Genomic DNA, 72,089 nt, shown 5'->3' on the forward strand with positions numbered 1-72,089 from the left:
TACATTTTTTCCCGATGGAATCCCTTAGATTTCAACTTTTCATTTTGTAGATGATTGAATAAGTTTTCCATCAACATAAGATGCATCCAAAATAGACACTTGGTGAAGGAGTTATGGTTAATTTAATTCCTAGTCGTAAAAAACCGTCATTCCTTTACTTGGTACATCGCGGAGAGGATGTAAATGATGATGTTCAATTTCCAGTGGGACTCCGCGATGGTGGCGCATCGCGGAGTGGGCCGAATTCCAATTCTTCAATTTCCAGTGAGCCACCACGATAGTGGCGCGTCACGGTTGCCCATGAAATCGGGCTCCTAGTTATATTTTAATACCTGTCTCCTTAAGGGTATATTGGGTATTTTCCCACTTCCTTATCAGTCCAAAAATGAGATTTCAACCCTAATTGAGCATATTACTCATACATTCACCAAAAATATTCAAGAACACTCTCTAGGGTTCCATATTGATAATCCAAATAAATCAAGATTGAACCGTGGGTTTTCAAAATAAATTGAAGATTAGGAATCCCCAAGCCATGGGCATCAAGAAAAATCCTTTAAATTTCTAGATAGAGGTACATGGGGTTTATCCTTAAAAAACTACATGGGCTTAAAATAATTAGAGCATGATTTTTATTTTTTTATATATGAATTTCAAAGGGATTTTGGAATCTATGTTCTAATTATGTACTCCGAATGTTTTAATGTTACTATTGTTTTGACCTTCTGGTCCTATCCCCTAAATTGATTTACATGTATACGTATATGTATGGAATTTGAGATTTAAGATCGTTGAGAGAATAAATTATGAACTCCCTCTCATGTATTGAGTTAAAGATTATGGTTTTGTGATTTCAAAGATGTTTTCGTAATCTTATAGCATTTGAGCATGATTTGAAATTTTTGAGAGGGTGTTTCTTGATATAAGTGTGTTCCTGTGTTAAAGAGAAAGAATTGCATGTTAATTGAGAACTTTGACATGACCACCTTGTACTGTACTACTGAAATGCTTGACAAAGATGACTTCCTTGCATGTGTTTACCTGAGGTTTGAGAAAGAGTTTCTTTGAATTAAATTATTGAAATGGTGGTCCCAAAACTTGTGTTTTGAAAACAGAGATTTACGATAGACTAATAATGGCTCAGAGATGTGACTTGGAAGTCAATAGTTAACGATACCATATGTATTTATGCGATAACAAATTATTTTTTCAGAGCATGTTTTCAAAGACTGTATGTTTTGATAAAGTTTTAAAAAGGGGCTTAAAGTGGGTTAGGTGGTTACCCGAAGAAGGCACGAGTTCAATCAACTCTTAGGCCAAAACCGTATTTGCCAATACGGGTAGATTATTAGTATACGCTGGCGATGGCCGTGTGGCGTAGTAGATTCAGAGACTCCGACCCTTGCAGCACACTTAGGTTGGGAGCTTTTCTACGGAGTTAATGGTTGTTTCCATATAGCCCATGGAATTTTTCTAAATTGTAGGGTATACCACCTAGCACAGAAGTAACACAAATTTCTCAGAGTTGAGATGATTTTTACAGAGTCTTTAAAATACCCATGTGAATTCTTACTATATGATATACTTATGAACTATTTTAAATTTCTCTCATATATGTTGAATATGATTATTTTGGATATGCTTTCCGTACCATTACATCTGTATTGACCCCCCTCCCCCTACCTCTCAGGTTTTGAGATCAGTCTAGGGGTCTAGATAAGCAGTAGATAATTCAGAAAACTGATCTGATTGTGTAGTGGTGAGCCTTCTCTATTCCAGAGGCCTGTCTTTTCAAATTATGTCACTTATTTTTGTTTTGGTCTACTGGGGGCCTTGTCCCAGTTTCAGACAGTTGTAAGATTTTCATGTAGTAGAGATTTGACAGATTGAGTCAGATGTTATTTAGATGTAGTTGATTTACATTTTCCATACTTGTGTTGAATTCAAAATTGACCATGTTTTCATAGCAGATTATGTTTTCGTATTTTATTCTATCATATGAATGTTGTGAATGATTACCAGATAGAGAAGGACGTTTCGGGACTTCATGGTTCAGGATGCCCATCACGGCCAGGCCCTCATTCGAGTCATGACAATAAAACTCATAGGTTGACTCATACACACAGTAGAACCCAAAGCCAAACTAAGAAGCTAAGTATGGATAAGATACGATTGGAGCATTTGAGTCAGAAGCAAGGATATGAGTCATATATAGAAATTGTAAGCATGACAAAATCTCAAGCTACCATCCAAAGTTGAAGTCTCAAAATTATATAAGTCAAAAGTCTGAGTATGACTCATATTGGGAAACTGTAAGCAGAAAAGTGTTCAAAGCTTGGAAAAAAAAAGTCCCAGGTGGATACAAGTGAAGGACACGAGTCATATTCTCATGTACGACTCATGAGAAAAAGTTATATAATGAACAAAAAGTTAAAGCCTTAGAAGATAAAACACTGGAATCGATACGAGAGGCATAATTACGACTCGTATAATGCCGGTATGAGTTAAAGCCCGATTCATACTGAGTGCCAACATAACTTTACCTTTCCCATTTTTATTAGGATTTCTATGTTATTTTGAGATACTATAAATACCCTAGGGTTTATCTTTAATTAGGTTACACATTCTTAAGATAGGTCACTTACTTTTACATACTTTACAATTATTCGTGAGATTTTGGTTTTTTATTCAATTCAAGACTTTGGAGTTTATTCATTTTATTCTCATTCAATTAATTACATGACTTCTTCATTGATTAACATGGATTCTTTCATGAACATGAGTGGCTAATCTCCGTGACTAGGTTTAGGGGAACCTTAGCAGATTAGCTACATTGATAAAGTATGATATTCATCTATTCTAGGGTTTATGCATGTATCTTTATCTTTTTCACAATAATTAAATCTCATTACTGCTACAAAAGCTTGAGATAACTGTATTTGCAAACGTCTTCACAAGGGAGTTTGTGATTGGGAAAAGAAGATTAAGATAGTAATTTGAGATTCACTTCTACCTTACAATTCCCTCCATCTCATCTAATCACTTGAACTCAAAATACGATTGTGAACATAGGTTGGAACAAGGAGCAACAACTCGATGCCATGAGACTAAATCGGTAAAGGGTGAGATTTATCTTTACGTTCACAAGATGGTTGATAATACCTATTTTGTAGACTTTACATGTAGAATAACAAAATAGTTAGGTTGACAATGAGAAATTTATGGAGTTAAGAAGCCAGGGGGAACACAATCCTAGTATTTGTCTTTTATTGTTTACAACTCAAAATCACTCAAGATTTGGTTACTACTTGCGATTGATAGTAAAATCCCCCCATTTACTTTTCTGTACTGCTAGTGAATTACATTAAATCAAGCAACTATTCAGTATCTTCCCTGTGGGTTCAACCCTAACCTAGTTGGGTTACTATAATTGGCATCGAGCATGACATACTTCTTTAGGAGGTTAGTTTTGGGCGATATCAAATTTTGGCACCGTTGCAGAGAAAGATGGGGTAGTTTGTTGATTGAATTTGATGAAGTTCACGAGTTTTATTTTATATTTTAGATTTGGTATATGCCGGTGTATGTCAAACACTAGGGGAAGAATCAATCCCTTACTCCATTTCGATCCAGAGCCAGAAAGAGTTCTTCAAACCCCATAAAGAATGGCAGACAAGTTCATGATGGTGTTCCTACTAAGGGTCAAGACCCTCCACTTGTTGATCCAAATATGGCAATCCCATTTCTTTACTTGATCCTTAGAATGTTATAGATATACAAGCGCAATAACTACTAGAGTGAGAGAGACGAGAAGATGAAAAGGCTAGGTTAGTTGAAGAGGCTCGAAGAGCCCAGAATAGAGAACTAGTCAGGCTGAGACAAGTGGGTGATAAAGTTCATAGAGGAATGTTCCAGTGATCCCTCCATATCATTCTCTACAACCATATGAGAAAGATGATGATCATATGGGATATGTTGAACTATTTGAGATATGAGTGATCATTCCTCCACCTCTACCCCCAATGTGAAGTTTGACATTATTAGTGCTATGATCCATCTGCTGAACTTAAAGGGTGTGTTTTCAGGAGTAGCAACTGATGATGCAAATGTGTATCTTGCTAACTTTACTAGGATCTCATATCTTATACCATTTCGAGGGTGGACCAAGAATTTGAGGTAGAGGTTTTCCCATTTTCACTTACTGGAGAAGTATCACAATGGTTGGAGAAAATTTTGAGAGGTTCAATCACTTCTTGGAATGAGTTGCAAAAATAGTTTCTTAGCAGATTTTTCCCTCCTGCAAGGATCTTACAGTTGAAAGATGAAATTTATAACTTCAGACAGTTACCTGCAGAATCCTATTATAAGGCATGGTTTAGATTTAAGAAGAAGCCAAACATGGTACTTAATCACAAAATCAGAGGGTCAAATTTTTTGGAAATCTTCTACAGATCACTAAATATCAGTTTGATAGCAATGGAAAATACTATTTCAGGAGGTGCATTTTTGTAACTCCAGTAGGATTATACAAAAGAGATGCTAGATGATATTAGTGACCAATAGAGGATTCCATATGAGAGATGCTGAATATGGTGCAGGTGTATATTCTATTAGAGAATTTGGTGATTATGGAGCGAATAATGATTTGGTCACACAAGAGGTTTCTCAACTTCAAACAAATATAGGGCTTCTTACTAAGCAATTTACAAAATGGGTGCTGAGAATGTAAATGTAGTTGGGACTCAAGAATCTACTTTGAAAACTTTGAGATTGAATTTGAAGAGGAGGTAAAGTACCTTGATCATAGGTTGGGGGATTTTTGAGCCCAAGGGCAAGGGAATCAAGGTCGAAAATATTATAATAACACATACAGAGATAGAAGTAGAAAGAAAGATAGTGATTGGCATTAGAAAGATGACTATAAGGAGAAGAGTGATAAGTATATTCTACTTGGGGGTCATGATTCAGAATCTAGAATGGAGGAGCTTTTGTCAATATTAGTCAAAGGACAAGAAATTTGTCTTAAGGATAATAAAGAAGATCTGTCAGGGCTAAATCAGAAAGTTAAATCACATGCTACAATAATCAAATAGTTGGAGCAACAATCCAGTTAGATGTTAGCTACAGTGAAACAGAGAAAGCTGGACACTCTCACTAGTAATACAATTAAAAATCATAAAATAATGCTCATTGCTATTCCATTACCACTCAAAGTGGTAAAGCAACCATAGACCTACCTGTTCCCACTGTAGATGAGCACAAAAATAATGATGATCCCATTGATGTAGAGAGCGGTAGTAAAAAGGACAAAGAAAAAAACAAGGGTAAGAAGCCAGTGTTGAAGCCTATACCAAGTCTTCTTTCTCTATTTCCTCAAAGGCTAAAAATAAACAAGATGAGGGTAAGTATTAGATATTTTTATCTATGTTAAAGGAGTTGGTAGTCAACATACCATTTGTAGAGGAATTGGAGCAAATTTTGGCATATGGAAAATTCATGAAAGATTTAATCACCAAGAAAAGGTCAGTGAGTTATAATCCAGTCAACAATATTCATCATTGTAGTGCTGTAGTTACTAGATCATTGGTAGATAAGAAGGAGGATCTTGACGCTTTCACCATTCCATGCACTATTGAATCTTTCAACTGCACTCAAGCATTATGTGATTTGGGAGATAGCATCAACCTCATGCCCTTTGCAGTATTCAAGTAGTTGTGGTTGGGATCCCCTAAACTAACTACCATGAGACTAGTGATGGCGGATAAAACAATGAAAAGATATTTGGTATTTTATCTGACATATTGATGAAGGTAGTTTCTTTTATCTTTCCTGCTAATTTTGTGATTTTAGAATACGAAGTGAACTTTCAAGTCCTAATTATTTTGGGAAGACCATTCTTGGTGATAGGTAGGACATTGATTGATTTGGATAACAGACATCTGATTCTAAAAATCAATGATAAACAGGTGATATTCAATGTATGCAAATCTATGAATTGGCCTGATGAGTTGAGAGTGATATCTATGATTGATGTGTATGATGATGAGGTAGATTCATTCCATAAGATTGATGTGGTTACTCTTTGGGATGATGGTTCTGTTATTGCTGTTCCTATTGAAGAGAGTCTAGCCATGAATTTTGATAGTGATGTCATTGAGTAGTATGCTGAGATGGTTTGTGCACTTGCTGGGAGTGGTTCCTATACCTATGCACCAAAGAAGCTTGATATGGATTTGAATAATAGAACTATGTCACCTGCTCGTCCATCCATTAAGGAGCCACTAGTCTTAGAGTTGAAGGTCCTCCCTTCTCATTTGCAATATGCATTTTTTGGGGCCAATAACACTTTGCCTATTATTATTATAGCTGATTTGACACAGTTAGAAGTTAAAGCATTATTGTCAGTATTACAGATATTCAAGAGGGTAATAGGTTGGTCCATTGCAGGTATTATGGGTATTCCATCTAGTTTGTGTACTCAATAAATTCAACTTGAATCAGACTGTATTCCAAGTATAGAGAATCAACACTGACTTAATCCTTATATAAAGGAGGTGGTAAAGAAAGAGATAATCAAATGGTTGGATGTTGGTATAGTTTATTCTATTGCTGATAGTAAGTGGGTTAGTTCGGTACAATGTGTTCCAAAAAAGGGCGGTATTACTATTTTGCCTAATGAGCAGAATAAGATAGTGCCAACGAGACCTGTCACTAGATAGAGAGTATGCATAGATTATACAAAATTGAATGCATAGACTTAGAAGGACCATTTTCCCATGCCCTTTATGGACCAAATGTTAGACAAGTTAGTGGGTAGAGGATGGTACTATTTTTTTGATGGTTATTCAGGTTATAACCTGATTACTATTGTATATGAAGATCAAGAGAAGGCCACCTTTACATGTCCTTATGGGACCTTCACATTCAGATATATGCCATTCGGGTTATGTAACGCTCCAGCCATATTTCAGAGATGTATGATATCAATTTTCTTTGACATGGTAGAAGACACCATCAAAGTGTTCATGGATGATTTTTCAATTTTTGGTGATTGTTTTAAGGATTGCTTGGTTTACTTAGCGAGCGTTCTTAGAAGAAGTGAAGACTTCAACTTGGCACTTAGTTAGGAAAAGTACCATTTTCTGGTTAAATAAGGTAAATTTCAAAAAGGGGTATTGAGGTAGATAGAGAAAAGATCGAAGTGATTGAGAAATTACCTCCACCAATTTGTATGAAGAGTGTTCATAACTTTTTGGGACATGCAGGGTTTTATAGGAATTTCATTAAGGATTTCTCTAAGATTGCCAACCCTCTTTGTAGGCTTCTTAAGAAAGAGGTGAAATTTGAGTTTAGTGAAGCATGCTTGAAGGCTTTTGAATGTATGAAAGAGAAGTTGATAACTGCTCGTATCATTCTATCTCCGGACTGGTCCTTGCCTTTTGAAATCGTATATGATGCGAGTGGTTTGACCTTAGGGGCTGTACTAGGTCAACGAAAAAAAAAGATCCTTCATCCTATCTGCTATGCTAGTAAGTCACTAAATCCTGCTGAAAGAACTATACTGTGACGAAACAAGAGTTGTTGGCAATAATTTTTAACTTTGAGTAGTTTAGGTCTTATTTGATTGAGACTAAGGTGATTGTGAACACTAATCATGAAATATTGTGATACTTAATAGCAAAAAAAGATACAAAGCCTAGACTGATTAGGTGGGTGCTATTGCTGTAAGAATTTGATTTTGAGGTCAAGGACAAAAAAGATATTGATACTCAAGTTAAGGATCATTTGTATATACTAGAGGAGGAAGCTATGCAGAATGTTGAAGATGGGCTAAACATTAATGACAGTTTTCTAGATGAGCAGATATTAGCAGCTTCCCATGATCTAATTCCATGGTTTACAGATTATGCAAATTATCTAGCGAGTGATCTAATCCTATAAGATCTTTCCTTCCAACAAAGAAAGAAGTTTATGCATGAGGTAAGAAAATTTTTCTGGGATGAGCCTTATTTATTTAGAATTTATGCGGATGGGATTATTCATAGATGCTTACCTGAGGTAAGGATGATGAGTATACTTGAGGCTTGTCATTCTTGTCTAGTTAGGGGTCATTATGGAGGAACCCCGACTGCTCATAAAATTTTGCAATGTGGATATTATTGGCCAACAATCTACAAAGATGCACATGAGTTTGCTTCTACTTGTGATCAATGTCAACGATGAGGTAATATCTCTCTAGACGCCATGAACTTCCTATGACTCCTATTTTAGAATTGGAGTTGTTTGACGTGTGGGGTGTGGATTTCATAGGGACTTTTGTGAGTTCGTTAGGCATGAATTATATACTTGTGGCTGTGGATTATTTTCTAAATGGGTGGAAGCAGTTGCGCTTACCAATAATAAAGCATGTAGTGTCACTGTATTCTTAAAAAAGTATCTTTTCTCAATTTGGCATGACCCATGCTATAATTAGTGACTAAGGGTCATATTTCTATAATCGTCTATTCAAAGCTCTGCTAGAGAAGTATGATGTGAAACACAAGGTGGAAATACCTTATCATCCGCAAAATAGTGGACATGTAGAAGTGTCCAAAAGAGAAATTAAGTCCATCTTGGACAGTAAACACCAATAGGACTGATTGGTCACGAAATTTAGATGATGCATTATAGGCTTACCTCATAGCTTTCAAAAACTCCATTGGTGCTTCATCTTATTAGCTAGTGTATGGCAAGGCTTGTCAATTGCCTATTGAGCTTGAACATAAAGCACTTTGGGCTTTGACGAAGCTAAATTATTAGTGGAAAGATGCAACCAAGTTAAGGATGAAGAGTATGAATGAGTTGGATGAATTCTGACTCCGGGCATATGAAAGTTTCGCACTTTACAAGGAAAAGATGAAGTTACATCATGATCACAAAATTGAGAAAAGAATCTATTCAAAAGGTGACCAGGTATTGCTCTACAACTCAATGCATCAATTATTCCCAAGTAAGTTGAGGTCGAGATGGTATGTTTCATTCATGGTTACAAAATTTTATCCCTATGGTTCTTCAGAACTAAAGAGGGATGGTGAAGAACCAATTAAGGTAATCAGGTAAAGAGAAAAGCACTATATGGGAAATTATGAATAAGTGAACGATATTCTTGAAATTGACCTTGGTGAAGATTGAGTAGCCAAGGAAATTACGTCGTGTTGCGATGTTAAATCAAGAGCTGTAGGGAAGGCAACCCATGTGTTGGTGAAATCCTAGTACCCAACATACACATGTCATGTTGCGATGTTAAATTAAGCACTGAGTGGGAGGCAACCCATGTTTTTGTACTTATTTAGTTATAGGTTAATATGTTTGTTCAGTGTATAGGACTAAAGATTTCAAAGATACCTAGAAAAATTCAAAAATTTTGGTCAGATGGACTCTTTACGAGTCGTATCTATATAGTACGACTAATGAATAGGAGTCATATGGACTTGGGAGACTAACTAGAATTAGGAAAATTTTTTTGGAGTAGATACTACTCTCAGAACTAGTTGTACCCTCAAGGTACGAATCATCATATTGAATTGTATCGACTCTAGAACCCAGGTAAGGTTCCAGGTCTATACAAGTTACAAAAAAGACTCATAAACCTGGGTACGAGTCATACACTTGACTCGTACCAAGCTTATAGGTCAGGGTCACAAGCTAACCTGGCCCATATAAGTGATTTAAAAGGAAATAGGGTACCCAACGGGTACCCGATAACCAAAATTTGTACCCACCTCAATTTTCCCCCAAATTTCAAACTCCCAACACACCAAATCACTTGGAAACAACTTAAATTAACTGCCATCTTGTGAGGATTCATCATCTTACTCGAATTTAATCATAAATTTGGAGGAATTTCAGAGAAATTAAAAGAAACCCTAATTTGCTCATTCAAGTAAGTATTTTGAACTTAAATTCATGAGATCTTGCATAAAATGGGAAATGTGGGATTGCTTGAACTTGTTTTGAGTTGATTTTGCATTTGTGTTGAATTTTGACATCATAGTTCATAGGTTTTTGGTTGAACACGGGATTGGGGATAAAATTGAATTTTGGTGTTGATTTTGTGTGATATTTTAACTGGAAATAGGTAATATTATTGAATAAATTAGTGGGTATTTTGGGAATTTTTATTTGGAGACAAACTTTAAAGTTGGACTTCTATGTTGCAGTGGATACGAGACTCCTTACGACTTATACCCACTGTTAATGGGGTTATAATGGGACTCGTACCTACTAAGAAAATGGAAGTCTAACGAATTTAAAGTTCTGAAATAGATACGACTTGCCTAAATGAGTTGTACCCAATCCATATGACTTGTATACTTTAGTCGTACTGACCTGGGAGGAATAATATTTTATAAAATATTTTGTGATCTACTTACGACTATTGGTTATGAGTCATACCTTATCGGTAAGACTAGTTAGAAGCACTCTTAAGTAGATCAGTGAGAAATTATTCATGCACTGTGTAGGATACGACTCGGTTATATAAGTCATACCCAGTCTATACGACTAGTACCCACACTCGTACCCTGAATTAAACATGCATTGAACTTCTGTTCTTATTTCTTTTTCCTTTCTTTATTTGTTTACTAATTAATATGTACTTGCAGGTACCATGCACCCAAAGAACACATTAACGACTAAGAAAGTGGCCAAAAAGGGAAATAAGAAGGCACCAACTAATAGTTCAGAATCAAGTTATTTTGAGTTCTCTGTGTTTTGAACAATAGCGGTGACCTATACAAAGGCACAACAATGGGCAAGGTCGCCCCAAAAAGGAAAAATTCTGACAAGAGGAAGAAGGTTACACCCCCAAAGAAAACACCTCCACAAGGTCTAAAGAGAAAAAATCCAACTACTTCTCCTCCTCATACACCACAAAATTCTGATGCTAAATCGAGTTATGAGGAAGCCAATTTAAAAATGTCCATAGTGCTGAAGAGGTGGATGCCACCCTGATTGACTGATAGGACCCCCCACTTGTACTTACCAATGCTCCGGTGCCCATCATTGAATAATGAGGGTACCCCGGGTATGCAAGATACTTTTAATAGTAGGTTGATCATACCTCGAGGTAGTAAGATCAAACAGGTGTTAAATCTAGAGCAGATATTAATGAATACTGGTTGTCGGAGATCCCTAGGTTCGAGGTGCGCTTTAGGCAGTGTATTGATTGGATGATGAGAGCACCAAAAAATACTATAAAATATTGATGTAAGATTTTTTTGCGGCCTACAAGGGTGAACTTTAAAGACAATATCCACAAGGCCAATTGTGGAAGGGTTGTGATTCTATTACTTTGATGACTATTTAGGAAGTACGGGTAGACATTTACCCATATTATAGACCAGATTATTAGCCTCTAGCTAACACTGAGGAGATGGACTATCAAATAGAAAAAGTGAGAAAAATAACTACGAGGATGCAGGGTTTTGAGGAGAAGATGGAGTTCTTTAGATGGATTGCAGAGCGAATAGCTTCGAACGAGCAAAATATTGTATGGGTAGTATAAGGCCCAGGGGTGTTCTCCCAGAAGATTGAGAAGAATACCCTCAACTTTGAGGGTAATGCATGGTGGACATTATCCCAACACAAGCTATGTCCAACCATGGGAGATAACGTTTTGTGCCCAGTTTGGGAAACTATGATAGTCATGTTCATAGTTGGTTATGATTTTAATGTTAGTGAATTCTTAGCTCGAGAGTTAAGAGACCGAGCTCTAGGAAGTAAGAATTCTCTTATGGAATATCCTTTCATAATCATATAGATGTTCCTGGTTATGGGAGTACAGGAACTCCCAGGTATTGATGAGATATTTAAGGCCATGAACACCATTGAATTACGCCTAATTAGAGACGTAGCCAACTCTTTGTCACGACAAGTAAGGCACGAAGCAGATTTGATGGTTGATATGTTTTGGCAGAGTGGTCAGTCTAAGATTACCAAGGCAACTGAGATGGGTGAGCAGACAAATACTATGTAGACTGATGCAGTGGGTATATCTAATGCTCCTCATTTGGTCCAGTCTGTGCCTCTTAAGCCATGAGGTATGCCTTATGGACTTGTTATAATTTCACAGGCAATGTGGACTGAGGTTACAACTCGATTAACCACTCTGGAGGTGAAGGTCAGTCACATGGAAGAGGGTGTAAAGCTATGTCTTAATATATAGTTTCTGACCCAGCATAGATGGGTTCAAGATAGGATAAATGCATTTGAGTTAAAGATTAATTGATAGTTGAGTGGTGGGTAGATTCTCGATATTACAAAAATAAAAACCAAAGTAGCCAAAATAAAGAGGATGGTGAATTAACTGCATGATAGACTGGTCATTTTAGAGCCCATGATTGAGATAGTGGTGCCCACTGTCTATGTTTCTAATATTTGGGCTATTCTGGAGTTGAGAGTTAAGGAAACCCTCGATTAAAGAAGAGAAAGAAATAAGAGAAATCATAAGGAGAAAGAGGTTGAGAGGAACGCTAAGGAAGATAGTCTGTAGAATGAGTAGGACCAGCAGACACGGGTTTGTGAGATGGACAATGAAGCTGGTGGGTTGAGACCACCTGTTATTGATGCTTAGGGGGATGGTGTTGTGCCCCATACTCTTGTTGATGATTCAATGTCGACTGATAAGAGGGCTGTTGATGACAGTGGGACCCGATTTGAGGGCCCACATGCTGATGTTGTAGATTTGGCACCTTGAGCGTCGAGGTATGACCTCTCATCCTTACTTTACATTTTTAGCACTGGGGATAATGCCAACATTTTCAATTGGGTTGTGGGTATATTTTATTTTGAATTTCTAGGAGTTGCTAAAAAATATAAGTAGTTAAAAGTTTACTATGACTTGCAGGTTCGGTGTTGACAAGGTGTTGAGATAGGGAGAAAATCGGCACCTATGGCAGAAGATTGCTTTTTATTATTTTTTAGGGATTTTGAAAAAATATTAGTAATGAATTGTGATTTTTGAATTGATTTATAAAATTTGGAACATTTATGGATTTGAAATGATTATACTGAATATTTGTGGTTAATGAAATTGTGTTTAAAAATTGAGATGTCTCCTAAAATTTTTATGTTTCGTGATGTGTATGTGTGTGAAATTATTATGAATTTGATAATGGAACTAGGATTAGGGATAGAACAATCTGGGCAAACAGTTGCACAACTGGATAAGTAGTACTTAGCAATGTAACCCTGTGTAAGTATGCATGAGGTATTACTGAGTTTCCAGGTGTCAGAATCTAAAACTTTCTCGGTTGCTTTTACCTAGGTCTAGGTGAATCAAATAGGAGATGATCGTAGCCCATTTTTGTTATAAGTCCACTTGAGCCTAAATTTCTAATAAAATAAGTATGAATCCCTTTCATCCAAATATTTGAGTCTTAACTAACTATTTTTTTTGTTTAATACACTGATTTTACCTTCCTATTTCTACAGTGAACCTATTTGGCCTTGGTCCTTCTGGGACACTGTGTACCTCAACACAGGTAAATTGCCTAAGTTGAGGGTGGCTATTATAGGGGTGCATAAGAGGAGTGAGAATGGAAAAAGAATTCTAGAAAAAAAATAAAAGAAGGCAGGTGTGATAAGAAAATAAATAGAAAACAAAAGAAAAAGAGAAGAAAAGCGAACACAAAAGAGAAAGAAAATAAAAATAAAGTGAGAAAACCGTACCTGGCCTGAGTCTGAATGTGCTTTAAAGGTAAAGGGGAGAAACAGGGGTAGAAATTAATTGAAAAATTGGGTAAGTGTGAACCCCAAAAGTTAGCGTAATATTAAGGAGGCATAGTCACTAAATAAATCCTAAAAATATACCATACCAACCGTTAAGTGATCCTACTTTGGCTATCTAAAAACTTAGGTAGAGAGCATTTGGTCAAGCCTATGGTATTCTGTATACACTGGTGTTACTTCTTTGTGAGAAAGAGTGTTGTTTGCTATATCCCTGAATTAATTGACTAATCTTAGCTGAGTGAATGGGATTTCCTTGACTGTGAGTGCATGGGGGTTGTGCTGTTAGGATACTAATATATTTGGATAATATAGCTTGTGTTGATTTCCAGTTGTCTGTAACTAATGTAATGCCATCATCAGATTCTCTTGTGTTTTTTCGTGAGCTTAATTGTTATACACCATTTGATTTTTGAAAAGTGAGATTAGGATAAGAAAACAATGTATAAGCAAATTGAATTAAAAATTTCTGCCACGGGTAGCTTATGATATTCTTATTTAAGCATCGTGTTGAATTATAGAGCTTAATTGTTGTTGACTGAGGACACAAAAAAGTCTAAGTTGACGGTGTTTATGTGTCATGGAAACACGACACTTTTGATGCTTAAAATCATAAATTTATGCGAGTATTTAAGTTATTTTAGTAAATATGATGAAATTTTGGGTTTATTGCAGGTAAAACAGGTCTACAGTAGTATAAAAGAAAAAGACTAAGAAAGACCAATTCTGATCAAGATACGAGTTACCCCATGAGTCTTCAACACTCGATACAACTTGTAGGCTGACTCGTAAGCACAACAGAACCAAAAGCCAAACTAAGAACTAAGTATGGACAAGATATAACTGGAGCATCCAAGTCGTAATAAAGGATACGAGCCGTATACAAAAATCATAAGAATGAAAGAATCAAAATCTACCATCCAAAGTTGAAGTCTCATAAGTATATTAGTCGAAAGTATAAGTATGACTCGTATAGGGAAACCATAAGCAGACCAATGTTCAAATCTTGGAAATACAGAAGTCCCAGGTGGCTACAACTGAAGGACAAGAGTCGTATTCTTATGTACGACTCATGAGCAGAAGTCGTATAATGAACAAAAAGTTAAAGCCTTAGGAGATCAAACACTAGAATGGATATGAGAGGCATAAGTATGACTCATATAATGTCGATACGAGTTGAAGACCGTGTCATACCAAGTGCCGACATAGCTTTAACTTTTCTATTTTTATTAGGATTTCTACGTTATTTTTAGATACTATAAGTACCTTAGGGTTTATATTTCTTTAGGTTACACATTCTTACAATAGGTTACTTACTTTTACACTTATAATAGGTTACTTACTTTTACATACTTTACAATTATTCGTTAGATTTTGTTTTTTTTATTAAATTCAAGACTTTTGAGTATATTCATCTTATTCTTGTGCAATTAATTACATGTCTTCTTCATTGATTATCATGGATTCTTGCATGGACATGAGCGGCTAATCTCCTTGACTAAGGTTGTAGAAACCCTGATGGATTAGCTACTTAGAGAAAGTGTGATATTCATCTTTTCAAGGGTTTATGCATATATCCTTATCTTCTTCACAATAATTACTCTCATAGCTGCTGTAGAAGCTTGAGATATCCTGTATTTGCAAATGTCTTTACAAAGGAGTTTTTGATTGGGAAAAAAAGCTTAAGATTGTAATTTGAGATTCACCTCCACCTTATAATTCCCGCCATCTCATTTAATCAATTTAACTCAAAAGGAGATAGTGAACAAAGGTTGGAAAAGGGAGCAATAAGGCGACACCCTAAGACTGAATTGGTAAATGGTAAGATTTATCTTCACATTCATAAGACGTTTATAATACCTATATTGTAGACTTTACATGCAGAACAACAAAATAGTCGGGTTGATCATGAGAAATTTATGGAGTTAAGAAGCTAGGAGGAACAGAAGCCTAGTGTTCTTCTTCCATTGTTTACTACTAAAAAACACTCAAGATTTGGTTACTACTTGTGATTCATATTAAAATACCCTATTTAATTTTTTATACTACTCGTGAATTACATCAAAACCAAGCAACTATTCAGTATCTTCCCTATGGGTTCGACCCCAACCTACTTGGGTTACTATATTTGGCATCAACCGCAACATACTTCTTTAGGAGGTTAGTTTTGGGTGACATTAAGAGGCTTGTAGATGACTATGGACTTGGTATGATGACACTAAGGAAATGATTAGACATTTTTAGTTATGTTTTCTAGTCTTGTTTTTGCTATCTTAATTATATGCTTGGAGTTCATCCGATGCTTGTCAATTGATGTGATGGTTAGATTATCTTATTTGGGTGATCTTCGGTCTTTGTTGGGATTGAGATGCCCATATGACAAGGCCCAGTTTTGGGTCGTATCAAGTTGGAATCATAGCCTAGGGTTGGTATCATAGCCTAGGTTCATGGTTAATTGGGTGTCCACACAGAAGTGTCAAGTAAAGTCTCTTTTATGAGTGTGTAGCGCACCACACTTATAAGAGACAAGTTATAAGGAATTTTGGAATATTTCACCTTCTTGTTGTCTTATTTTGAGCTATAGAGTTTAAGTTCCTGGATTTTTCAAATTTTCATTTGCTCATCTTTTAGATCATGCCTCCAAGAAGATCTGAAGTTTCTATAAACCCTTCTGTCCCAACTGGGGATGATGTTGATGGGACTCGCTCTACTTATGTAGTTCATAGGCGGTTTAGAGGTCTGGTTCTAGATAGTCTGGGAATTCCACCGACTCTCTCTTGTTCTCCCCCAGTTCCACATTCTAACGTGTTGAATGCTGAGTTTAGTCAATAGATTTATATGATTGCTCAGTTGGTGGTTTCTCAAGCTGTGCATGGTACATCTTCTACTCTATTTTTTGAGGCCATAAGGGTTGGCCAATTTATGAGGTTAATTTCTCTGACCTTTATCAGTGTTAAAGAAGAGGAAGATCCCCAAGGTTTTCTGGATGAGATGGAAAACATTTTTAAAGTTATGCATGCCACTAATATGGAAGGAGTGGAGTTTGCATCCTATCAGTTAAAGGATGTGGCATACCAACGGTACGAAGAGTAGGAATGGATAAGGCATGATGTTGATGAGTCATATTTATGGGAGGATTTAACTAATACTTTTCTGGACTAGTTATTTCCTCTAGAGTTAAGCGAACCAAAGGCAAAAGAGTTTGTTAATCTAAAGTAAGGGAAAATGTCTGTCACAAAGTATCCATGAAGTTTCACCAACTGTCTAGGTATGCTCTGGAGATGGTGTCGGATATAACAACTTGGATAAGGAGGTTCGCCTGGGGATAATCTCGTGAGTTTGTCCTTTAGAGAAAGGTGGCCTTATTGATCAAATATATGGATATCTATAGACTGGTTGTGTACATGAAACAAGTGGAAGAAGATAAAAAGAAAGAAGTTAAGGTTGTTGAGAAGCATAACAAGCGGTCTCAATTTTATAACGAAAATGAAGGAAAATAATTTTATGGTAAGTGGTCGAAGAGGAAGAATTAGGTGAATCCCGAATCTTATTTTATGGCTAGTGGTCCCTTATCAAGCTTGTTCAGAGATAGACGTTCTTAGAATAGTAATACTTCTAGGGCATAGGGTGCCCAATCTCAGACTATTGGGGATCAGTCAACTCTATCCTACCCTTTTTGTAGATTATATGGTCGGCATTATTATGCCAGAGTGAGAAAAGGAGGAAAAAATATTTTAGATGTGGTCAGACTGGGCACATGCAATGAGAGTGCCCCTCTCTAGTGGCTTCTAGGGCCAACAGGGCCCCTATTACTACTTCATCTACTCTGACATTGAAGAGTACTACTTTTACTTCTATTTTTTTCTGGTACCGAGACTAGCTGAAATTACTTATATGCACTTGCTACTCGCCAGGAGTTTGAGGTATCTCCAGAAATTGTTAGGGGTATTTTGAGGCTTTTCTCCCATAATGTGTATTGTTTGATTAATCTGGGGTTCACTCTCTCTTATATGACCCTATTTATGGTTGTATATTTTGGTTTTGGTCCTAAGTGTCTGTCTATTTATTTTTCTATTTCCACTCTGGTATGAGACACTGTGGTTGTTAAAAAAAGTCAATAGGGTGTGTGTCACAACTATTTGTAGTAGAGAAACTCTGATAGCCTTGATAGAGTTAGACATAATTGATTTTGATGTTATGATGGGGGTGGATTGGTTGTATTCATGCTATGCTTCTTTAGATTGTCGGAACTGTAAGGTCATGTTTAAATTCCCTAATAAGCTAGTCATGTATGGGAAAGGGGTTCTTTAGAGCCTAAAGAGAGGTTCGTCTTATATCTTAGGGCTTGAAAGTTGATTTCTAAAGGGTGTTTGTATCATTTGGTTTGAGTTAAAGATTCTAACTCGAAAGGTCCTTCTCTAGAATTCATTCCCATAGTTAATGAGTTTCTCGAGGTCTTTCTCGATGACCTTCCTGGTATTCCTTCCAATAGGGAAATTAATTTCGGGATTGATCTTATTTTGGACACTCGTCTAATTTCTATCCCTCATAAAATGGCTTCACCATAGTTGAAGGTACCTAAGGAGCAATTGAAGGATCTCTTAGATAAAGGTTTTATCCATCCTAATGTGTCTCCTTGGGGTGCTCTCGTATAGTTTGTGTGTAAGAAGGATAGTTCCTTTCGAATGTTCATTGATTATCGTCAGTTGAACAAGGTGACCATAAAGAATAAATATCCTCTTTCCAGAATCGATGATTTGCTTGATCAGCTTTAAGCTGCAAAGTGTTTCTCTAAGATTAATCTTAGGTTGGGTTATCATCAACATAAGATTAGGGAAGTGGATATACCTAAGACTGCCTTCAGGACCTGGTATGGTCATTATGAGTTCCTAGTTATGTCTTTTGGGTTAACCAATGCCTCAGCGACATTAATGGATTTAATAAATAGGGTCTTTCATCTATTTTTGGATTTGTTTGTTATTGTCCTCATTGATTACATCTTGGTCTATTGTAAGAGTGAGGTAGATCATGTTGATAACCTCCATTCTGTGTGGCAAACCTTGAAGGATTATTATTTGTTTGCCAAGTTCTCAAAGTATGAGTTTTGGTTGAAGGCAGTGACATTTATCGATCATGTTATCTCTAGTGAAGGGATAATGGTGGATCTACAAAAGATTGCAGCGGTTAAGAAGTGGTTTAGACCTGCAACTCTAACCTATATTCAGAGCTTCTTGGGTCTAATAGGTTACTATAGGAGATATGGAAAGTTTTTCAATGATTGCTTCTCCGTTGACTAAGTTAACCCAAAACAAGGTTAATTCTTGTGGTAGGGTGCATGTGAGGGTAGTTTTAAGAATTTGAAGGATAAATTGACTTTGTCTCTAGTTTTTACCTTGCCCGAGGATAATGATGGTTTTGTAGTGTATTATAAGGCTTCTCGTATTGGGCTTGGTTGTTTATTGATGCAACATAGTAGGGTGGTGGCCTATGCTTCTAGGCAATTAAAAGGTCCTAAGAAGAACTACCTACTCATGACTTAGAGTTGTTAGCCGTGGTATTTTCATTGACGATTTTGTGTCTCTATCTCTATGGGTTCATGTCGACATTTTTTCTGATCATAAAAGCCGACAATATGTCTTTCCTCAAAAGGAGTTGAATCTTAGGCATAGGAGATGGCTTGAGTTGCTAAAGGACTTTGATATGAGTCTTCACTACCATCTATGTAAAGTTAACATAGTTGTTGATACTCCTGGATGGTTATCCATAAGGAGTTTAGCTTATGTGGATGAGGATAAGCCGGATTTGGTAAAGGACATTTGTTATTTGTCTAATCTTAGAGTTTATCTCAAAGACTCTTAGAATGGTGGTGTATTTGTGCATCAAGCGTCATAATTATCTCTTGTTGTGGAGATAAAAGAAAAACAAATATTGCATCCCGATTTGATAAAGATTAAGAGTTGTGTGGGTAAAAAAAAGGTTGTTGATTTTATGATTGGTGGTGATGGTATCTTGAGATACCAAGGTAGGTTATGTGTTACCGATGTTGATGGATTGAGGGAAAGAATTATGGTCGAGGCTCATGGATCTCAATATGATAATCATCCCTGTTCTATGAAGATGTATTATGATCTTAGAGAGTATTATTAGTTGAATAATATGAAGCGAGATGTGGCTATCTATGTGGCTAAGTGTATAATATATCAACAAGTTAAAGCTGAGAACTTGAGACTCGGTGGTTTGTACCAAGAGATCCAGTTGCCTCAATGGAGTGGGCAGTAATTACTATGGATTTCATCACTGGTCTTTCCCGATCCCGGAATCAATGTGATTCTATTTGGGTCATTGTGGATAGAATAACCAAGTTCACTCACTTTTTGTTGGTGAGGACTAGTTATTCAATGGAGGATTATGCTAAGTTGTATCTTGCAAAGATTGTGAAGTTAAAAGGTTCTCTAGTTTTTATCATTTCAGGTTGTGGTACTCCGTTCTCATCTCATTTTTGAAAGTCATTGTAGAAAGGTTTGGGAACTAAGGTGTGCCTTAGTATCTCTTTCCACCCGCAGACGGATGGACAAGCAGAGAGGACTATCTAAACATTGAAAGATATGTTGCGTGCTTATGTGATTGATTGTGGTGGTAGTTGGTATAACCATTTTCCTTTGATTGAATTTACCTATAACAATAGTTACTATTCTAGCGTTAGTATTGCTCCTTTTTGAGACATTGTATGGCAGGAGATGTCATTCTCCTATTAGGTGGTATGAAGTTGGTGAAGGTAAGTTGCTTGGCCTTGATTTGGTTCACTAATCCTTGGAGAAGGTGAAGGTGATTTGTGATAGGTTGAAAACCACTCAAAGTCACCAAAAGTCCTTTGCAGATATGAGGCATAGGGATTTGGAGTTTAATGTTGGAGATTGGGCATTCTTAAAGGTATCTCCCATGAAGGGAGCGATACAATTTGGTAAGAAGGGGAAGCTTAGTCCATGTTATGTTGGTCCATATTGGATTGTAAAGAGAGTTGGTAATGTTTCCTTTGAGTATTCCTTCTAGTTTGAGCTCCATCCATCAGGTATTCCATATGTCCATGTTGCAAAAATGTATAAGTGACCTTTCGTTAGTTGTTCCCTTGGAAGATGTTGGTATTTCAGACTCTTTGTCCTATAAGGAGGTCCCAGTGAGTATCTTTGATTGACAAGTTTGTTGGTTGAGAATGAAAGAGATGGCTTCGGTGAAGGTTATATGGAGGAACCAAAAGCCTGAGGAAGACACTTGTGAGGCATAAGAGGACATGAAGTCCAAGTATCCACATTTGTTCCCCATTCTGAAAACTCGTGTTTAAGGTATGTGTTAAATTTCTTGACTTGATTTGTGTGTTTGATAAGCAATGGGTTCAAGTCCCTAAACATTGAATTGAGCAAGTGTTTTGATAAATAATGTGTTTGATTCCCAAAGTCAATTAAATGAATGGTTGATTGATAATAATCACGACATGTGACTTACCATTGTTGTAACTTTATGTACTAACTTGGTTAAAGGTTAGTTTGATTTGTAATGATGTGTTAACTCATGACTGTTCTTGCCTTACCCGTCATTAGATGATGAAAGATCCAAGTGGGAGAGAATTTAAACACCTAAGCTTTGGACCCTTAGAAAAATTCTATTTGTTGAAGTTTCTAGACAAGGTACGACTCAAGGGTACTAGTCATGCCCTCGGATATAACTTGGGGTCCTCTCCCCTGTATGCTAGGAAGTGTAGTGGGGGTTACATTCTGTCCAAGGCACGATTTAGCCTCCCCCAGGCCATATGTTAGGGTACGGGTCGTATGTTGCCTAGTCGTATGATGCCATATGCTTAGCCCAGTTTAATCTGTCTAAGGTACGACTCAAGGTACAGTTTAGGGTACGATTTGTACCCTAAGGTATGAGTTAGCTTAGCATGGTCGTATGTGGAATCTTTTAAGGGTCCATGGTGAAACCTAAGGTACGAGTTAGGGTACCACTCCTACCCTAGGGTACGGCTTGGGTATGGAACTCGTACTATCCTGGGTGCAACTTTCAGCTTTTAAGATAAGGGCATTTTAGATATTTCGCACCCCTCAATCCTTATAGACCACGACTTATAATCTTATTTGGCCCTTTATTTTTCACATATACAAGTTTAAGAACATTCCAAACACTCCCTAAAAACTTCTCTCTCAAGATTGAAGCTAGGGTTTTAGGGGGTGTCCTTCTAGAGGCTTGAGGACCAATAATCCTTCCGTGAATCATATTATATACGGCATGCGAATCTTTCCTTATTATTATTTCTCAAATATAATGTTATTTAAACAATGGTTATGAATCATTGGTGGTGATTTTTGAAACAAATGTTGAGGGGTTTTGATGTATAGTGATGGGTGATGTTTACACGTATTTTAACTTGTGTTTATACTTGTTTTTGGTGATGGTTTGCACATGTGGGTGCTTGCTGATTGTGATTTAATAAATGGGTCATGATTAACCCTAAGTTTGATGATTTCAACTTTGATTTTGGCTTTGGTAAGGATATGCCATCAAGGTGTTTGTGATAATGTGTACTAGAAATAACTAGTCATATGTTAATGGTGTTTTGAACTAAGGCAATGGCTTAATGAGTAAGAATGTTTGGTAAACGACTTTGTAAAGGACTTTTTAGCCATGTAATAAGAAAATTGGTAACCTTGGTGGTTGGAATGGTTAAAAAGGGGTTTGAGTCCCTAAGTATAAAATTGAATTGTGTTTGAACTAAAGCTTAATGTATGAATGCTAGTGAAGAATGAATGGTTTGATAAAGGTCTTGATGACCATAGTTTGACTTGAATGGTGGTTGAAACTAAGGCATTGGCCTATTAAAGTGATTGATTTATAAATGGTTCATAAAGACCTTGTGGTTATGTATGGTGTTGAATTGTAGTCTTGATGGCTTAAATTGGCTAAGTGGGTTAGAGTCCCAATAAAATAATAGTGTGGATGTGAATACATGGACAAAGGGTTAGAGTCCCAATGTTGACTGGTAATGGATACGATGGCTTGTGGTTAGATTGCGTAATAAGATGGCTTGTGGTTAGAGTCCACTTGCTTAATAAAATGGCTTGTGGTTAGAGTCCACTTGCTTAATAAAATGGCTTGTGGTTAGAGCCCATTTTTCTAATAAAATGGCTTACTGTTAGAGTCCACTTTTCTAACAAGAGACTTGTGGTTAGAGTCCAGTTGTATAATACGATGGCTTGGGGTTAGAGTTATTTTACTTAATAAAACCTACGCGGATGGAAGGTTAGAGTCCTCCACTATATAGTTCATGATTGGGTGCTTTGAAATGTATGCTATTGCCTTGTTATCTCTTGATACTTCATGTATTTACATGTATCTACATGTTTATGTGTATGAATTTGGTGACTTATGACAACTTGACTTAGTATTGAATAATGACACTATTTTACCCTTACCCTTGAGTTACATGATAGTGCTCCAAAAGAAAATCATCTCCGAATGCTATGTCCCCACATATCACAGGGGGTAGAGCTTCCTCTGCTCTTTCTACACAGTGACCAGATATTTGATAGGATATGTGTTGACTTTGAAGTGGTGAGCTTCCATACTTCGAAAGGCATATATCTCATTGTCTTTCTATATGATGTCATATATTTGTATTACACTTGGTTTTCTTGGCTATTATCGGGGGCATGTCCCGACATTATTATAGACATTGGATTGGTAGAGACTTGTAGATGACTACGGACTTGGGTATGTTGGTTGGTATGATGACACTAATGAAATGATTAGACATTCTTAGTAATGTTTTCTACTCTTGTTTCCATTATATTTATTATATGTTCTGAGTTCATACGATGCTTGTGGATTGATGTGATGGTTAGATTAGGTTATCGGAGTAATCTCCAATCCTTGTTGGAATTGAGATGCCCATACGACAAGGCTCGATTTTGTGTCATTTCAGAGAGGCAGTTATATCAGTTTTCTGAACTCATGTATTGGTCATATCAGTTATCAGAATTCATGATATCAGTATTCAACTTCAGGACTGTCAGACACCGTCAACCAGACAAGTTTTTCATTATTCCAACTGTCAGAAAAAGTCATTCATCTATTCAGTATCTTAGTATCAGTGCACTCATGTTATCTGTGTTAAGGCTCAGTGTCAGTATCTCCATGAGTTCAGTTACAGTTATGTATGCATGTATGTCTTCTCACATTCATATTAGTCAGCATTGTTCATGAATATAACCCTTTGCATTTATCCTACCTCCCTCGTATAATTAGTACATTCAGATGTACTAACGTATTTGTGCTATGGTGCTTTCTTTTATGTTATATAATAGGTTCAGAGGCATGAGCTCTAGATCAGCAGTAGCATTCTAGTGTTCAGAGTTTCCAGTGAGTCCTTCTCATTTGAGGACGATATGATTATTGCTACATTTACTATTTAGTTGCTAGATGGAGTTCGTTGGAGACATGTTCCTTCAACTCCTTATTCAGTTTAGTTAGAGGATTTCAGACTAGATGTCAGATTAGATATTCAGATCTTAGATCTCATTATTGTCAGTATTTATGACTTGTTTTTGTATTGTTATACCTTTTTCAAATATTTTGTTATCAGACATTTATTCAGTTCGAACCTTATGGCCTTTTATGTTCATATTTCCGCATTTTATGATATATTATGCAGTATACAGGTACACACATCTGTCATGGGTTAGCTTGTGGTCCTTCAGGGTCATGAGCACCGTGTAGCATTCTGGTTCAGAAAATTAGGGTGTTACAAACTTGGTATCAAATCCTAAGGTTCAATAGAGTCCTAGGAAGTTTAAAAGCCGCATCTAGTAGAGTCTTGTACATGTGTGTGTTCTGCACTACACTTATGTGCAGGAGGCTATGAGATGTTTTAGGAATAGTTTTCTTTCTTTCAGTATTCATGTCGTGCCAGTGATCATAATCTCAGTCTAATCCATTTCTCCCTTTCTTCTACAGACATGCCTCCTAAAAGAAGAAACGGGAACCAGTCAGCCCCTCAGCCCAAATACCCTTTGGGTGATCATGTTTCTTATGCGGAGTTCAGGGCCACATTTACTACTCATTCACAGTCAGTCACTGCCCAGACTGAATGACCAAGTATTGTTCTGGCCAACCCAGTGGACAATTCAGCTGCAGCTAGAATTCGGGACTTCACCGGAATGAATCCTCCTTCCTTCACAGGGTTTAAGTCAGATGAGGACCCGCAAGAATTCCTACATCAGGTTTAGAAGGTGACACATGTTATAGGGGTTACTACTATTCAGAGTGCTGAGTTAGCCGCATAACAATTATAGGATGTCGCTCATACTTGGTACAAGAAGCGAAAGTCAGAAAGGTTAGATAATGCAGGCCCTATAGAATGGGAGGAGTTTGCCTCTGCTTTCCTTGATAGATTTTTTCTGCTAGAGCTTAGAGAAGCTAAGGTACTAGAGTTCATCAATCTCAAGCAGGGCAGTATAATGGTAAAGGAGTATTCTCTCAAGTTTACTCAATTAGCCGGATATGCCCCTCATGTAGTTGCAGATGGTAGAGCTAAGATGAGTAATTTCGTGTTAGGGATGAATGATAGTATGGTAAACGAGTGCAAATCTTCTATGTTGAATAGTGATATAACTTTAGCCAGACTTATGACATATGCTCATTAGATAGAGGAGCATAAGATTAGTATGAGAGAGAGACAGAGTAAGAGAGCAAGGATAGGTAGTTTCAGCTTTGTTCAGCCTAAGTCATAGGGTGGTAACCGTTCTCAGCATAGTCAGAACTTTTCAGTCCCAGCTCTATCCTCAACTAGTGTACCAGCACCTAAGTCCAGAAATGACCATCATAATGGAGCGCCAGGCTTCGAGGCCTAGGGTAGTGAAAATAGAGGTCTTACTTATCCGCTTTGTGAAGAGTGTGGTAAGAATTATCTAGGTGCATGTATGGAAGGCAGTGATGTATGCTTTGGGTGTGGAAATCTAGGACACATGATGTGAGAGTGCAGAGTTATAACACAGAGAGGTAAGAAGTTGCGTCAGCAAGGTACCAACAATGGTCAGCGTCAGAATAGACTTTATGCACTCTAGACCCGTCCTAATCTAGAAAGTTTCCCTGACTTAGATTCGGGTATGTTACCAGTCTTTCATGTTCATAGTATTCATTGTTATATATCTTTCTCTCACTCAAGCATATGTTTCAGTATGATTTAGCTAGTAAACCCAGCAAGTCAGTTTAGCAATCGAGCAGTCAGATTTTTATAGCTTGTTTTCTCATTCTTGCATCTATTCATGCTATCCAAAATCTTAAAGAATGTAACTATTTCAAGGTAGAACCTCCTAGTAGTTGCAAGTTCAGTTCATCTCATGCATTAGTTTTAGACTCCCAAAGTTTAGTTATAATCTAGTTTGTAAGGTAAGCGTTCTTAGAGGGACATAGCGTCCCAAGGGAGAGATACCCCACTTTCTCTTAATGCTCTCATGCCTTAGATCCTTCAATTTCTCCTTGCATAACGAATTCAGTCTAGAATAGAGGGTACTCAAAAGTTGACCTTCAAGTTAGACCTCAGCTGTAAGTCAAGTATTCTAAGGTTTAGTTCAGTTCATGATGTTCAGTCCATATGCCACGTAGCGGAATCGGTCATGTTCTCATGTTTCAGTTCAATCTTAGTGCCTTTACTATTGCACGTTCAGTCGCATGTTAGTGATTCAGTTCAGTCATGTATTCACGCATCAGATATACATGGTCTGCTTATCAATACTTTCAGTCATGCATTCACGTATAATTTCAGTCATATAACCATGCATCCGATATGCATAGATTCAACTTATCAATTAAGCATCAGATATGCATTCTCAGTTTATCGGAACACTCGGTCCTACATTCATAAATCAGCTACCCATGGATCAGATATGCATATACAGTATGATATGCTCAATTTTTAGTCATGTCAGCCATGAAATCATGATCAGTCATACATGCTATATATTCGTGTAAGTTGTCTTTTCTCTCATCTCAGCGAGTATCATATGAGGATGAATGTTCCCAAGGGGGAGATATTGTAATACCCTGAAAAAATCCAAACCAATATTAGAGCCATGTACCAAGATCATGCATAGTACATTATGGTTCTTTTATAATTTTATGATTAGGTTATATGTATATTAAGGCTTCTAATAACTCCAGCTATCAGACGAATCAAAACATTCCTTACCGATTGAATTATTGAAAAGGATATTGGTATAGTCAACTTCAAATGAGCATATCTCTCATTATACTTGGAATTTTTGAACTCATGACCTATCAATAGATATATAATTGAATTAACTTTCCAACGATACCAATTTCTTATAAATCAAATATTGGAGCAAAGAATTATTCCTATTTTACTCCAGCATGTAAGGCTGGAAATAATGTGACGACATTCATGGTAGCTTAACACATTTGTAACGCCCTATCACGAAGGTCGTCAGCCTTAGGCAGAAACCAGCTCCTAAGTGATGAAATTTGTAGTAGCTTACCACATTTGTGATGCCCTATCATGGAGGTCGTCAGCCTTAGGCAGAAACCAGCTCCTAAGTGACGACATTCATGGGAGCTTACCACATTTGTGATGCCTTATCACGAAAGTCGTCAGCCTTAGGCAGAATCCAGCTTCTGTGTGACGACATTTTTGATGGCCTGTCACATTTTTGACGCCTTTTCATAAATATCACCAGGCTTAGACAAAAACTTTCAATTCCAGCTCCTGTGTGATGACATTTTTGACGGCTTGTCAAATTTTTGACGCCTTGTCACAAATGTCATCGCTATGATTTTCAGCAACTGGGAATTTATTTCATAAGGGTATTTTGGTCATTTTCTTCACCTTCCACAACTTATAACCCTAAAGAGGCATAATTGTTTCCATTTTTCTTCAGTTGAGCATCTCAAAAACCCTCTCTTACACTCTCAAGCACAAGATTATGGTTTCCATCAAACTCATCTCTCAAAAGCAAGATTCAAGCCTTTTTCCAAGATAATCAAGAATTTAGTTTCCCAATCCAAGAACTCTTCGACAAATCATCAAGGTTTCATTTCTAAAGTATGCGTGTGTTCTTTCATGGACTCCTTTCGTCCATGAAGTTCAAGAACCCTTTTCTAAGACTATATATTATGGTTTTCATGTTATTAATGGATTGTTGATCATGTTTATGTGTTGAATGATGCCAATATAGAATATTTATGTGTTATTATGAATCTATGACATCATATGTGTTGAAAACATGTAAGTTTGATTATTTATGATGAGTAATTGTATGATTTACACCTATGCCTAAGTTGTGCATGTAAGGTGTTTGATAAAATACCTAAGAGAGTATAAATCATGCATTATAGATAAATTGTGACTAAGGGAAGGATTCATGATAGGCCTCTATGATTCAATGTCATCCATATTGATAATGTGTCTTGTGAACATTGTTGGATTACTCATGAACTAGTCTTATGGAATTATGCTATGCTTACTTGCAAAACCCACTCATGTACAAGATGTAGAATACCCATGTACTTCATGAAATTCCCCAAGTTATGATATTATGGATTGTGGTTGTAATATGTAATGAGCATGATATTGAAAGCTATGCAAGTATATACACATTGTATGAAATTCCCTTCCATGAAATAGATTGTTAAGAGCCATGCTCAGTATGAAATCCCTTATTTATGATACTATGGATTATGGACTCTACTCTTATGATCAAGTCAGTCATGTGAGTCAGTTTTCTTCCATCTAGTCCTGGGGGTACTTTTGTACCCGAAAAATATAGCTGTATGCCTAGAGCCATGTCATGTTTTCACGATACTCACAGTCAAGCCATGATCTATAGAAATCAGTCAGTCATGTGACTCAGGAAAAATCAGTAGTCTTAGTAGTTCAGTATTCTCAGTAATCTCACTACTCAGTAACTTCAGAAAATCACTGTAAATCTCAGTAACTTCAGTACTCTTAATCAGTCCTCAGAACTTATTATATTTCATCCGTCATCAGAATCCAGTAAACTTAGTTTTAGCTCTTCTAAACAATACGACTAGTATCAGTTCAGTTAATCAGTATTAGTTCAGCAAATTAGTTCAGTTAAGTTATTTAGTTCAGCCTAGTTGTTCAGTTCAGTGTCTTTCAGATGGGAGTAGGATTCAGCACTGAGTGAGCCTAGGGATGGGAACTCACCCGCTATATTAGGACTGAGATCCTTAAAAGCAATCCAAAAGTTCCAGAACTATATAGCCAACGTAGGTACAAGATATCACCCGTTTGATAGAAATGACATACTCAGGGGTCACCCGTTAGCACATTTATATGTATAGGACTGATCCCAAGAGTCACCCGCTAGATTAGGACTAACTCCATAGTAGGTGTCTTTACTGGTAGAGCGGTACTGACACCCTTCTAGTCAGGGCAGAAATTAGACCCCAGTCAGCATAGCTTGGGGAATGTCGGTTACATGAACACATCCCATAGTTTCAGTTACAGATTTAGGACTGTCAGATATAGTCAACTTAGTTCAGTAGTACAGATTCAGTATTGTTAGAGACAGTCAATCCTTATCATTATAAATAGACTTCAAGATCACCCATTGGATAGGACTGATCTCAACTATACTTAAACAGTATCAAAATCATCAAATTTAAAGATCACCCGCTAGATAGGACTGATCTTAAATTCAGTTACTCCATATAAAATGTAACTCAGATAGTTCTATCAGAACTTAGACTGTCAGATATAGTCGCTCAGTATCAGTCACATCGATTAGGTCGATCATCATAGTTTTATCAGTTATATCAGTTTTCTGAACTCATGTATTAGTCATATCAGTTATCAGAATGCATGATTTTAGTATTCAGCTTTAGAACTGTCAGACAATGTCAACCAGACCAGTTCTTCATAATTCAAACTGTCAGAAATAGTCGTTCATCTATTCAGTATCTCAGTATCAGTACACTCATATTATCAAAATTCAAAATTAGTAGTCAGTATCTCCACGAGTTCTGTTACAGTTATGTATGCATGTGTCTATTCTCACATTCATATTAGTCAGCATTGTTCATGCATATAACCCTTTGAATTTAGCCTACCTCACTCGTATACTCAGTATATTCAGACGTACTGACGCATTTGTGCTATGGTGCTTTCTCTTATGTTACACCATAGGTTCAGAGGCATGAGCTCCAGATCAGCAGTAGCATTCTAGTGTTTAGAGTTTGTAGTGAGTCCTTCTCATTCGAAGACGATATGATTATTGCTTCATTAACTATTCTGTTGCTAGATGGAGTTAGTTTGAGACATGTTCCTTCAACTCCTTATTCAGTTCAGTTATAGGCTTTCAGACTAGATGTCAGATTAGATATTCAAATCTCATTATTTTCAGTATTTATGACTTGTTTTTGTATTGTTATACCTTTTTAGACATTTTATTATCAGACGTTTATTCAGTTCGAACCTTATGGCCTTTCATGTTCATGTTTCCTCATTTTATGATATATTATGCAGTATACAAGTACAAATATCAGTTATGGGTTAGATTGTGGTCCTTCGGGGTCATGAGCACCGTGTAGCATTTTCGTTCAGAAAATCGGGGTGTCACAATATGCCAACCATTCATGATCCAATATAGCGCATAGACCAATAGAGTTAGATATACAATAATATGCAATTTAATACCACACAAATACCAACTTACACATTTTTCCACAAAGAAAAAGCCAACCAATTACATAAATATTAGGACAGTAATATCATATAAAATCCCACACGGTCACACAGAGTAAATAACGTCTCATAACAACCAAATAACAACAGCCCATTCCCCCACATGGGAACAAAACAGTAATAAATATATTTCTACGATTAGTTCTCACACTCATAACATGACTTTATGGCAATATTAACTACCCAACCTAGTTTGAAGAAAGTTAATCCATAACATATCTCGAATGAAAAAAATTGGCTCTAAAAGACTTAAACACGAAGCCTTCCCTTCCCAAACGGCACAATCAACTAAAACATACAAATATAGAATCTACGTATCAAAAAGAAGCCAACAATACCCATATTGTCTATTTTCTGGTCAGGGTCAAAATGGACCCTCGAAATGGGTTTTCAAAAAAAAGGTAAAATCAGAATTTTAGTCAAAAAAATATGTTACCCGTGAATAAAGAAACCCATAGAAGAAAATCTAAGTGAAAACAGATTGAAATTGGTGTTTAAATCAAAGAATTACTAATTTAGGCCTTCTAGGACAAAATCCCCAAATTCCACTTTTGAAATCAGGTTTTACAGAGATTTATATGACAAGAATTGAAGAAAAATAATTGAAATAGGGATTTGGAGCTTACCTAAGCTTGAAAATGGAAGAAATCGCTCAAGAACACAAAAACCCAAGCCTAAAGTATCAAAAATGGTGAAAAAATCGAGAGCATGATATATATATTACCCAAGTATCGCTTAAGCAGATACTGGGCTACTTAAGAAGCCATCACTTAAGAGGACAAGTGTTATTTTAGAGACACCCTCCCTATCTGCATGCATTGCTTAAGCGACACTCGACTGGTTAAACTAGGTCATTTAACTAACCGGCTAACCACTTAAGCGGATGCACCAATTGAATGGTGCATCAGCTAGAGACTTAGAGAATTCCAAGTCTCCGCGAACCCCTCGGAATTCAATCAGAATCACGAGAACGCAAACAAACTATGCTACCCTATAAATTTGATAATTCAAACTCAATAGCCACATCAAATTATCAAATAAATGTCATTTTCATAGAATTGAATCCCAAGACCAAATTTCACAACTTCCTGAATTGAGGGTCGAAACGAGGTACAAAGGCTATAAAATTGTGCCACCGGATCTGCTGGCATTGTCTGTTTTGCCATCTGAGGCACAAATAGTGACTGAAGTCAACTATAAAGCCTTTTTAGTCATCAAAGCTTAAAAACTCGCACAAGTTATATTGAAATACATTAGGAACCGTGTTAGTCATCCCCAAACCCTAGAAATATCACAAAGAAATCACAAGAAGGGGTAAAATGGTCAAATCACACAGAAACAAATAATTCAAAAAAATCACCAAAAATTAAGTCATTACATCATTCACCATTAATAATCTAGTTCGGTCTCAAATTAAAGGCAAGGAAAATACCTAAATTAGCAAAATGTTGGGGATAACTACCACACATATCAAACTCGACCTCTCAAGTAGCCTCATCTATAGGTCGATGACTTCACTGGACCTTAACCACCAAAATATCTCTAGAATGCAACTGCCTAACATCCTTGGATATAATAGATATGAGATCCTAAACAAAAGATAACCTCTCATCTAACTGTACTAAATCCCGACAAATGACATGAGACTCATTCAAAATGTAACACTGAAGCATGGAACATAAAAAACTAGATTTACAGTTGATAAATTTAGAGGTAATGCTAACTCATAAGCCACATCCACAACATTACAAATGAATCTCAAAAGGTCTAATATACCTAGTTCTAAGCTTACCCTTCTTCCCAAACCTCATCACATCCTTCATGGGATACATATGAAAAAAACTCGACCATCAATACAATATCTCAAGGAATGAAGTCTACGATCCGTATAGCATTTCTGCCTACTCTGAGTCACTCAAAGTCTATCTTGAATGACCCAAACTCTATCCAAAGGATCACGAAGCAAGTGTGTACCTTGAGGTCTAATCTTAGAAACCTTAAACATAACCAATTGAAGAGCGAAAATGCCTACCATACAAAGCCCCAAAAGAAGCTATCTTAATACTGGAATAATAGCTATTATTATACCCAAACTTTTCCAAAGCTAGATATTTCACCTACTAACCTCCAAAGTCCATCACACAAGCATAAAGCACATACTCCAAAACCTATAGTTTTCTCCAACTGACCATCATTCTGGGGGTGAAAAGTTATTCAAAGATAAATCTCGATTCTCAACCCCCTCTTGAAAAGTCTTTGAAAAGTAAGTATAGTTACTGAACCTCTATTTGAGATGATAGACACTAGCACACCATGAAGATGAATTATCTCATGAATATAGATATGGTGCAACCTCTTAACATTCAAAGAAACCTAAACCAAAATAAAATAAGCAGATTTGGTCAATCGATCCATGATGACCCAAACACAATTAGAACTCTAAGCAGCATAAGGCAACCCAGTCATAAAGTCTATAGTGATTTATTCCTATTTCCACTTAGGAATAGATAACCTCTAAAGAAAACCACCATGCCTCAAATGCTCCATCTTCACCTACTGGTACATAGGAAATGACCAACAAAATCCACTACATCCCTTTTCATACCACCCCACAAGTAGTGTTGTCTTAAGTCACGGTACATCTTAGTCACTCCCAAATTAATAGAATACCTAGAACAATGAGCCTCTTCGAAAATCCATCTCACCCAATCACCCACTCTTGACACACAAACTTCGCCTCTAATACTCAAAACACCATTAGAATCAAGTGAAGATTCCATAGCCTTTTTTCTCAGTACTTTATTCTAAATCACTCTCAACCCAACACCATCAAACTGATGAGCCTAAATTTGCTCCATCAAAGAAGACCTAACCTTCACAAATTCCAAAATATATCTAGGTGTGGAAATATAAAGTCTAACCATCTAGTTAGAGAAAGACTGAACCTTTAAGGCCAAAGAATTCTCTTTGTTCAAAATATGTGCCAAGCGGTAGATGGTAGTTGACTTTTGGATCAAGGCATCCAAAACCATACCATCCTTGCTCGAATGATACAGAATGGTAAGGTTATAGTCCATAAGAAACTCAAACCAATGACGCTTCATCATATTAAGATCTCAATGGGTGAAGAAGTACTGAAGGCTATGAGGATCCAAAAAGATCTCACAACAGACTTTATTAAAGTAGTATCTCTACAACTTTACAGCACAAACAATCACACATAACTCTAAATCCTGGGTAGTGTAATTCTTATCATGGGGCATCAACTGATGAGAAGCATACACAATCACCTTACCTTCATACTCCAACATAATACATGCCCTCCTTGGAAAAAGTCAAGATAGAAGCTAATATCAACAAATCCTTTTTCTTTTGAATCTTACCTCACAAGCATCAAACCACTGAAAGGAAATCTTCTTCAAAGTCAACTTCATCAATGGAGCCGTAATAGGTGAAAAACCCTCAACAAAATACCAATAGTAACCTACTAAACCAACAAAAGTTTCTATCTTGATAGGAGAAGCAGGCCTAGCCTAATCATAAACTACTACAATCTTGGCAGAATCAACCATAATACCATCTTTGGTTACCCCATATCCTAAGAAAGAAATAGATTTCTACCAAAACTCATACTTGGAAAACTTACCATACAACTTCTCATCCCTCAATCTATGAAGCATAATCCATAAATGTTCCTTATGTTTGGAATCACTCTTGGAATAAACAAAAATACAAATATAAATATAATACCAAAAGGGTCAAAGTACTATAAAAAAAACTTGGTTCATCAACTCCATGAACACAACTGGGACATTGGTCAACTCAAAGGATATGACCAAGAACTCATAATGACCATAGCAAGTCTGAAAAGATGTCTTTGGAATATATAAATATTGAATAACTGAGTGAAAGCATAATCAATATGAGATAAGTTATTTCAATACATAGTTGATAAATATTTACAACACGAAAATCTGAGAGAGAGAAAACATATATTTCAAATACTGACACTGAATGACCATCTATGAAGCCTCCACCATATGGAATATAGATAGCTGGGACATTCCTCTAACTATCCCAAATCAATACTTGCAAATAAGAAAATACACTACAAGAACTACAACTGACTTGAGTCCTTAAAATAAGAGAACCCATTACCTGTTGGCTGGAAGCTACAATCTATCTGATCCTGGTGTGTGGACTGTATTTCATAACTACCTCATAAAGGAATATAGCTACAAACACATATATGTGGTCAGTACTTTGGAATGTACTTAGTATGTGAAATATGCAATAAATCATAAAAATATTTAATATATGTTTTAAAACTATGAACATAAATTATTTGCTGAAATATGTATTTAAATCATGGTTGTATGTAAAAGTTGTAAGACATAGTAAAATTTCTAGATCATGAGCTGAAACTATTTTTGTAAGCTGGGAAGTAGTACAAACATCAGTACTATATATACATCTTGAAAAATTGTATTGGGGCTCATGTATAAATACTTAGCATCAACGCATAAATAAGTAAAATAAATGCAAGACCAAGTAAAGCATGTACTGAAATAATCTGTAAAACTGAATAATTGATCAACTGAATAACTAAATAACTGATATATGTACACTTGGTCATACAAATCTGAGCTGTCCTACTCTTAATATTGAATTGAGACAGTGGGAGCTAACATTTAACTGACGTGGCCTAATTTGAGCTAATCAGGATCCAACATATAACTACAGTTAGAAGGTTGTCAATAAATTGCCATGGGTACTGACACTGACAGTGTGGATCCATAAAGCTGATGTCCCAAAGGGCCAGGGTATAAAGCCTAACTGATAGGTGACCCCTAAGAGGGTGCCAAGCCTAAACTGATGAGTAACCCCTTATAACCCACATTGGATATGTAGTTCTTGAACTTTGCGACTAATATTAATGACTTTCCTAAACTGACGAGGGAGCTGCCATCCCTGCATTTATGTGGTGCTAAGCTATACTCCCAACTAAATTAACACGAAAGCATAAACTAGTGCATACACTGATAACTGATATGCTCATATATGGGATTCTAGAATTAATAGTGCATGCAAAATCAGAAGTACTCATAAACATGTTAACTGATGTATTTAACATGAAAGAATACTGGTAAGTACTCATTATGGTAATGATAATTTGAATATGGTAATAAAAACATGATTCTGACTGACTTATTACTTGAAATTGGAAACACGTATAAACATCTAGGTATCGGGTGTTCATAATCCTCCAGCACTGTATAATACTTTAAATACAATAACATCATTTAAAACATTGTAAGGAAATTCATGATTTACATACCCAAAACATAAATATATCACTAAACTAATGAAACCCGTGATTATGAGCACAGAAATATGTTAAGATTATGAGGACATCATGCTCACATGGTTCAATTTATAAATTGATAAATTAAAATGGTATAAACTAAAAATGATATAGTTGACTGAGATTAGAAGTCTTGTAAGAACATAATTTACATGGAAAACACATTGTCATAGTTTGAATTCAAAACTATTAAGAGAAAGTGAGTAAATTCATACATGACTTTGAAATTTCATAAAGAGAGGGAAAAAAGTTTATACTTGAAAAACTAGGGATTCTTGGGACTTAATGGGTGGAAGGAACCCACTGATGAATACCCCACATACCTGAGTTGCTTGAATCCTTGAAGAAAACTTAGAGTTGGGACCTTGAATGGTGAACTCTTAGGAAAAGCTTTGACTTTTATGTTCTTGAGGAAGGGATGATTTTGGCTATTGTTAACTAATGGAGAATGGGGACAATAATTCCTCTCTTGGGTTTTAAGATGTTATTTGGGTGTTTAGGGTGAAGGGGAAAATACCTAAATACCTCGTGAACCTTTAAATGATACTACAAGATTTCACAATCTCAGTGGCATGGAGGCTATCACAGATACTAGCCTCCATGACACAACATGTATCATGGAGACTAACCTCTATGACATGCCATGTATTGCATAGGTCCAGTCTTTATGACTCGTCCAAATTGCAGAGTCATTCTACCTCGGTGGTCCAAAACCACCTTGAACTCCTTCCAAAAATTCCAAAACTCTCCTGGATGACCTTTTTAAATCCCTAAACATATTTCTACTAACAAATCAGTGTTTTGCACTTGGGAAGGCCAAAAATTAAAATGTTTAAAATCTTGGGGTCTTAAAATGTCCATGTCACTTATACTTAGTGTGAATGACTTCTAAACATGGGATGAATAACTGGAAACTCATCTAGATTCTTGCAGGGTATTACAATATCTCCCTCTTGGGATCATTCATCCCTGAATGAAACTTTTCAAAATGAGATATTAAGAAGATTGAGATCATATACTGAATACTTGTAAATTGTATCACGATTAAGTAACTTGATCTAAAATAATATGCACGGGCTGAACTGTATTCATGAATGCATGCTATGACATAAGGATAGTTGGATAGTTGCAAAAGAAAATAAGAGAATCAATTTAAGGGAAACCATTACCTCAAGATGAATCCAAATTTGTAATTTGCATGGATGTGAATAAATTACCTCATGGAATAGCCATACTCATGAAACTTCGGATAGTAAGACTAGATAGAAAGATGGAAAATTATAGGAGCTTATCTGTCTGATTGCTAAATTGCATTGTTGGTTATATGGACTGACTCGTACAGAAAGTTTATTCTCAACTAGAGTATTTCTTCAACACCCTTTTAAAGAAGTTCTAATAACATTAAGGAGCAATGAATTCTAGGCATGATCTGAATAAGGAATCATAACATGGCAACCACTCTATAACATGAAATATAGGCCTATAAAACATAAGCTAGGATAGAATTACTATACCTTAGGTAGTGCAACTGCTAACTTTTAAGCTTAGCCACACTTCTCAGATACTCTCTCAACTATGCTTTTCCTTTGAAATACGACCCTTTATTTGATGTCACTTCAAATCTTCACATGGGCATTAATAACTCCATCTGTATAAGTCTGAGCTGAACTAAATTCTCCCACCATGTTCAAGCCTTCTCAAAATCAAAAGGTACCACACATAACACCATAATACTAGTCTAAACCATAGATTCATTATTATATGAGTTTTCATAGCTCTCATCTCAAGAATAATACTACTTACCACATTGACAAATAACTTTATCCTCTTACTAGGAATTTATTAACGTGTAATACATTTATCCACTTCTATACCAACATGACATTTAAGATCATCATTATAACTATCTATGAACTTCTAAGCAACCAACCCACGGAGATTATTTCAATATTCTCTAATACCTCTATCAATAACAACTTTCTTGCACTGTCCCTAAGAAGACACACATAGGATTCTCAACTAAATATGACGTATACCAAAAGCTTTACCTCAATCTTCCTTCATACTTATAGCCTTAGATAAAACAAGCATACAATAATCCTTCTCTAATAAGGAACATTTACTCTGTACCCTCTAAACCATTGTTCATCTACTTTTATCACCACCATATTTACATAAGGAGAGGTCACTAAAAGGATAGAACATAAGGACCTGAAGCATGAAAGAATACTATGCATAACTTTGACACTTAATTGAGGCCTGGGGAATAGGGTATCAATGGCATGGATTCATTAAAGAGATCTAAAATGAGGGCATATATGCCATAATCTAAATTTTACTAGTCATTGAGAGTGCACCATGAGTTATAGGAACTAACTATACTGTAAATCATAATTACATGAGTCATGATCTACATGACCTAAGTTTTGAGTCCATAAATTCATAGAATATGATTTTCACTTCTGTGTGAATTGGAACTCCTTATACTAGGGACTGGGAGCATACATGATTATATGGAAAGTGTATAAATATGAGCCATGATCATAGAACTGACTTGTAAGGCATGAGTAGATGCCGTGAGGACTAAAGTACCAAAATTTTTACCGAGATAAAAATGGGTAGGGCATCTTCTTCCTCTATAGATGTTCTACACTATACTGGCATCACTATTAGAATCTTAAAGCCTAGCCTGGTTCCTTGTTGTATCATCTTCCCCTTAGATTTAAGCCATAGTTCGATGTCTGCGAACCCCTTTAATAAACTCTAAGTGGAATTGTAACCACTCTACTCTAGAGTCCGAGATATAACATTACATATAAATAATAAACTCACCCTGAAAGACAATATCTTAAAGTGTATAACCCACTGTTAGAACTTTTCTATGAGATAAAACTCATAACTTTCTATAGCCCCAATAGTCTTCATATAATAACTTAAACACTTACTAACTTAGAATTTTCAAGAGTATCACCATACCTTGAGTTTACACTATCCAGAATCTTTAACTCTTCATTCTATTATCTCAATCCTCTAAGATTCAAACTTAGATTCTAGCACTTAACATGGATATTTGAATATGGTTAATTTACTATACTAACTTCATTCTTGGACACTTCCTTAATGTATAATATCATTAACTTTCTTTATCTTTACCAATCATCATCACATATTTACACCCTTATCGACAAAAAAAGTTGCCTCACTAAACACATAATCTGCCTCTTTTCCTTCATAGACTACTAATATCGCATCTCTAAAAATATATTGTTTCCTAAACCATGAAAATTACCATTATAAAAAAAATCCAACATTAACAACCTATAGACCATTACTTAACTGGTAAGAACATCATATACTAGATTACTAGCCTCATTCACACTTAACAACTCAAGGGTACTATCTGTAACGCCCCGAATCTAGTAACCAAAATGCTACACAGTGCTCATGAACCCAAAGGACACAAGCTAACCCATGATTAATATCTATAACCGAGCACTAAATAACATACTATAAATATGTGGAATGTAAGTTATAAGGACATAAGGTTAAAAACTAAACTAATACTGAATATAAAACAAGGTATATAATGGGGTATCATAATACCCAAAATAAAATAAACTGTCTAAAACATGCTATAGTCTGAAAGCCTCTAAACTATCTGAATAAGGAGTTGATGGGACATGTCCCCAACTAACTCTAACTACTAAAATAACTAAGAAAGGAAATAGTAAAGTAATGACCACGTCCTCGAAGGATGAGGACTCACTGCTGACTCTGACTATTGGAATTGCAATGCTACTAATGCTCTGGAGTTTGTGCTTCTAAACCTATGGTATAAAACACCATAGTGTAAATGTGACAATATGATTGAATGTACTGGTATACATGTGAGGTAGGCTGAATGCATGGGGTTCATATGTATGAACAATGCTAACTGACTGAATAACATGAACATGAGAATACATACATGAACTAGTAACTGAAACTAAGACCATACTAACACTGGTACGGGGTTTTGAGTATTAATTTACTGATATCTGAGTTTACTGATACTGATAATTGAGTCTATTGAATACTGAGAGACAGATGTTATATTACTGATAAAGAAAATACTATTTCTGACAGTTCTGATTATGAAAATTTGGTCTGATTGACTGTATCTGACAGTCCTAAAACTAAATACTGATAACATTAATTTCATATAATTAATATACTATTAACTGAGTTCGTGATAACATGATTACTAAGTTTGAGTACTGATAATATGAGCTACTGTTAAATGTATAACTGAAATAACTAATACTGAGCGACTGTGTTGGATAGTTTAGATTCTGATGGAACTAGCTGAATTTCGTATTGTTCTAGTTGACTATATCTGATAGTCCAAAAATCTAAAGAACTATCTAAGTTCTATTACTAAGACTGAATAATTGTATCTAAAAGTCCTAATTTTGTAACTGAAACTGTGGGAAGTAGTCATCTAACCGATATACCCCAAATATAGCTATATAGCTGAGTTGGGATCCAACTCTAACCCCAATTGGAAGGGTGTTAATACCGTACCACTAGTAAGGATAATATGTTAACAACCCTCATATAAAAGGTAACTCTAGTCAGAATGGAGGGAACCCTCATATAATAGGTTAAGCCACGTCATCTTCCCTCATATAATAGGCTATAATGTCTCAGCCTACGCTGGCTACATAGTTTTGGAATGCAAGGATTGCTTCTAAGAATCACACCCTCATATAAAAGGTGGGTTCCCATCCTTGGGTTTACTCGATGCTAATTTCTACTCCCATCTAAATAGACACTGAACATGATTAACTAAACTGAATTGGACTAAGTTAACTGAGTTTCGTTGACTAATAGAATGCTGCTGAGATTATTGAATATCAAAGATCTCTGAGATTACTAGAATTTCTGAGTTTACTGAGTTTTCCTGAGTCATGAGACTAATTGAATTCTAAGGATCATGGCTTGTATGAGAGTATCTTAAAAACATGACACTGATTCTAGGCACACACCTAATTTTTTTGGGTACAAGTACCCCCCAGGAATCGATAGAAGGAAACTAACAAAGCATGACTTTCTTGAATACACGACTAACATCACAATCCATAATACAATAAGTTGGAGATTTTGAGAAGTACAAGTTCTAAAGTACCACAATGGCTACACATATATCCATAATTCCTAGACTAAGACATTTCATAAAACACTTGACATGCATAAACTTGTACATGAATGGGGATTTCCTATTATCATACTAGTATGACACTTTTCCTTCACATAGCCATTTAATCGAACACATGGGGAACATTCTTTGGTTATACAATCATCAACACATCTAATAATCATGGATACATCAATAAACGTGTAAATTTAAGGTTTTATCATGATTATTATGCAAATCACCACATCCTAGGGTCAATTATTGGAATATATAATTTAAAGCATAGATCAAAACCCCACAACATCATGAACATGAATTTCAATTTAATTTAAATCATGAACATTTATAAATACAAAAATCTTGGATTTTGAAAAAGAGATTATTGAGCTTCATGGGTGAAAGGGATCCATGAATCAACACATGACATACCTTGATTGTGAGTTTCTTGAAGTTCTTGGATTTGAAAATTTTGAATCTCTTAGTTTCTTAAAGAAGGGTTTGGATCATGTTCTTGGGGATTATCTTTAACAGAAAACCCTAATTTTGATGTTATGGATGAATGAGGAGTTATGTTCTTTGATTTGATGTAATTGGGGGTTAAAAGGGTGGAAAAAGACTCAAAAAGCCCTTTAAAATGTTGTTTCAGCGCTGTTTCGGACAAAATTGATGGTCTGGGTAACAGAACGTCACTCTGATGACTAACCGTTACTCCAACCATCAATTTTGGGTTAGAAATTGAACTTACTACCTCAATTGCAATGGGAAATCGATGGTCCATCGCTGACTTGACGGTTTATTAGCTTGCCCGCCGCTCTTGGGTATCTTGAATAACTCTCAGTAAAATGAGCATAACTTTTTACTCGTATATTGGACTTTGGCGAAATTGGTATCATTGAAAAAGTAATTAAATTATCTATCTGTTGGTGGGTCATGAGCTCAAAAATTTGTAGTATAACAAAAATATCCTAGTTTGAAGTTGACTATGACAATATCATTCTCAAGAATTCAATCGGTAAGAGATATGTTGATTCGTCTAATAGCTAGGTCATATTTGAGGACTTAATTTACATCTAACTTGATTATAAAACTACCAAATCACCATAATTTATTTATCATGAGCTTGAAACATGGTTCTACTATCGGTTGGGATTCTTGGGGTATTACAATATCTCCACTTTGGGAACATTCATCCTCGAATGGGACTGACTAAGCTGAGATTTCTGATAGACTGAACTTACTTAAAGGACATGAACATCTGAAACATGTCCATATGACTAACATTACTGAGATTCATACTAATCATGCATATCTGATATATGGTTTTATGACTGAGAGTACTAATAAGCTGATCACACATATCTGATGCATGAGTACATGACTAAATTGACTCATGAACAAGTGACTAAAAATATAAGTGCAAAGATACAAAGTTTGAAATAAAAACTGAGCATAGTTTGTAACTTAAATTTAAACCATAAGCTGAATGAACATAAGAAAAGCTATTACCTTGGGCTGGGTCTGAATTAGCAGAGAAGAGGTGAGGATACTTGGTACGCATATCTACTTCTACTTCCTAAGTAGCTCTCTTAATGGATAGATTCTTCCAAAGAACTTTAACTAGAGGGACTTTTTTGTTCCTCAGTCTGCAAATCTGATAGTTAAGAATTTTAGCTAGAATTTTCTCATACGAGAGACTTTTCTGAATATCTATGCCTTCAACAGGGACTACAACTACTGGATCACCTATGCACTTCTTTAGTAAGAGGGCATGAAACACTGGATGAATTGATGCTAGATCTGAAGGCAATTTGAGTTCATAAGCTACTTTGCCTAACCAACTGAGAATTTTGAAGAAACCGACATATCAGGGACTGAGTTTTCCTTCTTGTCAAATATCTTCACTCCCTTCATAGGAGAGATTTTCAAAATACTAAATTTTATTTGATATCAACTCGAGATCCTTTACTGAACACGAATGCATAGAAGCATAAGAATATGACTAAGTCTGCAACGTGTGACATAGACAGACTATCATGAACTGAACTGAGCCATTGAGTACATGGCTTATGACTGAGATTGGAGATAGAGGGTCAACCTATAGGTACCCATTACTCCAAAATGTGTTCATTACCTAAAGAGAGAGTGGCATGTTTATGTCATAAAAGTTTGAGGGATTATAGTGTATCTTCGCCTAGGGACACTATGTCCCTTGAAGAATGTTGGGTTGATTTTCCCCTTTTTAAGCAATGAGCAAAATGAGGTGATGCACCAGGCAACTACGAACTGAATCATGACTGAATATCTGGATTCTAAAACTAAGGCATGATACATGAACTAAGCTGGACACGTAACTACCTGGTTGATCTATCTTTGAATAATTACATTCATGAGACTTCAGATAGTGTGACTAGATAGAAAAATGGGAAGCCACACCATATGAACTTGTTGCCTAATAACTAAACTAAATTACTGGCTGATCGGTTTAACTCATATAGAAAACTAATACTTAACTGAAGTACTTCTCCTTCACCTAAGACTACTGAAAATATTTGCATGAGCACTGAGGACGAATGCCTAAACATACTAACTTATCTGATTAACTTGAATGACTGATAGTTGAATACTGGGTCTGCAAGATAGAACTATACTTAGTCTTGAATAACTAGACTACAACTGTACTGCATTATGCATAGGAGATAAGGACTAAATAAGTGACATGAGATAACTGAGCATGAATTAGGGGTAACTGTATTATCTAGCTAAGCATGAATTGAGAGTAACTGTATTATCTAAGAATGCAACACCAGGAGTACAACACGATTCTAGAATAGTCTTGTAAGCTGAGGTACTGGAAGGTTGACAACTGAGTAGCTGATACCTGTACGCTATGGTTGAGTAAACCTAAAACTAAACTGAGTTACCGACCTAATTACTGTACTAGGATAGGGACTGAGATTATAGATAAGACAGTAATTGAGACTGTAACTGTAACTATGACTGTAGGTAGGACTGAATACTAGTTTCTAACAACTAAGGTTTAGACTGATACTAAAGTGCTAAATTCTAAGACTGAACACTGATTACTAAGTACTGAATACTAAAATTGTAACCAAGATGGCAACGGAATTTTGATAGTTATACAATGGGGGCTACCATAAGTCAAAGATCTGAATGCACACTCACACTCTGTACTTTCCCAATTTCTAAATACAACCTCTTTCTAGCCATTTACTTGCAGACTAACATAACATTCAAGCCTATCTTCATAACTACACCCTCGTGTAAAACAAACATATAGCAATCTTCTCTTAAACTGTAACATTTATTCTCTCCCATTTGAGCAACTGCCCATCACTACACTATTTTTATAAGGAAAGCTCACTGAAGGGTTAAATCAGGAGGACATAAAGTATGAATATACACTAACTGAACTTGACACTTGACTGAAGCCTAAGGAGTAGAATAGAAACATCATGGATTCACGAAGAGGTCTAAACCAAGGATATGCATAACATAGTTTGAATTTAACTAATCAATAGAGGCGCAGCATGAGCCATGGAAGCTGAGTCATGAGCTGCATAACCTGAGTTTGGAATTTTCTGCATTCGTGGGATATGATTTGTATTACTTAGGGGAATAGAACTGAACTCCTTATACTGGGAACTAGAATCGTACATAATTCTATGGAAAGTATGTGAATATAAACTGTGTTCATGGAATTGAGATGTGAAGCATACATAGGCATCATGCTGACTGAAGCACCAAACTTTATACTGAGATAAGGATGGGTCGGGAATAATCTTCCCTTACTACCTTTCTATACGTACTGGTACCACTACTGGAATCTGGGATCCTAAATTGGTCATTTGATGTATCATCTCCCCTTTAAATTTAAGCCATCACCATAAGTCTGTGAATACTTTACTAAACTCTGAACTAAACCACAATCATCATCACTTACTTACACTCTGTTTGACACATTCTAGCCTTACTAAACACATCATCTGCTTCTGTTTCTTCATATACTACTAATATTGCATCTCCTAATTTACATCCACACCTTCATACTAAATTTTAGATCAATAATCTTATATTCTTACTTGCAGTATTCAAGACTACTGGTCTACCTTGGTATGATTATCCCTATGAATACATAATCTACTCTATTTGGATAATGTTATCCCAACTCTACTACTGCTAAACTCCTGGGTTCATGCTTCTAACTCTAGGTTATATACTATCATAGGATTCTGAGAAGGGATCTGATGGCATACCTGATTTTGGGTTTGCAAATGAGTTCTCATAATTATGAATAAGATTGGTACAACTTTGGAACATAACGGAACTGATGGGATACTTTTTAGCCTGTGGATAATCCCATAACTATCTGCAAGGACTATCTGGGAAAGCCCTACCCCTAGGACTTTGAGCTTCAGTGTTTTTGTTATCTTGAAAGTAAGGTGGAGTTGACATGAGTTAATTATGATAAGAACCTACATGAGTTTCATAGAGAACCTTTCAATAGCATGATCTGAAACATGAAAGAAGGGAAACAGTTCCTAAAATATCTCATAGCCTCTTTTCCATAAGTGTGGTACACAATACACCCCTATACAAGACTCTACTAGATGAGGTTTTTCAGACTTTATAGGGCACTGTTGAACCTTAGGATCTGATACCAAGTTTATAATGCCCTAAATTTGGTACCCGAAATGCTACATAGTGCTCATGAACCTGAAGGACCACAAGCTAACCTATGACTGATATCTGTAATTGAGCATTGAATAATATACTGTAAATATGAAGAATGTAAGTTGTAAGGCCATAAGGTTCAAAACTGAACTAATACTAAATATAAAACAATGTCTGTAATGGGGTATCACAATACCTAAAACTAAAATAAACTGTCTGAAACGTACTGTAGTCTAAAAGCCTCTAAACTATCTGAATAAGGAGTTTATGGGATATGTCCACAACTAACTCCAACTACTGAAATAAATAAGTAATGAAATAGTACAGTAATGATCACGTCCTTAAAGGATGAGGACTCACTACTAACTCTGACTGCTTGAACTGGAATACTACTGATGCTTTGGAGCTCGTGCTTCTAAACCTGTGGTATAAAATACCATAGCGCAAATACGTCAGTACAATTGAATGTACTAGAATGCATGTGAGGTAGGATGAATTCATGGGGTTCATATGCATGAAAAATACTAACTAACTGAATAACATGAACGTGAGAGTATATGCATGAACTAGTAACACTGACACTAGTATAAGTTTCTGAGTACTGATTTACTAACGTCTAAGTTTACTAATACTAATAATTGAGTCTACTAAATACTGAGAGACTGATTTTATACTACTGATAAAGGAAAGACTATTTCTAACAGTTCTAATTATGATGAATTGGTCTGATTGACTGTATTTGATAGTCCTAAAACTGAATACTGATAACATGAGTTTCATATAATTAATATACTATTAACTGAGTTTGTGATAACATGATTACTAAGTCTGAGTATTGATAATATGAGCTACTGATAAATGTATAACTGAAATAACTGATACTGAGCAACTGTGTCGAATAGTCTAGATTATGATGGAACTAGCTGAGTTTCGTATTGTTCTGAGTTGACTATATCTGACAGTGCAGAAATCTAAAGAATTATCTAAGTTCTATTACTGAGACTAAATAACTGTATCTTAAAGTCCTAATTCTGTAACTGAAACTATGGGAAGTAGTCATCTAACCGATATACCCTAAATATAGCAATATAGCTGAGTTAGGATCCAAACTGTAACCCCAATTAGATGGGTGTTAATACCGCACCACTAGTAAGGAATATATGTAAACAACCCTCATATAACAGGTAACTCTAGTAAGAATGGAGGGAACCCTTATATAATAGGTTAAGCCACCCCATCTTTCCTCATATAATAGGCTATAATGTCTCAACCTACGCTGACTACATAGTTTTAGAATGCAAGGATTGCTTCTAAGAATCACACCCTCATATAACAAGTGGGTTCCCATCCTTGGGTTCACTCGATGCTAATTTTTACTCCCATCTAAATAGACACTGAACATGATTAACTAAAATGAATTGGACTGAGTTAACTGAGTTTCGTTAACTAATGGAATACTGCTGAGATTACTGAATATCAAAGATCTCTGAGATTATTGGAATTTCTGAGTTTACTGAATTTTCTTGAGTCATGAGACTGACTGAATTCTATGGATCATGTTTTGTCTGAGAGTATCTTGAAAACATGACACTGATTCTACGCATACACCTAATTTTTTTGGGTATAAGTACCCCCAGGAATCGATAGAAGGAAACTGACAAAGCATGACTTTCTTGAATACACGACTAACATCACAATCCATAATACAATAAGTTGGAGATTTTGTGAAGTACAAGTTCTAAAGCACCACAATGGATACACATATATCCATAATTCATAGACTAAGATATTTCATCAAACACTTGACATGCATAAACTTGTACTTGAATGGGGATTTCCTATTATCAACTAGTATGACACTTTTCCTTCACATAGGCATTTAATCGAACACATGGGGAGCATGCTTTGGTTATACAACCATCAACACATCTAATAATCATGGATACATCAATAAACGTGCAAATTTAAGGTTTTATCATGATTATTATGCAAATCACCACATCCTAGGGTCAATTATTAGAATATGTAATTTAAAGCATGAATCAAAATCCCACAACATCATGAACATGAATTTTAATTCAATTTAAATCATGAACATTCATTAATACACAAATCTTGAATTTTGAAAAGAGATTCTTAAGCTTCTGGGTGAAAGGGACCTCTGAATAAACACATGACATACCTTGATTGTGAGTTTCTTGAAAAAGGATTTGGATCTTGTTCTTGTGGCTAATGTTTGAGAGAAAAACCTAAGCTTGTCAAAAATAGAAAGCCATATCTTCATGAGTCTCGACATCGTCACGCAATGAAGAGAGTCAGGGGTTCTAGAGGGCACTTTTTAAACACAAAGAATATGCAGCAATCCAAGACTTCATCTCCAAAGAACGATAGAAATATCTTTAATCGTCAGGCAGGTGGCAACATATCTAGTAACATGGTTCAGCACTCTTGTTCTTTCTAACTCTTCTTCTTTCATAGAAGAATACAACTATTGCAAAAACTCGGATTTTAGTAGTAGGTGGCATCCCCTCTTAGTTTTGAGTAGGTAGAACTATTCTGTTTTGGTTCTTTTCCACGGGTGATCCAAGAAATTTCATATTATTTTATCAACTGAGATTTTGATATAGAAGGATCTCTTTACAACCAAGACTAAACACTTGCCCCATTCTGTAGATATGTTGGGACCGACCTTCTATCCCAATTAGAAATCAACTTTCTATATTTATCCATGGATCTTTTGTTAATACTTATTCAACGGGGCCACCAACCTCCCGAATCACTATAGAAAACACTCTCTTTACTCAATGGATAACACTTATGCTATTTCAATCAACAAAATGAGAAATTGAAAAAAGAGGTCTTTATTAAAGAGGCTTTGCACCTGAAATTGGACTAATGCAGATCCAAAAGAATTGTCTGGGCTTTCGAAAAGATAAAGATGCAAGGGATAAAGAGACAGTCTTTTAAACAACCAAGCTGAAATTAGGATTCTAGCTCGCACCCACTTAGAGCAGATGGAAATTCTTGGATGGGGAAAAACGGCACTCGACACCTATTAAACAAGACGAAGAACAAAGACATACCATGCCCTCGGGAGAAAGTAGTAATGATTGCCATGAATTCTTTGCGCCCAACAAATCCCATGATTTCCCCCTAAACAATAAAATATATTGACTAGAATAATAATTTTTCAGCATGAATTCAATATAAAAGTTGTTAGCTATTACTTCCTAAAGTCACATGAAACCTACTACTACTGGAAGGGACATGAGAAAGCACTGAATTTGTTGTTCTCTATTAAGGGTAGATCTAAACTACGGGGCTTTTAGTTTTATTTCATCTAGTTTGTATGCAAAGAAAATAAGCTCCATCTTATTCTATTTTTCCACTGTCCAGGGCCGTACCCTGCAGAACAAGGCCTTCTTTTTTGGTGGTCTAGGGGAAACTAGCAAGTACAGTTTGGGGGGAGGTAGGCATCAACCCTACCTTATGAGTATTCGGACTATAACAGTTCCGATAAACAGTTACTCACTTTTGACAGTTATACAATTCTACAAGATGATCTAGAATTGGGTCAATCTTCAGAAAAGAGAACATGTTAGACCCTTTTTAGACCCGTTCCTTCGATTGCTTTCATTTTTGTTTGGCCTAGACCATACAATGCCGAGACACCTCTATAAGAAGAATACAAATACAAGATATGGCTATGCCACCTATTGGTCACTTCTCACTTTTCCATTCAAAACAAGAGAAGTGAAGTAACGAAATTCACTTTAACCCTACTTCTTTTCTTCTTTTGGACAGTGTGATGACAGTGATTACTTCTCAAGTACCATTTGACCCGATCAGGCTTATTCTTCTTAATAAGGTCGAGCTTCTATAGATGCTTTCCCTAATGGGAGGCCTAATTCTTTGATTTTTCTTGTTCTTCTTTATGATCTCTTTCAGCTCTATCGGAGCTCCCATGTCGTCATAAATCCAATATGTGGTTGCTTTTCTTCTACAACTGAAGAGGCTTCTCTCTTGTAGCACCGAGAAGCAGCTGAACCTCTGGCCGGGTAAATTCCATACTTGAGTCTTAATTGAGGTACTTTGTGAGTGCAAACCAGCGGGATTGTGCTAGGCTTCTTGATGTGGCACAATTCTCCTATAACTTGCAAAGAAGTGAAGCTACGGGACGTACACCATTTGAGTTAGCAATAGGACAAGAACCACATACTTTCCATACTTTCGTGAGTTCTTGTAATGGTAGAAGTCTTAGAGCATATCGCTTGGAAAAGACTTGGGAAGAATATACCGATACCGCCTGCTCATACTTAGAGACTGTTGAATAGAAATGAAGAGGTTCACAGATAAGAAATCAAGGACTTATCGGTGGATCAGCTAGCTCGCGCTCTAGTCTTTCATTGATTTTTTCAGCCCCTCGCTCTATAATTTTGATCTTATGGATGAATGAGGAGTTATGTGATTTAATTTAATGTAATTAGGGGTTAAAAAGAGTGGGAAAAGTCGCAAAAAGCCCTTTAAAATGTTGTTTCAGTGATGTTTTGGACAAAATTGATGGTCTGGGTAATGGACCGTCACTCCAACCGTTAGTTTTGGGCCAGAAAACAACCTTACTTCCTCATTTGAGATGGTCAAAGTGATGGTCCATCACTGACTTGACGATCAGTCAGCTTTCTTGTCGCTCCTGGGCAGCTCGGATAGCTCTTAGTAAAATAGCGATAACTTTTTACTCCGATACCGGATTTTGGCGAAATTGATATTGTTAGAAATCTAATTCAATTATCTATCTATTGGTGTGTCATAAGATAAAAAATTCATAGTATAACAAAAGATATACTAGTTTGAAGTTGACTATGACAATATCCTTCTCAAGAATTCAATCAGTAAGGGATGTTTTGATTCGTCTAATAGCTAGGATGTATTTGAGGCTTAATATACATCTGCCATGATCATAAAACTACCAAATCACTATAATTTATTTCTCATAAGATTGAAGCATGGTTCTAATATCGGTTGGGATTCCCAGTGTATTACACAATCTAAGCACACAAACTTTAAAAACTTAAAAATAACATGATTCCATATCACCTTGGGTACACCACTAGATCATACCCATATCATCATATTTAATTTTGAATCAATAAACTTAAATTCTAGCATATACTATCTCAAAGCTACTAGCTCATCTTTCATACAATTATCCCCATGGATATATAATCTACAAAATCCAGACAAACACAATCTTCACTTTACTACTACTAAACTTCTAGGTTCATGCTCCTAACTCTAGATCATATGTTGTCATAGGATTCATAGAAGGGATCTAAGGGAACATCTGGCCTTGTCTCAATGCACAATATTCATGGATAAGAATGAGCATTTCAAAAGTTTAGAACTTAAAGGCACTGATGGGATCCTTTTGAGCCTACATGCAATCTCATAACTGTTTGTGGGGATTGTCTGAGAAAACTCTATTAGTAGGAATTTAAGCTTGAACGTTTATATTACCTCAAGAGTTAGGAAAAGTTAGCATGAATGGAGCAAGACAAGAATCTATATAAGTTTCATAGAGAACATCTCTATAGCACGATCTAAGATATGAAAGAAGGGAAACATATCTTAAATGCCCTGTAGCTTCTTGAAGAAAAGTACAAACGTCTCTGTACCATTACTCAAGACTCTACTAGACAAGACTTCATAGAAACCATAGGAAAATTGAACCATGGGCTCTAATATCAAGTTTTTCACGACCCAAGACTACTCTTTAGTCATAACACAATGCTTAGAACCGTAAGTAATCCCATGCTAACCCATGTATTGGCATACTGCTTGAGCAATTGATTTAATATATATATATATATATATATGTATATGAATGTTGAATAACTAAGAAAAATCATAATCAACTTGAGATAAGTTGTTTCAATACATAGCTGATCAAAGTTTACAACACATAAATCTGAGAGAAGAAAACTTAAATTTCAAATACTGACTCTGACTGACCATCTATGCAATATCTACTATACTGAATAAAGATAGCTGGGACATGCCTTTAACTACCCCATATCAATACATACGAATAATATAATACAATACAAGAACTGTAACTGACTTGAGTCCTTAAAATAAGAGAACTTAGCACCTGTTAGGTGAAAGCTACAATCTATCTGACTTTAGTGTATGAACTACATCTGATACCTACATGATGAAAGAATGTAGATACAGATACATATATGTGGTCAATACTATGGAATGTACTGTGTATGTGAATCTTAAAGTAAATCATGAAAATATTTAATATATTCTTTAAAATTGAGGACATAAGCTATTTGTTGTAATATGCATTTAAACCATAGATGTACATAAAAGCTGTAAGACATAGTGAAATTTATAAATCATGAGCTGAATATATTTTTGTAAGTTGGGAAGTGGTAGAAACATAAGTACTATATGTAAATCTCAAGTTAAAGATGATTAGGTTACAAAATTGTACTGGGGATCATGTATAAATATTGAGTATAAATGTATAAACATGTAAAACGAATGTAATACCAAGTAAAGCATGTACTTAAATAATCTATAAAACTGAATAACTGATATTTGAATAACTAATATCTGTACACTTGGTCATGCAATCCTGATCTGACATACTCTAAATACTGAACCGAGACTATGGGAGCTAACATTTAATCGACATGCCCCAATCTGAGCTAATCGGAGTTCAAGCTATAACCCCAGTTGGAAGGGTGTCAATACCTTGCCATGGGTACTGACACTAATAGTATGGATCCATAAAGCTGATCTCCTAAAGGATCAGGGTGTCAAGCCTAAATTGACGGGCGAGCCCTGAGAGGGTACCAAGCCTAAACTGATGGGTGACCCCTCATAACCTGTGTTGGCTATGTAGTTTTAGAAATTAGGGGCTATAAATAATGACTCTTCCTAAACTGAAGAGGGAGCTGCAATCCCTGTGTTCACTTGGTGCTAATCTATACTCCCAACTAAACTAACATGGAAGTATAAACTAGTGCATGCACTGATAACTAATATGTTTATATATGGGATTCTGAAAATAACAGTGGATGCAAAATAAGAAGTACTCATGAGCATGTTAACTGATGATTTAACATGAAATAATACGGGTGAGTGTTCATTATGATAATGATAATATAAATATAGTGATAAAATCATGATTCTAACGGACTTGTTGCTTGAAATCAGAGACATGTATAAACATCTAGGTATTGGGTGTTCATAACCCTCCAACACTGAATAATACTTTAAATACAATAAAATTATTTAAAACACTATAGGAAATTCATGATTCAGAGACCGATAACATGGAATATATCACTAAACTGATGAAACCCATGATTATAAGTATGGAAATATGTTAAGCATATGAGGACAACATGCTCACATAGTTTAATTTATAAATTAAAATTAACATGGTATCAACTGAACATGATATGGGTGACTGAAACTAGAAAGCACGTAAGAACATAATTACATGGGAAAAACATTGTCATGGTTTGAATTCAAAACCATTAAAAGAAAAGTGAGTAAATTCATACTTTATATTGAAATTTCATAAAGAGAGGGAAAAAGATTTATACTTGAAAAACAAGGGATTCTTGGGACTTAATGGGTTGAAGAAACCCACTGATAAATACCCCACATACTGGATTTGCTTGAATCCTCAAAGAAAACTTTGAGTTGGGACCTTGAATGGTGAATTCTTGGGTAAAGCTTTCACTTTTGTGTTCTTGAGGACAGGATGATTTTGAGTATTGTTAACTAATGGAGAATGGGGAAAATAATGCCCCTCTTAGGTTTTAATACGCCAATTGGGTGTTTACGGAGAGGGCAAAAATACCAAAATACCCCTTGAACCTTTAAATAATGTTGCAGGATTGCACAACATCCGTGGCATGGAGGCTATCACGGAGACTAGCCTCCGTGACATGGCATGTATTGCTGAGACTAACCTCTGTGTCACTCCATGTATTGTGGAGGGCTAATTTTTGTAACACATCTAAATCGAGGAGACATTCTGCCTTCCTGGTCTACAACACCCCGAACCTTTTTCAAAAATTCCAAAACTCTCCCATATGACCCTTTTAATATCCCTAAATATATTTCAACTAATAAATCAACATTTCAAACTCAGGAAGGCCAAAAAGTAGAATAATCAAAATCTTGGGGTCTTAAAATGGCCATGTCACTTGTAGTTAGTGTGAATTAAATTTCTTTGGGACTTCTAAACATTGGATGAATAACTAGAAACTCGCTTAGAATCTTATAGGATATTACAAAGACAAAATATGCATAATGTATAAAATGCAACAAAGATAATGATAATGATGATGAGATGCACGAGTTTGTTGCATAACCTCTGTATACACCGATCAAGTTGTGCTCCCAAGGTAGGACCCATAGGGGCTTTCTCAACCCATATAAAATTTGATATCTAATACCAATTAATTATTGATAATTCCTCTCCGAAATATACATCAGTAGAGGGTTTTTAAAGATATCATATTTCCAACTAATATACCAACCATGTGAGATATAAATCAACTACATATGCCAACCATCCATGATCCAATATAGTCCACAAACTAATAGAATAAGATATACAATAATATGTCATTTGCTACCACATAAATACCAATTTAGATACTTTCACCAAGAAAAAGATGATAGATACATATATACTAGGCCAATAACAACATATAAGACCCTACATGGTCATACATAGCAAATAATGTCTCATAACCACTAAAAAACAAAAATACATGCCCCTACACAGGCAAAAAAAACTAATAATGCCATTTATATGAGTAGTTCCCACACTTATAAAATGATTTTATGTTAATAATAACTACCCAGACCAATCTGAAGAAATTTAAGTTGTAACCTATCTCGAATGAAGAAACTTGGGTCTAAAAGCCTTCAATATGGAGCCTTCCCCATTTGAAAGGACTCAAAATAAACAAAAAACATACAAATATAAAATCTACACATCAAAATAAAGCCAGCGATACCTATATTACCCATTTTTTAGGTCAAGGTCAAAATGGATCACCAAAATAGGTTTTCAATAAAAAAGGGTAAAATTAGAATTTTAGCCCAAAAATATATTACCCATGAAGAAAGGAACCCACAGAAGAAAACCCAAGTAAATAAGGGTTGAAATTGAGGTTTAAATCGATGAATTACTAATTTAGGCCTTTCGATTTAAAATCCCCAAATTTCACAAGATTTAAATGACTAGAATCAAAGAAAAATAATTAAATATGGGATTTAAAGCTTACCCAAGTTTGAAAATGAAAAAAAAAACACTTATGAATACAAAAATCCAAGCTCAAAGTAACAAAATAGTGAAAAGATTAAGAAAAGGGTATATATATATTACCCAAGTGTCGATTACGTAGACGCTAGGCCACTTAAATAGCCATTTCTTGCATGGAAAAGTGCTGTTTTAGCGACACCAAACCCATCTGCACATATTGCTTAGGCTGGCCTATTGTTGATTCAATGGAACTCGCTTAAGCGAGCTGGCCATTGCTTAAGCAACACTTGGTTGGTTAAGACAATTCTCTTAAGTGACCATCTAGACGCTTAAGCAACCTCCATTTAAGTGACCCAAGTATCTCTTAAACGGTTACACCAGGTGAGTGGTGTATCAACTAGAGACTAAGAGAATTCCAAGTCTACTTGGATCCCTTAAGATTCATTCATAATCCCAAGAAAGCAAATAAATTATGCTACCATATCAAATTCAATGAACCAAACTCAATGGCGATATTAGATTTTCAAAAAAACTTCATTTTTATAAAACTGACCCCCAATACATAATTTTACAACTTCTCAAATCGAGAGTTGAAATAAGGTATGTGTAACGACCCGAAATCACCTCTCGGGATGTCACACGGTGCTTAAGGCTAAAAGTATCCCTAAGCTAACCCTTAGAGCCAGTTTCTACCCAAAAACACCTAATTCAAGATAAGGATAGACTTAAACACTCACATAGCCATATCATAAGAAAGGAAATAAGAAAGGATAATTGGTTCATATGACTACAACATACAAAAATCTCAATAAAACCACAATATTGATCCCTCTTGGCATATCACAAGTCTGATACTAGTCTGATAAAGCCTCTATAAATCAAAATTTAGAGAGCCATTGGAACAGGACCCAACTGACTCAAAATGAACTGAAGATAAAACATAGTCTCTCAAGTACGATAAATATCTGAAGATTAGTCCTCGAATCATGAGGACTCACCACTGTAGAAAATGTAGGAAAGGTACTCAAAGAATCACGGGCGAGGCTGGGACTGAGTACCTGAACCTATATTATGACATAATGTATCACATAGACATATATGTGGATCAGTACTTTAGAATATATTGAGTATGCGGGGGTGCATGCATATGTATAAAGTAGTAACGATATTTTCTTCAATCAAATCATGTATGTATAATGAGATGACTCACATAGCTTGAACAAGTGTAAAATATAAAACTCATAAGTCATGTAGAATGAAGCATGTAACACAATCTCGTGAGTCATCATTATTTAACTTCAAAATCGGAAACCTTCTCTTACTCTCAATGCCCAAAGGCTAAGGGATTTCAAACCACACTTTCAAGTCATGCATATATCTGAAGAGAGTAAAAGTTATTCAATGCTCAACACTTCACAATCATTTAGAAACTCATATACTTGGAATTCGAAATCATAAAATTTGAAAACATACTTGAAGACATTTCATTCACTTTATAAAATATCTCATCTCAAATCAATACCTTGATTAGAGAATATCTTTGTAATTCAACCATTTAGGAAAATAGCTTATAGGGAAGGAAAATAAGCATTTAATTTTAAAGTTTGAAAGGCAAGGGAGGCTCTCATAACCGACATAAACCATGCGAGCTACATGGAGTCCAATGTTTTGCCCTCCTAAGGAAGAGACCCCACGTTGGGGAGGAGCGTCATACTTTTGCCAAGGAGTATAACCTAGGTCTAGTGATCACTAAACAAAAATCGGCCTTGGGCCCACCTAATCAAATCGGCCTCAGCCCAGTCATAATCATAATATAATCAGCCTCAGGCTCATATCCTATGGTGGCACGTAGTTTTTGTGGTAAGAAATCATAGTAGCTTACCCACTCGGTGCTAAATACTACTCCCTTTAGATTATCTATGCTCATCTCATAAAAATCCACTTTTAGAACAATCTCATTATTCACCACGAACCCATTAGTCAAATCAATAATCTCATATAGTAAAGTGGATTTCAAAGTTTTTGGACCATTAGGTCAATTCAATTTTCAACCATCTCAAAATACTCAAATCATGGGTGCTTATAGAACTAGAGTACATAATTTCATAAGTCTCGAATAGGGCTTACTAACCCATAGTTCAATTTCAAGTTAAAGCTTATCAAAAGCATAATATATAGCATATAGATTCATAAATCATGTGGAAATCTGAAAATTTCAGCAATTCATCTCAAAATCTCAATGTAGTCACATGCTTCAATATCTCAACATTTCAAATATAAGCTTCTCAAAGAGTTAAGTCATGGGGTTTATCCAGCTGTAAGAAATCAAGAAAACATGTAGAAATCATGCCATTTAACTCTCAATTCATGAGAAATATCAACATAATGCATACAATAAATATGGATGAAAACCCCAATTCAAACTCATGGAAAAACCCCATAATTTCAGCAAAATCATGATATAAATAAACATTTTGGGAACAAGGGTGAAAGGGTTACCCTTGTTCAAAACCCCACATACCTTGAATTTGAAGCTTTAGAAGAACTCTCACTTTTGAAACTCTACTCTTGCTCTAGAATGAGGGTTCTTGAGACCCTTCACTTGGGAACCTAGAATCTTGACTCAATTTAGAAAATCCATGGTGGATTCTTGAGATTTATGGAAGAGGTTTTGAGTAATTAGGGTTCTTGTTGAGAGGATACTTGATAAAATCCTCATAGAATGAATGCAAATGGGTTTAATCTAGTGTTTCCATGATTTTATAGGCTTGGAAAAAGGTTCAAAATGCCCTTTTAAACATCTACGCAAAACTGGAAAAATTGAACTGGAACCCAATTTTGAAGGCCTCCGTGATGCGCCACTAATCGTGTTGGCTCTCTGGAAAATGATAATTGGGAAATTGACAGCCTCCGCGATGCGGAGCCATGCATTTTCCCACTGGTTGGGACCTGGGACTCCTCCGCAATGCGCCACTATCATGGAGTCCCACTGGAAATTGATAATTGCTAAATGCACCCTCTCCGCCACGTGCTAGGCTCTCAAATGACGCAGTTTTTATGATGAAGGCTTAAATTGGCCATAACTTCTTCCCTGAGTGTCCAATTTGGGCAAATCTTATATCGATGGAAAGCTTATCTGATTTCCCACATGATAAAAAGTTGAAATTAGTGAAATTCTACATAGTTAGAAAGATACTTAGTAATCCACATCTCAATCTTTTAGGGCCAGAATCACGTCTCACTCGACACGCCCTAAGGCTCAAACTATGAGTGAACTTTGCGGGACCTTACAATACAAAAGTTATAAAACCACACCAATTATGTTACCAACCTAAAATTAACATTTACAATCTATTGACGTAGTTTATTTTGTCATCCGACACATAGAACAACAAATATTGATCTAAGTCAACTATAAAGCCTTTTTAACAATCAAAAATCACAAACTCGCACAAATCACATCAAAATGCATTAGGAATTGTGTGATTCATTCCCACAATCCAAAAATACAATAATAAAACCACGGGGAGGGTTAAAATTATCAAATCACATGAAAATAAATAACTCACAAAAATCACCAAAAATTAAGTCATTACATTTTTCTCTAAAGTTGTACCCCAGAGAAAATTGGGTTAGTTTATTTTAAGGTATTAATTAACCACTTTAGACACTGAAATGAGTTGTACGATGTGTGCGGTGAACTATTAGGCATTGAGTTAATCAAAGTGGTGTGATTTTCTTGGGAGGTAAATATAATTATCTTGTCTGTTAAGTGTAATGACCCTTCTAATCATTTCCCCAATTAGCATACATTTATAGCATTTCAACCCTTCCCACAATGGCTATCGGTCACTTATGAGTTGACCGAACTATTAGTTCCATTATCAGATGGTCCATTTGGATTTAATGCTCATTTCTTTATTTTAAAGCTTTAGTTGTTTAGGATTTCGTCATGGATCAAAAATCCTAATAGATGATCTTAGATGAGTATTCTAACAACACCATCAGCTTTAAAATGTTGATTTTAGATTAGGAGGACCCTAGTTTTAGGTTCCAAGGCTTCCAGACTCCTTTTGGGCTATTCAGCAGAGTATGTGAAAAATAGAATTATAGGTGTGGGCCCCACACTTTGTCAAATGATCTTGGATGAAAGTTCTGATGGTTCCATTGAGACTAAAATGCCGAATTTGGTATGGTAACATACTTTGTTTGTGCACACGGGGTTTCAAACAAATCTCAACCACCTAGTCGAAGATCATTTTGGACTTAGTAAAAATCTAGTGCATATCACTTGATAGGTCCTCTTAAGAATTTATTGTGCCAATTTAGCACCCATGGGCCACTTTAATGACCCTAGCCAATTATTAGTGGTGAGTGTTAGTGCCAATGGCTGCTAAAGTAGTACCCTCCTTGGTGCCATTGGGGTCGCTTTGATGGCACCAGCGAATTTTTGCCTAACTGCTTTAGCGGTTGCATTACAACTTAAGTGGTAGGCACTTTATCACCTAGGTGTCCACCTTAATGGAACTTGTATCTTTTTTACCCTTAATCCACCCAATTTTATACCATTGCTTATAATATTTTTACACTAAGTTGTTGATCAACTCCCAAACTATACTTCCAATTGAATATAAAGTGGTCACTGCCAAGTAAAGTAACACAACTCAGGTAGGAGTCAAACCCAAGGGAATACATGGAATTATATCTCTCATCTGCCGAAACTAAATGGCAGTGCATAAATAAATGAAGGTTTTATAGTAGTAATCTCGAATAAGTAACATAACTCAACTTTGGCTGTAATCAGTCAGAAACAAACACTAGGACTGCGTTCCCCCTGTCTTCTCGACTCAGTAGGTTTATCCTATTTTGTTTAACCAACCTGATATCTTGCATGTAAAAGTTTATAACTTATGTACCATTAACTATCTTGTTAACTCATTGACAGATTTTCCCCTTTACCTTTTGGGTCTCAGGATGTTACATTACTAGCCCTTATCCTAGATCTCAGTTAACTATTACATTTTGAGTCTCAAGGTATTAGATGATGGATAACCGTCTTATATAGATTGTAATGATTATCCTAGATCAAAAATTAATCTTCAAATTACTATTGTGATTATGCTTTCCTAGTCCATACTCCTCTTGTGAAGTAAGTAGTGATATATTAGGCGGGATCTTAACATTTCCAACCGCTAAGAAATCTATTAAACTAAATGTAACCATGATACATTCAAGGATATCGATTTAGAACAGCTTAGCACTTCCCCTACCACATCGATATTCCAGGGTTCCCACAACCCTAGCTAAGGGCTTTAGCCACTCATCGCTGTGAAACAAACAAAGAAATTCATTATTGAAGACATTCAAACAATATCACAATAATCAATGAATAAAACCCAAAGTTTGTAACTGAATTATCTACAAAAATCAAAAACAAAGTAATCCCAAGATAAAATTTGAATCATGGAATCAAATATATGTTTGTAAGTCTATAGATTACATAAACAAACTAAAAATATCAAAAAAGTATATATAGGAAACCACTCCCAAATAAAAAAGGAAAATCAAGGCCAATGGCCATTTATAGGGCCACCTACGGTCCTTAGGTGGTACCTATGGTCCATAGGTGGTCCATCTAGGTGGCCCCCTTTCTCCTTCAACTCCTGAACTCTCTAGACTTTTCCTCTTTTGCTCCTACTCTATAACCTACGGACCGTAGGTGCCCCTTCATAAGTGACCGAGTCTTTTTCCTGCACTTCTAAGTCTCTGGATCTTTAAGTTATTACGACTAATTAGGCAACTACATAGCGTAGTATCACATACGGGTCATAAGTTCCCACTTCTATGGCCAAAAATTTCAACTTTCACTTATTTCTTTTAGAATTGTCCCAAAACCTGATTTCCTTATAAAACATAACAAAAACACATCGTATCTAACAAAAAAACTAAGTAACTTGCATATTTTCATTGTTCGAAGCATCGAAAATGCTATAAATCCAAAACACATCAATACCTTTAACTTAGAACATTTTCATGTCCTCAAGCAACACAACAAAACAAAATAAAACAACGACGCTTAACTAGGAGAACTCTAAGCTATCTAAGGTAGTCAATCAATAGTTTAAGCTAAAAAGCATTACCTTCTCCTATTTCAACAATTCAAAACCAACTATGTGTATACATAAAACATAATAGTGTGACACAAGGGAATCAAATCATGGAAATTACATTAGCAACAAACAACTATGCATATATGCAAGTTAGGCTACCCAAATAATTAAGCAGCTAGCAATACAACCCATGTGCCCTCACAACAAAGAAGTCCCACTCACTAGTGTAAAATAGTGCATGTCAATGCAGGGATGGTCAAGAGACACTCAGACTCATAAGATAAGTTCTACCAATGCACATCAAATACCATAGTCTTGTCCTTATTTTCTATACCTTTGTTTTAAGATAGTCAAGTTAGGATCACTATAGGGATTTATTCATCTTGTAATATAGGCTTGGGGGTTGGTATGGTACATATGGATACATTTAGTGTCTAAGACTCCTTGGCACTACACTACTTTGGGGTCAACTCAAATAATATCCTTTTTTTGCACCCTTGTTTCTCCCATTTTATTCTTTTTATTACATATTTAGGTTGGGTATGGTTTCTTTTATTCTTTTTTTTCTTTTTCTTTTCTTCACAATTTTGTTTTTCTACCACACCCAACCTTACTATCTTTTTCTTTTATTTTATCCTTTTTCACAGCCAACATTACACATATATCCACCCTAAACTTAGGCGATTTACCGGAGTTCAAGTGCAGAATGTCCAAGGAGGACCTAGGCTAAAATAGGTTTATTGTAACATAAATGGGAAGGTGAAAGGTGTAATAAGAAAAATAGGCTATAAGGCTCAAAAATTGAGATCAAGGAATACTTATTCACACAAAGATGGTCATTTAGTTTAAAAGTGGACTAATATCAAAATGGCCTATGAACCTTTCCTAACCGACTATCCTACAACCTAGGCAAGACTAATCGGGCAAGTTTTGGATTTAACACTCAAAGGAAACTAAGTAGCATCTCACTCACACATGACAAAGAGTTACATCACAAGATACTACCTATCCGATTTATGTACAAGTTACCTATGATTATCATGTCCCTAATCTAATTACATAAGAAGATCCACAATGTTCATACATATGTACATTCACATTGTTCTAAAAATAAATTTTATTTGGAGGGGTATCATTTTTCTCAAAAATTAGCAAAAAACATATCAACTACCGTAGATACTCAAAAATCTCCTAATTACACAAAAACAAAACACAATACAACATAAATTTAACCTAGCATGCTGGTTCTACAACCATACCACGATCGATAGGAAAAGAAGCATGAAAATAAAAACTCGTGATGGCTATGGTATACCGCACCTTAACTAAAAGACTCTACACTATTCCTAGTGTGTGCAAATAAAGTAAAGAAAGGGAATAAGGACGTACCTGGGATGCACTAGTCTTCTATGTTTGGATCATCCCCGTAGAACTAAACTGAAGAAATAAATAAATGTATCAAATCATATTGTCCTCAAATCAATGAGGACTCACTATGTCTCTGCGACTGGAATGCTACCGCTACTTCTGGGTTGAAGCTCATGTCTCAAAACATATGGTTTCACATGAAAACAAAGCACCATAGTGCAAATGCGACAATAAAACTGGAGTTCTGAGTATACGAGGAAGGTAGATTGAACATAAAGGGTTTCATGAATGAACAACACTGACTAACTAATATGAATATGGGAGTGAAAAAACACATATATAGAAACTGGGACCATGAATACGTGATAGCATGACCTGTAAGCTAATACATGGTTTACTGATAACTGTCATGACTGATACTAAAATTGATAACATAGACGACTGTATCTGACAGTCCTGTATATACTACAATCTAAAGAACGACCTGAGTTCTTTTATTGAGACTGATACTGAAATTATAGAAAGTAGTGTTTAACCGACATGTCCCATGTATGCCGTTATGGCTAAGCTGGGATCCAATCTCTGCACCGACACGAAAGGTGTCAATACCGTGCCACGGGTATGGACAGCCTGTGAGTAACCCTTATCTGGCGGGTACTCAATGAGAATGGTGGGAACCCTAAACTGATGGGTTAAGCCACCTCATCAACCCTAATTTGATGGGTTAAGATGTCTCAACCTACACTAGCTACGTAGTTTTGGAACACAAGGATGACTACTAAGAATAACACCCTAAACTGGAGGGTGAGTTCCCATCCTTGGGTTTACTCGGTGCTAACCTCTACTCCTATCTAGAGGGACTGGATATGAATAACTAACTGTGCATGACTTAATCTTACTGAATTTCATTGACTGGCAGAGTGTTACTGATATCTGACAACTGACTAAGATCAAGAGGTTTTCCTGAGTCACATGACTAACTAAAGTCTATGGAATCATAGCTTGAGTTAGGATATCATGAAAAATGACATGGCTCTAGGCATAGGAAGAAACTGACACACATGACATAACTTGATCACAAGATTTGAGTCCACAATTCACAATATCATAAGTATGGCTTTCATAATAAGAATGATTCTCAACAAACTATCACATGATCAGGAATGCACACAACATGTCTATACTTGCATTGCTTCAATAAAATGGTCATTCCATATCACAACAATATCATGAGCATCTCGTAAAACTTCTTTAATTCAAGATAATAGCACGGGGGTCAAGTTGAACATAAACTTAGAACATGGAATAGTCATTTAGGACTTATTATGTCATAAAAGCATGATTTCTATTCCCTTAGGTATTTTCACAAATACCTTACATGCACATCTTAGGCATAGGTGGATTCATTAAGATTACAAATATTCAACCACCAACTTCACATATTTATACATTAAATACCACCATATCCTCATAATAAACATACAAAGATCCCATCTTAGGCATCATCAAACTCCAACCACATGAACATCAACCACCAACAATATAAACATTATGATACAAAATTTAGAAGATCGTTCTTGAGCTTCATGGACGAAAAGAGTCCATGAATCAACTCACGCATACCTTAGAAGAAAGATTCTTGATGATTGATGGAGGATTTCCTTGAAATTGGATCTTCAAGCTTAGTTATGTAACCCTAGTTGTTTTTCTCTTTTAGTGCTCTTGCATGATGAGCTATGACATGATAATAGGGTTGTAATATGTTTAGAAGCTATATATTTTGTTGGGTTAACTTTAGGGACGTGTAAGGAGTGTTAAAAGACTTAATTACCCTTAAAATAACTCAAAATGGAGTGTTTTTGGCACCTGGAACTGATTTAGCCAGCGCCCAAGTAATTGCCTAAGCTAGGTTGGGCGGCGCCTAACCAATCACCTATGTTTGGTTGGGCGTCGCCTAAGCAATCGCCTATCCTTACTGTCTCCCACAAAAATGGGCATAACTTTTCGTTCGGTTATTGGATTAAGGCAAAATTGGTATAGTTGGAAAGCTAATTCGATTCTCTAAAATTTGGTGGGTCTAAATCATCCAAAATACCACATTAACATCAAGTTATACTTGTTCAAAGATGAACCTTGCAAAATCAAACACTAAAACTTGATGGATTCAAAAACTCTTAGCTTGTATTACCTTAAGTGACTCATATGAACATGCTTAATGCATCATAAGCTATCCAATCAGTAGGATATTCATTGTAAGTCATGTACTCAAGTATGAATCATAGGATAGGAAATTTCATACATAGGAATACTTATTCACTTCCTAGCTTAGAAACATGCGGGGTATTACAATATCTCCCCCTTGGGAACATTCATCCTCGAATGAGAATTTACTGAGAAGGGATACAAGACAATAGAACTTGAACTGAGCATGAAAAACTAGAACTTGATCTCTTGACTGACATTCTAAACATACTGAACTCGTGCATATCTGATGCACGGACAACTAACACATAAATGCATGACTGAATATGAAATGGTTAATAGGTACCAATTTTATACTGGAAACATGAATGTGAAAATGAATAAGATTCAGGAGAACTATTACCTTGAGCTTGATCTGAATTATAGAGGAAGAGGTGAGGATACTTGGTATGCATATCTGCTTCTACTTCCCAAGTAGCTCCCTTATGTGACTTGTTTCACCAAAGAACCTTGAATAGAGGGACTTTTTTGTTCCTCAATCTACGAGTTTGATAATCTAAGATTTTGACTAGAATCTCTACATAAGAGAGGTTGTTCTGAATGTCGATGCTCAGAATAGGGACAACAACTGTTGGGTCACCTATGCAGTTCTTTTGCAAAGAGACATGGAAGACTGGATAGACTGAGGCTAGATCTGAAGGCAACTTAAGCTCATAATCTACCTTACCAAAGCAACAAAGAATTCTAAAGGGACCGATATAAAAGGGACTGAGTTTCCCTTTCTTACCGAAACTCTTCACTCCCTTCATGGGAGATACTTAAGATAGACATAGTCATTGACCTCTAACTCGAGATCCTTTCTACGAACATCTATATAGGACTTCTGTAGGCTCTAAGTAGCTCGGAGTCTCTCTCTGATCAACTAAACTTTCTCTAAGGCATCGAATACTAAGTCAGGACCTATGATTAAGGCCTCACTAACTTCAAACCAACCAATTGGAGATCTACATCTCCTACTATAGAGAGCTTCGAATGGAGCCATCTGAATACTAGAATGATAGCTATTGTTGTATACAAACTCAATCAAAGGAAAGTGGCCATCCCAACTTCCCTTGAATTCAGTTGCACATGCCCTTAGCATATCTTCAAGAGTCTGAATGGTCCTCTCTACTTCACCGTCTGTTTGAGGATGAAATACTGTACTGAGATAGACTTGGGTACCGAGACCCTTTTGGAATGCTTTCCAAAAGTGAGAAGTGAACTGGGTACCTCATTCTGAGATGATAGATAGTGGAACACCGTGTAACCTGACTAAATCTCTGATATAGAGTTTGGCATAATCCTCAGTGGAATAAGAAGTACGAACAGGAATGAAATAAGTTGACTTGGTCATTTTATCTATCGTGACCTAGACTAAATCATGTTGATGATGAGTTCTAGGAAAATCGATCACGAAGTCTATGTTAACTTCTTCCCACTTCCAAGTAGGAATGGTGAACTCTTGCATGGAACCACTAGGTTTTTGATGCTCTATCTTAACCTACTGATATATAGAGCACTTAGCCACAAACTCTGCAATATCTCTCTTCATCCTACTCTACCAACAGATCTCCCGCATGTCGCGGTGTATCTTAGTAGCCCCTGGATGAATAGAGTATCGCACACCATGCGCTTCTGCAAGAATTCTCTTCCTCAATTCATCTACACCTAGAACACATAGACGACCTTGACAACGAAGAACACCATCTCCCCCTTGGGAGAAAACCTCAGCTTTCTGATTCTGAACTGACTCTTTGAGCTTGATAAGGCTAGGATCTCTGTCTTGTTTCTCTTTCACCTCGAAAATTAGAGATGACTTTGAACTACTATGAACACGTACACCACCCTCTGAAGAATTGACTAAGCGAACGCCTAGTCTGGCAAGTTGATAGATCTCCTGAGCCATCTTTTTCTTAATATCCTCAAGGTGAGAAATACTACCCATGGAGAGTCGACTGAGAGCATCAGCCACAACATTGGCCTTGCCCGAATGATAATGAATACCCATGTCATAATCCTTCAAGTGCTCTAACCACTTTCTCTGGCGAAGATTAAGATTTTTCTGGGAAAAGACATACTGGAGGCTTTTATTGTTTATGAAGACATCTACATGAACTCCATAGAGATAATGCCTCAAAATCTTCAAGGCAAAAACTACCGCTGCTAACTCAAGATCATGAGTAGGATAATTCTTCTCATGTGGCTTTAACTGCTTGGAGGCTTAGGCTATGACCTTACCATGCTGCATGAGGAGACAACCTTAACCCAATCTGGATGCATCACAATGGACTACAAAACCTTCTGAACCATCTGGAATAGCTAGAACTAGAGCTGAGGTTAGTCAAGTCTTCAACTCTTGAAATCTCTTCTTGCATAAATCTGACCACTGAAACTTAATCTTCTTCTGAGTCAATCTGGACTTGGGAGATGCAATAGAAGAAAATTTCTCAACAAACCATCTGTAATAGCCCGCCAAACCCAAGAAACTCCTAATATCTGATAGAGATACGGGTCTGGGCCTATTTCTTAAAGCCTTATTTTTTTGAGGATCTACTCTAATGACATCATCGAAAACAATATGGCCAAGGAATACTACTGAACTTAGCCAACTTTCTAAACTTAGCAAATAACTGGTGATCCCTGAGAGTTTGAAGAACAATCCTGAGATGGTCTGCATAATCACTCTCTGTGCGAGAATAGATCAGAATATCATCTATAAAGACTATGACAAACATATCCAAGTACTGCTTGAACACACGGTTCATCAAATTCATAAAAGTTGCAGGGGAATTGGTAAGACCAAATGACATGACTAAAAATTTAAAGTGACCATACAGAGTATGAAAAGCTGTCTTTGGAATATCACATTCTCTAACTCTGAGCTGATGATAGCCTGATCTGAGGTCTATCTTGGAGAAGTAACTGGCACCCTGAAGTTGGTCGAATAGATCATCAATCCTGGGAAGAGGATATCTATTCTTGACCGTGACCTTGTTGAGTTGATGGTAATCAATACACATCCTGAGAGAACCATCTTTCTTGCGTAAGAATAATACCGGCGCGCCCCATGGGGAAATACTGGGTCTGATGAATCTCTTATTTAAGAGATCCTTCAACTGATGTTTTAGTTCCTTGAGTTCTACTGGTGCCATTTTGTATGGATGAATAGAAATAGGTTAAGTATCCAGAAGAAGGTCTATGCCGAAGTCTATTTCCCTTTTAGGAGGAATTCTTGGAAGATCTTCGAGAAAGACATATGAGTATTCATTAAAAACAGGAACTATTTCGAGGCTGTGAGATTCAAAACTTGAATCTTTAACATGCACGAGATGATACACACACCCCTTAGAAATCATTTTCCTTGCCTGAAGGTAGGAAACAGTTGATCCCTGACATGAACTTGCTCATCTTAGCTCTATTATGTATAACCACATGAGGAGCATACTTGGCTAGCTTAGTAAAAATGAAAGAATAATCCCTAAACATCATATTCCCCTGCCTGAGGTTGATGAACTCAAGAACTTTGGCTTCTCTCAGCACTTGGGGAAAGAATCTATCTAAGAAGGCTGTGACAAATTACTCCTACTCGATAGGGCCTGTATCATCTAACCACTCAGACTTCTACTGTTTGTACCAATCATGAGAAATATCCTATAACTGGTAGGCGGCTAACTCAGCACTCTCAATAGAAGTAACACCCATGATGTCAATGACCTTCTGGACTTGGTCAATGAACTCCTGAGGGTCCTCATCAGACTTAGACACATGAAAAGATGGAGGGTTCATTCGGGTAAAGTCCCGAACCCTAGCTGCTTTAGGATTGGCCACTGGATTAGACGAAATGACTGGTGGCCGTTCATTCTATGTAGCCATGGACTGAGCAAGTATGGTAAATGTGGCTATAAACTCCGCATGGGAAACATGTTCGCCCAAAGGATCTTCGGGCTGAGGAGCCGATTGCTTTTTTCTCATTGGGGCCATGGTCTGTAATAAGAGAAGAATGGATTAGACTGAGAGTTTAACTTGTGATTATGCTCACTAGCATGACATGAATAATGAAGAAAGGGACTGTTCCTAAAAAATCTTATACCCCCCACACATAAATGTGGCGCGCAACACACCCATGTACAAGACTCTACTAGATGCGGCTTTCACATTTCCTAGGACTCTATTGAACCATAGGCTTTGATACCAAGTTTGTAACACCCTGATTGGTCAAACTGGAATGCTACACGGTGCTCATGACCCTGAGGGACCACAAGCTAACCTATGACTGATATCTGTACCTCTATACTGCAAAAAATAATATAATAATATGGAATACATAGAACTGTAAGGCCATAAGGTTCAACTAAATAAAATCATGTGGGTGAAAATACCCAAAACAATTCAATCTGAAAGCTAAGTTTGAACGTAAATCTGAACGTAAATCTGAAAGCCTCTAAACTATCTGAATAAAGAGTTGAAGGAACATGTCTCCAACTAACTCCATAAAACTGAACTGAAGAAATAAATGAATGTATCAAATCATATTGTCCTCGAATCAATAAGGACTCACTGTCTCTCTGCAACTGGAATGCTACTGCTACTGCTGGGCGGGAGCTCGTGTCTAAAAACTTATGGTGTAATATAAAAAGAAAGCACCATAGCACAAATGTGTCAGTACAATTGGAGTACTGAGTATACGAGAAAGGTAGGCTGAACATAAAGGGTTTCATACATGAATAACACTAACTGACTAATATGAACGTGGGAGTGCAAACACACATATACAGAAACTGGGACCGTGAATACGTGATAGCATGACCTGTAAGCTAATACATGGTTTACTAATAACTGTTATGACTGATACTGAAACTGATAACATGGATGACTGTATCTGACAGTCCTATATATAGTAAAATCTAAAGAACGCCCTGAGTTCTTTTATTGAGACGGATACTGAAACTATGGAAGTAGTGTTTAACTGACATGCCCCATGTATGCTGTTATGGATAAGCTAGGTTCCAATCTCTGCCCCAACTGGAGAGGTGCCAATACTATGCCACGGGTAAGGACATACTGTGAGTGACCCTTATCTAGTGGGTATTCAATGAGAACAGTGGGAAACCTAAACTGACGGGTTAAGCTACCTTATCAACCCTAATCTGATGGGTTAAGATGTGTCAACCTACGTTGGCTACGTAGTTCTGGAAGATAAGGATACTACTAAGAATCACACCTTGAACTAGTGGGTGAGTTTCGATCCTTGGGTTCACTCGATGCTAACCTTTACTCCCATCTGGAGGGACTGCACATGAATGACTGACTATGTATGACTTAATCTTACGGAATTCCGTTGACTGGCGGAATGTTACTGATATTTGAAAACTGACTAAGATCATGAGGTTTTCCTGAGTCACATGATTTACTGAAGTCTATGGAATCATAGCTTGAGTTTTGATATCGTGAAACATAATGTGGCTCTAGGCACACAGCTATAGTTTTTGGGTACAAGTACCCCCAGGACTCGACAGGAGGAAACTGACACACACGACGGCTTGATCACAAGATTTGAGTCCACATTTCACAATATCATAAGTAAGGCTTTCATAATAAGAATGATTCTCAACAAACTATCACATGATCAGGAATGCACACAACATGTATATACTTGTATGGCTTCAATAACATGGTCATTCCATATCGCAACATTATCATGAGCACCTCGTACAACTTCTTCAATTCAAGACAATAGCACGGGGATCACGTTGAACATAAACTTAGAACATGGAATAGTCATTTAGGACTTATTATGTCGTAAAAGTATGATTTCTATTCCCTTAGGTATTTTCACAAACACCTTACATGAACATCTTAGGAATAGGTGGATTCATCAAGATTACAAATATTCAACCACCAATTTCACATATTTATATGTTAAATACCACCATATCCTCACAATAAACATACAAAGATCCCATATTAGGCATCATCAAACTACAACCACATGAACATCAACCACCAACAACATAAACATCATGATACAAAATTTAGAATATAGTTCTTGAGCTTCATGGATGAAAGGAGTCCATGAATCAACTCATGCATACCTTAGAAGGAAGATTCTTGATGACTGACGGAGGAATTTCCTTGAAATCGGATCTTCAAGATTAGTTACGCAACCCTAGTTGTGTTTCTCTTTTAGTGCTCTTGGATGATGAGCTTTGAGATGATAATAGGGTTGTAATATGTTTATAAGCTATATATTTTGTAGGGTTAAGTTTAGGGACGTGTTAGGAATGTTAAAAGACTTAATTACCCTTAAAATAAATCAAAACGGAGTGTTTTTGGCACCTGGAACTGACTTAGGTAGCGCCCAAGTGATTGCCTAAGCTAGGTTGGGCAGCGCCTAACCAATCGCCTATGTTTGGTTGGGTAGCGCCTAACCAATCGCCTATCCTTACTGTCTCTCACAAAAATGGGCATAATGTTTTGCTCAGGTATTGGATTAAGGAGAAATTGGTATCGTTGGAAAGATAATTCAATTCTCTATAATTTGGTGTGTCTAAATCAGCCTAAATACCATATTAACATCGAGTTGTACTCATTCAAAGATGACCCTTGCAAAATCAAACACTAAAACTTGATGGATTCAAAAACTCTACCTTAAGTGACTCATATGAACATGCTTAATGCATCATAAGCTATCCTATCACTAGGATATTCATTTTAAGTCATGTACTCAAGTATGAATCATAGGATAGGAGATTTCATACGTAGGAATACTTATTCACTTTCTAGCTTAGAAATATGCGAGGTATTACATCATTCATGCTTACAACCTCTAGGAGTAGTAAAAGATACTATGGCATGGTAGGAGGCATAGAACTCCCACACCAAAGCCTGGCTACATAAACCTAGGGGTCTGGTCATCCACCTCAGCTGATACCTATCAAATGTAGCCTGCAACAATGGTGCTCCATCTAACCCAGATAAATTTATTAGTCTTTCCACATAAATGGCCTTCTTGGGACTCCTTTTTCGATCACAAAATTATCTCTCTAATACAGCAATCAAAGTCCTTCTACACACCATCTCAAATTTACCTTATAAATAGGCTCGACCGAGATATGCATAGGGTTAGAGGCCTGATCTGTCTGTACCCTCCTCAAACAGGGATACTTTTGATAACTCCTCCTGAACTGTTGTAACCTTCTTAGACTGGTGTACTGCTGATGACTCCTCTGAATATGCTATCTCAGAATCATCATGGGACCCCTCCTCAGATTAGGAGTCCTGTGTAACTATTGTAGGAG

The sequence above is a fragment of the Capsicum annuum genome, unplaced genomic scaffold, assembly GCF_002878395.1.
Source record: "Capsicum annuum cultivar UCD-10X-F1 unplaced genomic scaffold, UCD10Xv1.1 ctg2759, whole genome shotgun sequence".
Lineage (NCBI taxonomy): Eukaryota > Viridiplantae > Streptophyta > Magnoliopsida > Solanales > Solanaceae > Capsicum > Capsicum annuum.